This window comes from Uloborus diversus, unplaced genomic scaffold (assembly GCF_026930045.1).
Source record: "Uloborus diversus isolate 005 unplaced genomic scaffold, Udiv.v.3.1 scaffold_1233, whole genome shotgun sequence".
Classification (NCBI taxonomy): domain Eukaryota; kingdom Metazoa; phylum Arthropoda; class Arachnida; order Araneae; family Uloboridae; genus Uloborus; species Uloborus diversus.
Window position 1 is genome coordinate 1 of NW_026557914.1, and position 56,391 is coordinate 56,391.

The window sequence follows — 56,391 nt, forward strand, 5'->3', positions numbered from 1 at the left end:
CAGGAACAGTTGGCCATACAAGATTCCCTCCTACCCCGCCCCCAAATCAAAGTTTCATTTTAATTTTTATGAAATAATAACATGAAAAAAGCATAAAACAAGCACTCATTAAGTCAGTTCTTTCTTTAAACATCTGAATAGATCAACACTATCATTTTTTGTTCGACCCTTAGTTTTGAACTTAGAAAAGTGGAGGGGCAAAGTTCCTTTACTGTTGAAAGTGAGAAGGCATTACCCCCCTTGCCCTCTTACGATCTGCTTATGCCTATTTATGATTCTGAGTATTTTTAAAATGGATAAATGACCTCAGAATTCATGCATGAGTTATATGATTAAAATATATTCTTAGTTAGGAAAAGAAATACTGATGTCTTTTACCTACAATAGTGTTAATAATTCACTAAAATTTACAAAGAAAAGTTTTTAAAACTTAAAAACTAAAATGTCTCTTATTTTACAACAATTTTTAAGGTAATAATAAGTTATTTATAAATCAGAGACTTTGATGTCACTGTATGTTATGTTGACCTAAATTGGTCCTCATTCGTTAAGTGTTAAAATTACTGCCACAGATACTGGGGGAGTGGCTAGTATTAATAGTAGAATATTTGAAATTTATGTCAATAATCGTAATTTTAGGCAATATTTGGTAATGATGCAGGAAAGGGAATTTGGGGTGTCATAAGTTTTTCCACATTGAAGTCACTTTTAAACTATCTTTGGTGATATTAGAGGGTCAGTAGCTTCTTCCGGAATTTTTTCAAAATTGAAGTGTTTAAAAGTGAGAAAGAGGAGCTTTATGACTGCTCTTGGAAAAATTTCGAAGTTAAACCTTTAAGGTACAATTTCAGGCAACAAATAAAATCATTCCTGTAGTGGCTAACCATGATGTGTAATAAAGCTCAGATCAGTATACAAAAGTAAAAGTAAATTTATTTTTAGTTTTGAGAAAGCATTTTTATCGATTTTTTGAGTGACAAATTTGAAAGATGTGGAATGAAAACATGCAAATCTCATGAAACCCCTGAGAGAGCTTTGTGGAACCCTGGGGCTCCTTGGATTACAATTTAAGAAACGCTGCTTCAGTACATTGGATGGAATTACATGGTTAAAACTAGAGATGAAAAGCTTTCAGAAACTTTGAAGCCATGGAAAAAAAAAAACTTTTTTTTTTCTGGAAAAATTGCAATGGATTGAATTTTTAGTAATTAAAATATGCAGTTCAATAGTGCTATTTTCCTAAAAATTTTAAAAGGAGCTAACTATGTAAAAATATATGCAGTGTACATATTATTTTTTCTTCTTAGAAATATGCATAAAACTTTTACTAGAGCCCTTTTAGCTTTTAACGGCCAGTAGATTTCTAAGTTAAAAATGCCAAAATTTATACAAATAGTCCATTTATCATTCCAAATTAATTTTTAATAAAGCAGGGGTGCACACCTAGGGGAGGGGGGGGGGGAGGGTCATGGTGCAGACTGCATCATTGAAATTTTTAGGGGGAAGGTTGTTTTGAGGGGATTTTTCTCATTTGGGGGGGGGGGGGTCATCACAATATTTAGGGGAAAATTCATTTTTATCACAATATGGGGTGGGGGGTATGCTTTTGCTCTTGGGGGGGCACCCCTGAATAAGGTATGATTTTTATAAATTGCTAAATCAATTTTATGACAGACTGAATTTCTTTTTTTTTTTAAATTCAAAATTGTGAGATTTGAAACAAGAATTTGCTTTTCTCTCTAATAAAATGTATTACATGCATTTATATACCTGTGCACAACACAGGTATATGAATGCATGTAATACATTTTACCGATTTCCTTCATTCTTTTTTTGTTTAGTAGCTCTTGCTGAATTTTAGTGTCATCAATAAAATTTTTTAAAATCTAATTAACGGAGATATTTATTTAAAACGCATTTTTGTCCTAAATGGTCCTTTCTACGCGAACAGATGGTCCATTTTTTTCGAATTTGATATGGTTGGAAGGATTTTTAAAAATACTCCTAAGGAAGAAATTGTCAGGGCGCCCAAGGCCCAATAACCTAAATCCACTAGAAAAAAAGTTATTAGTGTTTTTTAGTTAAGCGAAACAAAAACTTTAATCTTATCTCTTTTCCATTGCTAAAATTCATTGTAAGAAGCGTGAAACATTAAGCTTTAATTCATTATTTAAACCGATTTTTCTATATGAAAAATGCATTTTAATGCTTCGAGCTTGGTATGGTTGGAAAGCTTGCGAAAAATACTTTAAAACACGTTCTACCCGGTTTTGCCGTGCAAAAATGGAAATCCGCTAAGATGACTAGAAAATGAGCTAGAAGCACTTAAAAGTTAGTGAAAATTCATTTTTATTTGCTTTTTCATGCGACATAGTTAGCATGAAGAAACTGCAGGATAATATTGTGGTGTTGCCATTTATCGCTTGAGTGTAAAGAAATGAAATGCTTGCATTTGTTTTTATTACGTATTGAGGCTTTTTGGGTAACTACGGGCATTTAAAATATTTTCATTTTGATTATGGTTTCGCGATTTTAATATTTAAATAAATCATTTTCCGGAGTGAGGGAGGACATTCAGTTTCGATAAAATCACATTTTGAAAAAAAAAAAAAAAAAGATCTCAAGGTGAAACTTTTGATAAAATTGGTGTATTATTACAACTTCCAGTGCTTTTGCATGGACAATTATATGTTGCCACGAGTAGAATTTGTTCATTTGACTGTTGAAAATTTCATATTCCTAACGGCAACTGTCATACCTACTTTTACAAAGAATATTGTTTGTAGAGAAGTTTTACGTATTAAAGGAGTTTCGCAGTATCATTTCATTCAGGAAGACTTCCAAAATTGAAATTGGCGAACTTTATCCAGTGTTGGCACCAATGCTACAGTGAGAAATACATTTATTTTGTAATTATAAAAAAAGAGTAGCGAAATGTCTATTTGCGAGGAGCTGACTACGAATGAAGTCCCCCCCCCTCTGTGACAAGGGGGAAGAAATAAATGACAAGAGGGACATCAAGCCTTTTTTTGACAAGATCGTTTATGAAAACAGTGTGACATGTGGTAATGGGAAGAGAGAGTATGGTGAAGTGTGAAATTTTGTGACAAAGGAGAGAGGGATCAAAAATTTTGAAAAGTGCATTAGTCAGCTATCCCCTAAACCGTAAACAAATCACAAACACGATTTTTAAATAAAATTGCACTATTATTGCGACGTCCAGTGTTTTTGAATGGACAATTTTTAATGTAGCAAGTAGAATTCGTTCACTTTACTGTTTGAAATTTTATGTTTCTAATGGCAGAGGGCGAGGCAACTTACTCAATAATATTAAACTTTTAAAAAGAAATATTGTTCATCCAGAAGTTTTACGTATAATCTGAGTTTTGCAGCATCATTTCATTCGGGAAGATTTCGATAATTGGGAAATTGGCACTCTTCATTTATTGGCGTCAATTTTTTGGCACCAATCGCAGTGCGAGAAATTTTTTTCCTTTGCATACGAAAACAAAAAGTAGGGAAATGTATATTTGCTTATGGGGCATTCCAAGGTATTTTTGACATTTATGTAGAATTCGTAACGTGACCTTTTTTTGCCATAACTTTTTAATTTACTGTTTGATTAGCATATTATTTTATTTTGATCTTTTCCTACCAAGGCACCAGCTCAAATTAAAATAATTTGCAAATCAAACGGTAAATTAAAAAGTTATGGCAAAAAAAGGTCACGTTACGGACTCTACATAATTTTAAAAATACCGTGGAATGCCCCTTATACATTTCCAATTTTAGTGAGAAAATTTGAAAAGAAGCAAATAATACTTTGGTGTAGAAATTATTTTATAATTTGCATTTGCAAATTTAGTGCTTTCATGCGAGATACTGAACACACACACACAAAAAAAAAAAAAAATAAATAAATAAAAAAATAAACAAACAAATTTTAAAAATATAAATTTTTGAATACATTATTATGTGCAAGAAATTTTGAAAATTTTCCAAGTGGAAAAAAACCCGTCTGAAAAAAAAAGTTTTTTTCCCTAAAATTTCTGTGTTTTTTTTGAGCAATCACGATTGCTTATTGTTCTCACTTGACTGTCTTTGGCGTCCGTGCCTTTTTCAGCTTGGACCAGGCCTGCAGCACCACCGTCCACCGGCGACGGCGCGGCTGGTCCTGAGCACTGTCCACCGGAATCCACTTTTGCTGGGCGGTGGCGTCCATGTCCCACACACACGAACGCCTACACACGCACACACGAACGCCTACACACGCACACACGAACGCCTACACACACACACACGAACGCCTACACAGACACACACACAAACGCCTACACACACACACACACACACGAACGCCTACACAGACACACACACGAACGCCTACACACACACACACACACACACACGAACACCTACACACACGCACGTACACAACACTCACTCACACACATGCATACATACACTTACGCATCCACGCACCCACACACATGCGCCTACACAAACACACACGCTCGTGATTGCGAAAAACATAATTCAACATGCCAAAAATTCAAATTAATTTTTTTTTTCCCGGGACCATTCCCATTTCTAGTCAAAACTTAAAGTTGCAACTGAACTTGAATGAGTTCTTAGACAATTACATCCTAGTCACAATATAAGGGTGTATGAATCCATGTGGTGGGTCGGTTAGTTAAAGAATAGTGGTCGCCACTTGCTAACTAAATGAAATAAAGCGGCAATTAAAAATATCAATATTATTTACAACATGGTTCCCCACTCTCCAAACTTACATTGAGTTATTTTAAAGATACGTTACGCTTTTAGTCAATAACTTATGGAACAGTGAAATAAAAATGAAAGTGAATAACAATTTTAAGTTGTCAGAAAAATATAGAATAGTTTTTCATAGTTTAGCAACATAAGAAAACTTATTCGTATTATAACAAGTTTTTTTTTCTTTTCTTTTTGATGAGATAAAAAGCTAAAAATAGAAAAGCAGACCATCGTGACCCAACTCTTCCTGTGGTTAGAGGGGCTGAGGGAATAAAACAATGCAACAGAAATTGATGTAACATGATGCAATCATGCACATATTAGAATAAATAGCAATCGAAATATTATAGTCAGTTCTACAATTTTTTTCCCAATAATATTTACAGCTACATCAATCTTTCTAATAATCTGTGGACAAAACTTTTGAATCTATTTGCTTGACATGCATAAAATGTAACTTCGAATTAGAAATTACCCCAAATCGTCCAATGAATCTAAAACATCAAACTCCATTTTGGGAATTTAAAATTGTAAGATATTTATAAGTTGAAGAGGACTAAATAGAACTGCGGCAAAAATACTTCGGGCACTCAAGTATATATTTTATATTTACTTGTAAGTCATCTTAAGAATTTCACCAATTCGTTCCGAAAACTAGATAAATAAACAACCCGCTCATTTCATTTCATTTGAGAGCAAGCACGAGGACATTACTGTTGCCAACAATATTATACATAAACTGTACTGTTGTTCGGAATGTGCTTCATTTTGCAGAAGTCTTTTAAATTTCATCAAAATGTATATCTTTAAAACAAGTTTGATTTACAAGTTACATAGTGCTGTTTTGTTCTGAATCACATAAATCTGCTCACTTAAACGATGGCTCACAATAGGCTCGTTTGCTAAGCGGGTTAGTTCAGGGTTTCTTAGTTTTGATTCAATGAAATGTCCAGACTGCCCAGTTTTCCGCTTCCGACCGCGTGTTCTTGGTGAAGTTGTTGTCTTGTCAAATTGCTATAAATTTGGAATATTTGAAAATTTAATTTGATAAACTCAAAATGAGTAGCAAAGCACAACCGCCAGAGCTGAAGAGGTAACTGCTTTTAAATGATTTTTTACAACAGTTAATTTTGTTACGAATAATTTTTTGCAAGGAACTCGGTACATACCTGATTGTAGAAGGCATGCTTTTCTCATAGTCAGCTCAATGGCAATCCAAATTGGGAGGAGAGGGAAGGGGTGGATATTTGCTTTTATCACTAAGAAAGACATTGTAGGAAAACTAGGGGAGGGTTTTTTTTCTCAGATCTTGCACCTCCAAAGAGAAAAAGCTGCTATGGTTAAAGCTTTAGCAACCAAAATCTGGAAAGGGTTTTAGATATTAATTCTTTTTGGAGTGAACCATTGTTGGATTTTGTTAAAGAACAGACTCGGAATCTGTTTACTGTAATGAAACTTTATACTAATTTCGTATCTGAGCAAATAGAAATGATTTCACCCAAGTTAAGGAAGTAGTGTCGGCATTGAAAGTAGTAAATGATTGTGCTGAGTGAGCAGTTAAATTAACAAGAGATTTTAATTTGAAACTTACTAATGATAAACGGCATCATCAACTCGTTTTTCAAATGGCGGAAATCAAACTGAAAATTAGTGGAATTTCCGTGAAATTTTTTTAAAAAGTAATTTCAGCAAAAAGATTTAAAGTTTTAATTATTGTGCATTATTAAAAGAAAAGTAAGAGAGAAAGTGTTTTTCTGTTGTGTAAATTTTATAAAACTTAGAGAAACAAAATATTTCTCAATAAATTGGGTTTTAAAAACTTTTAAGGGTGTTGAGCTGTCATTTAATACTCTTCAAATGGTTTAAAATTTAGCAAGACACTTATTTGCATAAAGTGTCACAATTATCCATGGTATGCGAGTTGAAATTCCAAAAAATTTTTTCCCATACAACTTTGGGACAGTCTAGTACACAGACTTAGAACACAAAATCCTCCAGGTGTAGATCAGCTTGTATCCGACTCATATCCACTGATAGTTTCTGCCAGATACAAGTGAAAAATTATTACAAAGAAAATATCAGCAATATCCCCATCTTTTTTAAAAAAGATCTCATTCTCATCTATCAGTGGGTCTACTTGACTAATTCAGTCAAATCCTGATTTAACGATCCTCCCTTTAACAAATTTTGCAATTTAGGTAATTTTTCTCCAGCCCCCCCCTGACTAAAATGAAAGCCCCTATTTACTGAATAATAAACCCCGCAATGAGGGAAATTATTTTAATAGCAGAAAAAACTTTTGTTTTGTTAATTTGAATTTAAAAAAACTAATTTTTTTAAACTTCATACCCTTATATTACGAACAACTCTGATTTAACGTATACAAGTTTTGGTCCCGGTGAATTCTTTAAATCGGAATCCGAACATACGATGGCGGCTAAAATTAAGAGGTTCTGAAAATACTAAAGCTAACTAGAACTGATTGCTTTTAATGTGAAAAACATTGTTTTAATCTTTATCATGCTTTAGATGCACAAATTAGTGAACAACAAAAATATTTTTAGGTTAAATATTTATTGCATCATGCTTATTTTGTCAAAAAAGGAGCAAAAAATTATTTTGGATGTTCATGAGAGGTCTGTTAATCTTAAAATAATTGGTTAAAATTTTTATCACACCTTTAAAATGTCATTTGGCACAACTTTAGCTGGTATGCATATTGATTTTAGAAAGAACGATTTTTCTTGGGACTGTCTACTGTGTGAACTTTTATTATTTGAAATAAATAAAAGTAACTAAGGCCCCAGGACCTACTATAATCTTGATCCAAATGTTCTGAGTAATTAAAAAAACAAAAAAACTGATTGATAAGTTAATGAATTTTCAAAGTTTTCAAAGTGTTGTTTTAAGTTTGTTATGCACTTAATTTATTTGTATTTTTTTTGCTTTACAGGTACATGGATAAAAAGCTCCATCGTAAGTTTGCTTAGAAATAACTTTATGCACTTTATTTCACTATGTTTATTACTGAATACAGTCGTCCCTCGCTACTTCACGCTTCGACTTTCGCGGGTTCACTACATCGCGGCTTTTTTTTTTAAATTTTGAATATAGCATTTAGTTTTTTTTTATGCGCTCGTTTAAACTACTTCCTACATACGAATAACAAAGTATGTCTTTTAAGTAAGGTAAGCTCTTCTGAGGGCTGTAGTTGTACTAGTTGAGGGAGTGGCGGTATAAAATCGTCGAAGAAAGAGTTGGGAATCGCTATCTCATTTTAATCGCTAAACACTAACTGAAAATTATAAATCACTATTATTGCATCTGTAATTGTAAATATTGTTCAACAATGTACGAGATTGTTAAGTTGTATACGTAATACCTTAAATGAGGTTAAATGTAGAGGAAGAACGGGAGCATATAAGGTCACTAACTGGCAATTAATTCATCATCGAACAAGTTGAGTTATTTTCATAGATTAGTAGATAGATTGTAAGAACTTCATGTGTGTGTTTAGTTTATTTCTCAATGATTAACAATGTGATATATATTTCGTCTAATTTTGTGCCATATATTAAGTAATACAAATGCAATGGTGGCAAAGGATGCTGTTTCATGTCTAGGGGGCTCTAACTATGTTAGAAACCTATTTAAGTTGTCGTAAAGCAAGTGTCATGCGCTCTAATTAGGAAAATGCTCGGTTTATAAATACAGAATCCTACTTAGCGGAAATTCAGTTATCGTGGTAAAGTTTGGAACGAATTAACCGCAATAAACGAAGGTTGACTGTACTTTATGCACTTTTAATTTAAGTTAAGAACTTTGTTATTAAGTTTTTTTAATTTAAATATAATGTTTACAATTCCTATTTAACTTTAAGTTTTATAATTTCAGTTAAATTAAATGGAGGTCGTCACGTTGTTGGAGTTCTGCGAGGCTTTGACCCATTTATGAATTTAGTCATGGACGATGCTGTAGAACAACAAAAAAATGGCGAGAGTCATGAGATTGGAATGATTGTAAGTTTTTGATTTTACTTAATAAATTGTGTTTTTAAAAAAGGCACCATGCAAATTTCTTTTTTTTTTGGGGAGGGGGGGGGGCTCAGATATTTTCCCCACGGTTTAGCAGGATATTTCCCCCATGGATTCCGCTTTTTGTACAGATTCAGGTTATTAAAATTTTACATTTTTAATAACTCATTCATTATTGGCAGGAGAAAAGATATTTTTACATTTTTGCAAAGAAAAAAGTACTAAAAGCAGGGAAGTTCTAACTTCTAAGGGGGGGGGGGGGCTTGAGCCCAAACTTGTGCCCCTATATAGGCGCTCATGTCCACATCCTTAAGGGGCCCCAATGATCCAAGAAATTGAAAGAAACTAGCACTTAGAATTATTAACGTTGCAAATATACACTGCTGGCCTCTGGTAAGAGCCCTACATAGCACCCGAGGGTCCCCTGTTCCTATTACAGTAATGACTTGCCCAGATTAGGGACCCTCGGGAAGTGGAAAGAGCCCTACAGATTTTGTACCAGGGGCCCAATTTTTATAGAGCCAAGCCTAGCTATATGTGATGGTCATGTGACACTTTAGAGAGCTATATGCCTGATTTGAAATGGAATGGCTCAATATTGTACTATCACTGTAGGAAATAGAGAAGAGACTGCTGATTATTACAGGGTTGCCAACTGCTCCGCATTTTGTGGAGTTGCGCCGCAAAGAAGTTATTTTGCTCCACATTTCCCACTTAGTATTAATTCTGACCAGTCTTGCCAAAGATTTTAATAAAATAAAATTTATTTTTATTATATTCTACTAGTTTATTATGACAGACATGCAAATATGGGAAATTAAAGATGCTTGTACTCCAAGCGTGACGTAGTGTTTAATGCTGTTTTATTAGTTTAAAAATAATTTTTTATGCCAGTGCTTAAAATGATTATCAAAGCTCAAAAACAGTTTTAGTTAAGAGGTTAAAATTTTTTAAATATTGATTTGTATACAAGATACCAAACTGCTGTGCAAAATTTCAAAATACTCCTCAAAATTACCACAGATGCTCCTCAAATAGTTTCTAGAGGGTTGGCAGCCTGCCCTGTTATTTCCCTATAGTAGTTTGATTTCACCCTAACGTGTGTGACATTTTTAAACTATTTTTTCTTTTCAAAATGATTTTTCATTAGTTTAGCATCAAAAATCAAGCATCAGTTAATATTATCTTATTTTACATCCTTTTGTAAAAGAATTACACAACCAGTATACTGTGGTGCTAAACGCAGAAGTCGTATCTGCAGCCGAGTTCAAAATGAAAAGCTCCTATAAAACATTGCATTTAGGTGAGGTCTGATAATGAACCACGTGGTGACCGTAACTCAATTTTGATAAGAAGTGCAGATAACGACTTTTGTGCTTAGCACGACAGTATAAGAATTCTCAATTTTATATAATTTGTAATTTTATAAAATTTGTAACACCATGATGTAATTTTTTTTTGTGTACACTCTTTGTACTTGTGTGACAACTGAAGAGGTAAAAGTCACACTTAACAGGTTTTATAAAAGAAATAATTAGTTATAGAAAACTGGAGAATAATTATATTCTGTCACACACCTTACAGTGGAATCTCCCATTTGCATATGACTGAAAACTTAAGACGTTTTGGAATTGTTTTATAATGAATACAAGTTTTTTCAATTTTTTTCCAGGTAATTCGAGGGAATAGCATTGTATTGCTCGAAGCACTGGACAGAGTTGTGTGATTTATAAATTTTCACTTCACAATTTCACAAGTTTTTTTTTCATGTCATTATTCATTGTACTTGTCATAAGAAAATAAAAAACTTTTCTGTTATCTAATTTTCCAGTATTGGTACATCAGTGTTTTTTACTAACTTGTGGAAGGCATGGTCGCAGAGTCAAAGAGAAAATGAAAGAACTAAAAGTTTCCTAGAGTTGTCTCAAAACGGGGTTTCAGATGATAGTAAGCTATTGCGAAAGTTGAATGACATTGAATGAAGGTTGCTTCAACCATGATTGAAGACCAGTGCAGTGACACATGAGGAAAAATCAAGGAATCTTCTGGGGGAAAATTATTCCAGCTGTCTGGCAAAACTTTAGTGGTTTTCTTTTTTGGCATTTCTTTTCATTGGGCAAAATAAAGAAAACAAAACTTAGTTTCCCTGCTCTCCAGAAAAAGGTTTAACAAAAAAAAGTTTTAGAGAGATAAGTATTGTATTTTTGCATAGTCTGCTTTGTATTGTGTACTGTTCAATAAGTAATACATCAGTGTGGGGTTAGATCACTGAAATCAGCGAGATCAGGGAATTTTATTAATCAGGGAAATATCAGGGAATTTTGAAGAAATTAAGGGAAAATAGATTAAAAGAATTTTTTTTTTAATTTTTGCTTTGCAAAATTAAGTACCCTACTTCCTTGCGCATTTTCTGCCAATTTATCTGTTTAAATTAAATAAATACAGTTAATAAGGTGTGATTGATTATATACTGCTGCATATTTCTGCATCTTTTTTTTCTCAGGGTCAATTTATTGAATCTTAACTTATACATCACAGGATGAACTTTCTAAGCCCCAAAGCAGAATACGAATAAATATGCGACCAGGCCCTCGCCATGCCTGATCAGCGCCGTCGTGCAAATGTCTTTTGAGCGCCTTTATGCAGTGGCGTTCATGGAATATGAAGTTAACATATGGAGTGAGGTTTTGTAGATAAATATAATATCGAAAAAAAAGTTTGGTATTTAATGTATTGGAAAAAAACAATGTGTAAACATTTTTTGCTTTGTCCAAATGTAGTCTAAGATACATTTATTGAAAATTAAGTTTTTATTTTTCAAAAAATAACAATGAAAGCAAATTTATATACTTGCATATTATATATTGAACACATCTTATACTAAATAAACTGATTGACATTATCAGCTTACAGTTAGGAACCAGTGGTGCAACCAGAAAATGGTTTTAGGAGGGGCAGTGCACTTTTTTTATTTTTTCCCATACGAACTAAGCTTGAATTCTTCAAGAGCCAAGTTCATCTCTTTCTCTTTCTAGAAGTCAAAAATTGGGAGATGGTGCGTCTGAGTTTGCTTTCCTGGAAATGTTTTAGAACATATGAAGCGTTTAACTGCAAAAGTCATTCAAATATCTCCAAAAAACCTTTTTTAGAACAAATTCACATATCTGTCGCCAAAAAAAGATATGAATTACAATAACATTTCCTGTTTCATTTAAAACGTTTACGGTATCATTTTTAAACTCTCCGACTGTCCGAGATTGTTGGCCTTACTTAAATATTGCTCTGAAAAAACAGAAGAAAACATATTTGCATAGAAGTTGGAATTTGAGACACCTACTTTTGAAGCTATGCATTTCATAAATAATATTGTACATTGTATATACAGGGTGTATCAGTACATCGTTTACAGACTTTCAGGGCAGGTAATGTACACCTAGACAATGGGAAATCACAAAGCAATGCATGGTCGGAAACACTTTCCTGACGCGATATGTGTCTGCAGAAAGCACAGGAAAGACATAACAAATAAGAGGAAAAAACAAGTTTATTATTTTTAACACAGTGAAAATGCTGGCAAGTTTTTGTCTGGTGTGCGTGATAGATGTCATTATGTAAACGGAAGCATCAGATGACGGTGCATGCACACGCGTTTTTTGTTGCCGCGCTCGCTTTGACGTTCGATCTTTGATGCGGCGGAGATGTGAGGTGTGCATCACGGGCCGTTGTAGTAATTTCGAACACCTTCTTTGATGACAATCGTTGGCTCCTTCATGTTCATTTTTCTTAGTTTTTTGCCGTACCAAAGATAATAAACATGTTTTCTTATATTATAGGTGTCTTGTCTTTTTGGTGATTTGTGCTGTCACTAACGTGCCATGAAAGTTTTCGACCATACATTGCTATGCGATTTCCCATCATCTAGGTGTGCTCTATCTGCCTTGAACGTCTGTAAATGCTGTACTGATACACCCTGTACATAGTGTATAGATATATATACATATACATATATATATACATATATATATACACATATATATACACACAGAGAAAGAAAGATATAGAGAAAGCTGGTAAAACCTCTGATTTAGCATGGGGTCGGTTAGAACTGTAATACTAGTAGGTTGGAATTGGGGGGGGGGGGGGGGGTCTGGGGTGTTCTTCCACAGAAAAATTTCAAAATTTTAGTTCTAAAAGTGTTAGACGATCCATAAGCAGTAAGCTCAATGAGCAGTATAATTTCAACGCCGCCATTAGAGTTTAGGAAAATGGTTTTTTTTTTCGGTCGGAGATTTTTTTTCTACTTGGAACATTTTTGATCGGTAAAGTCTGGCGCTTTTTTGGCTTTGGCACTGTTGTGCGCCGCACGACCTTGCACATTGGGACGGCATGGCCTTGTATGCAACGTACGTCGCAGAACAGAGGCCTAAGCTGCAGAACAAGTCTGTTCATTTGTGAGAGGAAAACTCAGACAAATTTTCTGCAGAAATTCCATAGACTTTGAAATTTCTGCAGAAACTGCACATTTTCTACAAATTTCTTCCAACTCAAGATAAAATTTTGCAGAAATTCTGCAGATTTCTTTAAATTGGAAAAAATTCCCCAAATTACGATAATTTGGCGGAGAGCTCGCGATGTTGAATTCGCTAAGTCATTTGCAAGAACTTTAGATTTACTTTGAATTTACAGAAATCTGCAGAATTTGTACAAAATTAAGATATTTGCAGAAATTCTACTGATTTCTGCAGAGTGATTTCTATACTTGTTTTGTTAAGTTCTTCTTGTTTTCTTCTTCAGGCTTCACAGCTTTCTTATATTTCTTATAGATCTGAGAAGATTCTGATTTTTCTAATATTTTTGGTTCCCGTCCTTATTTTTTCCAATCAATCTTCATCCACTGCAATTTCCGCCATAAACGTATGATTTGAAAACATGCTAAAATTGAAACATGCCGAAAATTGCGGGTCTTGTTTGACGTTTCAATCCTTTTGTATCCAGAAAATATTTCAATTATTAAGAAAGTTTCGAAGTGTTTTATTATATGCAACCCAAACTTGACTCATTTTATTTATCATTTTAGTAATTTATTTATGAACATTATTTTAATTAATCCATCATACCATGTAAAACTAAAAAAAAAAAAACTTGGTTTGACACCTATATTTGGATTTTTATAAAAAAATTTATCATTGCTCTTTCATTTTAGAAAACATCTTTACTAATAATAAAGCTGAAAGTCTGGATCTCTCTCTGTCAGGATCTATGTGACGCATTTAGCGCCTAGACAGTTTGGCCAATTTTTATGAAATTTGGCACAAAATTAGTTTGTAGCATGGGGGTGTGCACCTCGAAGCAATTTTTCAAAAATTCGATTTTGTTTTTTTTCTATTCCTATTTTAAGAACATTTTCCCGAGCAAAATTATCATAAGATGGACGAGTAAATTACCAAGTTATCATAACATGGGCAAGCCAATTGGCGAGAAATTCACTATACATTATTTGCAAATATAGAGGTGAACCATAAAACCTTTTAATTTTCTACTACGGGCAAAGCTGTGCGGGTACCACTACTTAAAAATATTTTTCAAGAATCTCAATCGTTTCAGGTTTTACACCTTGTTAAAGTTTTTTTTTGATTTTCATGATTAACTAATTTTGTAAATTCAATGCTCTTTAATTAACCATTTGGTTGAAAGCTATGATGTTTCCGAAAGTTTCTCATTTCCACCGAAATGAATAGCAACAGTCAAGTTTTAAAAACTAAAAAAAAATAGATGAAACGATTTTGATTTTGGGCACCCGATTAGTAGAAAATATCCCGTTTTTAGGAGTACAATGCTTAAAGTATACTTGCAGAACAATTTTGGTCAAATGATTTTACGTTGCAGAATATCGTAAAGTATTCTGCTTTGGGGTTTCTAAGATTGCTTCTGTGTCTGTAAAGTTGTTTTTTTATGTAGCTTGAAATTTCTTTTCACACGTTCCATGCTGCGTAAAATAAACAACCCCACAGACAAAGAGAAAGCTATCATTAACGCCTTAACTCCCTTGCCTTTACTTATTATCTTGAAGTAATTTACCAAAGTAAGTTAGCACAAAAGTATGACCTTCAGGGCCCTTATGTTCCATGGGGAACCTTTGCAATTTGCAATATGATACCTCTGCCATTGCAGAGGACCCTGAGTTCGCAGTGAAGTATGATGTGGAGATAGCAAAACTTTCCTCTCTGTATTTCTTATGAACAATTGATCCTTACTTGTTATCGCATTTACCAAAATTCGGTTTCATGGCGGTATTTGAATTTTACGATTTATATCAGCCAGGTTGGTGGCAATTTGCTGTCTTGGCAGAATTTCAAATTTATGTATCATCTCAACCAAGTTTAAGGGATTAATTGTCTTGGCCACAGTTGTGATTGCATTTTGTACAGGCACTGAATCACGAAAGCGAATATCAGTCATGCTGGAAGACAAAATCATCCAAAGTCCTTCTCTCGAGCAATAGGCGCCGAAAGCAAAGGGGAATCCAAAAATCTTTCAGTTGAGGTCCCCTTGAATTCAGTTTTTGTTTGAATTCTTGTATTATTTTCCGATGTAGAAGTAGTAATGCTTCACGAAAAAAAACATTCTGCTGTGACACCCTTTTGAAATGATTGGTGGCAAAAATTTACTTCTTCACCTGTCCCATTGATGCACCTCCCCCATGTGTACCAATTTTTATGTGAATCCTTGTGTTATTATTTGACAAATAGCAGTGCTGAAAGCTTAAATAGTTCGATTGGGTGAAACTTTGAAGAGATTAGTACCAAAGCTGATCATAACCAGCTTACATGGAGATGCTCATGTATACCAAGTTTCTTTATATCCCACTAGTCACAGGGGTACCGTGGTACCTCCATAAGCTCAAAAAAAAAAAAAAAAAAAAAAAAAAAAAAAAAAAAAAAAAAAAACCATCAACATGAAAAGTCCAGAGCACCATAATGTTTTGCTACAATGTGCAGGTGGCTAAAATGAAACTGAGGTGGCTGTGGCTGACTGGCAAGGAAGCTTCTCCTAACCAGCCCCAATAGAAAAATTCAATAACAAAATAACAAAAACAAAACCCAATAGAAAAATCCTACAAAATCAAATTATTTATACCTGAACATCGAAAAAAAAAAAACGTATTCAAAAATCTGTTCGTTGCTCACAACAGCGCAGCATAGGCATGGCTCCTTGCAGCTATCGACAGTCGGCCAGCGCCCTCTCGAAGAGTTAACGTACCTCGCCATTCATGAGGAATTCATAGAACTAAACGTACCCCGCCATCTATTAGGAATTCATAGAACTAAACAATTAATTACACATTTAATTTGCAATTGCAAATATTTCGCTCTATCTGATTAAAAAAAATAGCCTATAAAGTTTATAGACCATCAGTTTATTGAAACTACGAGCTAACTATATGAGTAAGAAAGACGAAATAAAGTATGCAAATAACGAATGATGAAATAAAAATAAAATGCTCAAACAACTTTTATCGATCATACATCTAATTTTAAACAGTATAAGCGGAAAAATGCTGTCCCAAAAATATATAAACGATCAATGTTTTATACTGATTTTAGTATTTATACTCAAATTTTGGGTACTACAAAGTCATTTACTTGTGACTCACAAGTTTTCAGACATAAAAGCGAACCTTTGTTTCCATTTCTGAAAGATTGCCAAGATGCCCCGCGGTATGCAGTCATCTAAGAAGGAAATTTTGTAAATCTATCGTTTTGAAAGCTTGTGGATGGAAAGTGGTAGAGACAATGCAAACAAAATTGGACGTAGTAGGGTTGGTATTTACCAAATTTGGTCTGAAGAGAATCGTTTTGGAACTAACTTTCCTTCTGGAAGACCAAAGAAAACAACTGAACGACAAGACAGAGATGATGAGATTAGTTTCAACAGTGCTGTATCTAGGAAAATTTTCCAAGGTGGGGCAAAACCTCAAAATGCCCCCCTCCCCCCGAACAGAATCTTGTTTTAAATTTTTCTATCAAGTTGAATTTTTGCATTTTTAATTAACTGTAAAGTGCGATATAGATTGATACAAATTCATTTTGTACTAAAAATGTTATTATGAACAATTTTTCTGTTAAAACGGAGGCATAGCGTAACACAAATTGCAATTAAGAATGTTCTCCAGCTCCCCTTTTTTCCGAAAACGAGTTCAGTGTTCGGATCCAAATGCTTTGCTTTCAATCTCCCAGTTTTTGTCACTTGCAGCTCTTTCGCTGCAAGGGATCAGGCCACTTTCTAAATCAGGGATCTTCAACCTACGGCCCGCGAGCCAAATCCAGTTCGCGAACAGATTTTTCCCGGCCCGCGGAAAGCTTACACTTAAAAAAAAAAAAAAAAAAAAAAAAAAAATCCGAAATGTTACTGAGTATTTCCGTGTTACTATTCGGGATTGCAATGGTAAGTTGCACGAATGCAGACTTTTCACTGTTGTGAAAAATATTTTTATCTCCCAGGTGAAAGATTAACTGAGCGTATTTATAAGGTGCATCGACTTCAGTTCAATTACGACCCGACCCGTTCAGACTGATTAGGCTCCCACCGGGAGCGAATAAGTATACGGACGTAGCTTTGCAATAATTGCAGGCAAGTAAAATTCTTGGTAATTACTTGCGATTCCGTCTTAGCTTTGGCCATGCTTGCTATGCTGATTTTGGAACTTCCTTGACAAATCAGGAAGGTGCCATGATATTATATTATACCAGTTTACTTTAATTTTCCAGAGACACGACTGGCTTTAAACGGGAAGGTTTCGGAAATTTTCAGGAGACTTCCAGGATAATTTCAGGAAAGTTATTGAATTTTAGCAGAAAATATTGTTGGTTTTTGCAAGATATGTAAATGGTAGAAATTGGACACATCAGCTGTCCATTATTTTCCAGGAACGTTTCTGAATCGTTTTTACAGTGTACAAACTGAGAAAAAAATTGAGTTTGATAATTTGAAACATTTTGAAAGAAAACTAAGCTCAAAACTACTACTAGCCAGAGAAAGCAGGGGGGGGGGGGGAGGGGGCAAATTGCTCTTTCTACAGGAGATTCTCCGACTTTCACTTTCCTCCCTCAAGCCATCAAAGATAGTTTAAAATTGCATTTGTGAGACTTAAATGTGAAAAAATTTCTGTAGGAGAGCCGCTTACCCACACTGTAAAAAAAATCCGGAAACGTTTCTGAGTATATCGTGCAGCTGCGGTTCATGAAATTTTCAAAAACGTTTCTGAGTATTTCGGAATTCTCTTTCTGTAATGTCCAGAATCGTGTCTGAGTATTTCGGAATCCTCTTTCAATGTTTCTGAGTATTTTGGAATACTCTTTCTGTAATTTTCAGAAACGTTTCTGAGTATTTCGGAATCCTCTTTCCGTAATTTCCAGAAATGTTTCTGAGTATTCTGTGCAGCTGTGGTTCATGAAAGTTTCGAAAACGTTTCCGAGTATTTCGGAACTCTCGAAACAATTTTCAAAAACGTTTCCGAGAATTTCAGAATCCTTTTTCCGTGATTTTTTCTAAAATATAATTTTTTACTATAGTATTGCATACCATATCAGTTTCAGTTCTTTCATATCTAACAGCAATGAAACAAACAATTTTAGAATCATTCGTGGATTTTTTTTTCTTTTTCTGAATTTCTGATGGCATGGTTAACAGCACAACATATGCACAGTTATAAATTTTTGAAAATTTATGAAATAATATAGTAGTTTCATTCCTACTCACAAAATCGTCAGGGGAGGGGAGGGGGATACTTTCTCAAAAGTGGGATTGTTTGTTAAACAATCTTAAACTTCAGTTTTTCTCACAATATTTTCAAGACAAAATTATCAACATATTGTATTTTTAATGCAGAACTTAAAAACATATCTTGTATCAAACTTGATAGCTTTTATTTTCGGATAAAATTTGACAGAACTTACCTTCCCTTCGCGTCAAGTCTATTTCTCTGACGAAAAAAGTGTACCGAAAAGTGCCAACAGAGAAATTGGTGAATTTAAATATGACACCAAGTCCTCCTGTTGGAACCATTCGGGGGTGATTCTTCTGTTCTTGCCCTTTTCCAGTTCATCACAAATATAAATACTTGATCAAAATAGGTTACTGATTTTATTTTTACAATGTGCGCAAAATGCATTACATATTTTATTTATTAAAACATTGAATTCTATTGCATGATTACTCCATTTCATATATACGAGATCCCCCCCCCCACACCATAAGAGTGATGGTGAACCCATAAAATGCTATAAAGCGCCCCCCCCCCTTAAAAAAAGCAATCCCTGAAAATGTCAATGGCAGTCTGCGTGGTGAACGCCCCTCGTCTTCTCCCCATGTGTACATTGTATATTTAATTAATAACATAGTATTTAAAAAAGGATCACTTTTAAAACAATGACATGAAATAATATTTCTTTTTATTTCGGCTTGTAAATGCAGCTGTTCCATTTTTGCCTCTGGCTCATTCCTCCTGACTGTCCTATATTAAACTAGTATATCCACGAAGGAAATGTTATTTACCGAACAACTAATATCAAGGAATTTTTTATTGTCAACCACATTTAACAAAATGAATAAGCACATGAATTAATTGCATAACTATGTAGCTTTCTAATAGATAACTGGGCCATTTTCTAATGGTATAAATATTTTTAAATAAATGAATAAATTATAATAAAAAAAGATAAATAATACTGGCACATTTTTTGTGAAGCATATTACAATACTAGAAAACATTTGCATTACCATATTTTTAATGAATTAAACAATTGATTTTTTTTGAACCAATGTATGTATATCCAAGTATTTCGAAATAACTTTTCTGTGATTGCTTTTCAAATATAAATTTTATTTCTTTTGCGTAATTAATCAGTTTCAATTAGTTACAACAAATAGTACACTGCGCTCACAGGTATGTAGGATAACTTTAAATTAATTCGATAAACCCAAAAACAGTTACAATTGGAGCCTCATCAAATGCAAATCAACAAAAATATAAATGTATATAACAACATGTTTTAAAATATTCATTAATACTTACAAGTGAACATGAGCGAAAGAAAATCTAAGTACCTCCATTACAACTGGAAAAGTAATCCAAAGGGTTTCGTTTCATTAAGTATAAAAACGGGTGTTGAAACTATTCACGCTTGAACACACAATATAAATGTAATCATGGTTGCACCGGAAATTGTAAAGAAGCAAATCGTTATTAACTAACTTAATAGCTGCGTACATCTTCTAAAAAATCAAGAGCAGCCCAAAATGCAAAGGCGTAAAACTAGTTTCGACACAATTTACTACTCTCTAGACATGAAATAACAAGCAATCCAATGCTAAACAGTTGCTGACTGCAGCAACCATAGAAAAGGAAAAAATTAAGCTCTCGTAATTTTCGACTCACTGGCGCAGAAGGATAAAATACGTTTTGAAGCATTGCGCCTCACTTCCGCTTCTAGATTTCTTGAAATAACAAAAAGCTTTCTGAATAATGAGGAGTTCGCTATTGGATGAAGGATTCTTACTATTTCGGAGACGTTTCCGATATATCTAGAAACGTTTCCGAAATTTGTTACAGTGCAGTGGCGGATAAGACAGCATGAGTTGGCCCTGGCATTTACAGATCAGTCAGCCCCTTAAGAATTGCTCCATAAAGAGGAGAGCCCCCCCCCCCTCTACCTTTCTTTCAAATGTAAAAGAGAGAACGGATCCAGCTTCTTGTTTTAGGAGGGAGTCATCATAAGGATTAAGTCAGGAAGAATTTGTGTTTACGAATTTGGAGAAAAAGAATAAATAATACGAACATCTGGCAACGTCAAAAAATGTAAATTTTGTATCACGTGATATGTATCACGTAAAAGTACAGGGTGATTATAATTAAAGTTCCACTTTCAAAACGCTGTAAAAATAAAACCACTGGTCAGAATGACGTCAAACTTCAACGGAATATTATCGAAGAAGGGGGGAACTTGATGATAGAAGAAAAATAAATAGTTGGAATTTTTAGCAATAGATGGCGCTGTAAGCATCATAATTTAATAGTGGTTGACTACAAATGACAAATAAATCATAAAATATTACCTAATGTGTAAACTATACGCTAAAACACCGTGCTACTCAGCGTGCAAAAGGCTATTGGTGTGATACTGTTAGTTAAGTAAGCCCATCCAGCACGGACAGGTCAAATCACATCGGATGGGAAAAATCGGTTTTTAATTGTTCTGAGGCCGAAAACCACATAAAAAGCATCAGTTAAAATGAAATCGGTCTTTAATTTTCGTGAGACTGGTGCAAAAGATATTCAATATAATGTACCCCGTTTTCTGTAACAAGTTGAAATCGAGAAACAGCATGTTCCACAACTGATTAAAGTTTTTCCGGGATCACGTTTAGAATGTGTTGCGCAATGCATGCCTTCAGTTCAGCAAAGTTTGCAATCGGAGCACTGAGCACAACAGCTTTCAGATAGCCCCATATCCAGAAGTCACACGGGTTAAGATCAGGTGATCGGGACGGCCAGATCTTTCATTGAGATGGTGAACTTCTCAGATGCGGAATGATTAAAAAAACGTGTATTTGGCGTTTTTATAACAACTTTAATGAGTCGGGAGCATGACAGGTGTTTTGATTTACATATTCTGACACGTGCAGCGCCATCTACTGCTAAAAATTTTAACTATTTATTTCTCTTTTGTCATACGTTTTCCCCCTTCTTCGATAATATTCCGTTGAAATTTGAGGTCTTTCTGACCAGTGGTTTTATTTTTACAGCGTTAGGAATGTGGAACTTTAATTATAATCACCCTGTATATAAACCTTGTCGCGACACGCAAGCGAGTCGCTTGCCATTCTTTTAAGTTTATTTGCTGATTTTTTTATTAAGTGACGTATTTGCAATAGTTTAGAAACCAAATAAATCAAAGTCAATTCTATTTTCACGTAGTGTGATTTCCGCTTTATAATTTTTAGCTACTTCAAATACCAGTAAAAAGTACAATATTCGAGAAGAAGAGGGGGGTCTTGGGGCTCTCTCCCGGAAAATGTTCGAAGTTATAGCTCCAAAAATTCATTGTAAGACTATTGAAAGATGATCTTCTGCGATGTTTGTGAGAGGGGGGATTTGAAGAATTCCCCATGAAAATTTTTGAAATTAGAGTCTCAAAAGTGTAAGCTATCTTTGGAAACACTAGGATAAAGAGAAGAGATTCGGGGCTCTCCCGGAGAAGTTTTGCGAAATTGTAGCTCCAAAAACGCAGCTTTGTGAGGTTTTTAAAAATTGGTGTTAAGGAAAGGAGAGATTCGGAGTCTTCACATAGGTTAAGGGCAGGGGAGAGGGGGGTAGATTCGGGGCGCTTTACCGGCCATTTTTTTAAAATTGAAACTTTAGAAAGCTGTTGTTAAATCACTAATTCTGTTACGGATGGGATGGCTGTCCTTTGGAAATTCATGATAATTTAAACTCTAAAAACGCAGGTTTAGTCGATTTTTGACAATGTTAATGAGAGCAAAGATCCGATGCCCCCCCCCAGGGAATTTTTAAAATTTTTTGTCTTAAAAATGCATTCGAGGTGACCTTCGGTAATGTTAGGAAATAAAGAGTTTCAAGGGTGCTCTCCAGGAAATTTTTCGAAATTGAAATCTAAACAATAGGCTTGTAGGTCTTCTTTGATAATGTCAAGACGACCGACAATTTTTCGAAACTGAAGCTTTAAAACTTGATTTTAGTCGACTTTCAATGGAGTGAGGGAGAGGTGTTTTCGGGGTATCTTCTCCGAAAACTTTTCGAAATTGAAGCCCAGAAAACAAAATTTAAGACGACATTTAATGACACTGGCGAGCGTGTTGGGGACGCTCCAACAAAAAGTTTTCGGATTTAGCTTTTAAAACGCAGTTTTCAGGCGATCTTTGGTAATGTTAGTTTTTTAATTTTTTCATAGTGAATTTTTCTATTTCCTGCCTAATGTTTGTATTTGTTTGAAGTTGAAGCGTTTAAGGGCGTCCGCCACACTTTTGGAAAAAATTTTTACTCAACAGTTTAGAGTTTTGAAATTTTTTGCACTGATTCACCATTTATTTAACAAACAAAATCATACCATAAATATTTTTAATAAAAATTTTATTTAAATTTTATTAATTTTTTTAAAGTAAAGTAATTTTAAATCGCTAAAACATAAAATATTCTTGATCAATTTAAAAACGTTTTTCAAAAACTTATGCACAAATATCTAAGCTTTAATTTTTATTCGGCGATTTTAAAAATATTAATTCAATAAAATATAGAAAATATTTGAAGAAAAATTTCGAAAATTTGAAGATACTTTTTTTTTTTTGAAATATTTTTTGCAGTAAACATTTTTTTAAAATTCGCCGAATAGAACTTAAAGTGACCAGTTTGAGAAAGATATGCTCCGAATTTCATTACTTTATCTTTATTAATTCTTGACTTATAAGAGTTTGAATGCAGAAAATCGGTGAAAATTGCACTATGGACAAAAACGCGTTTAAAGTTTTAAAGATAAATATAATATCCGTTAAATGCATGCAACAAAAATAATTATACCTTTTGTTCTAATAAAGATAGAAACAAGATTCAAACGTCCTTTTAAGCAGTAAAAAAAGGCTAAGTTTTTTAAATGATAAAAAAAAAGCCAAATTTGGCGTTTTTTGTGTCTTGGACCCCCTTAAGATTCAAACTGATGTGATACTTTTCAGTGACACCGTAGGTCCTCTTTTCGAAACTTAGTTTCATTTTAATTGTCATTACTCCAGAATCTCATGATAAAGTTTTGGTTACTTTAATTTTGTACATTCAAACACTTAGAACTACTGATGTAACTGCATGCAATATCCCAGACAGCCCGGTGATCATGTTTCAGAGACTGCAGTTTCGTTTTTTCGTGATTCGGAATATCACAGACAGCCCGATGTTCACTTCAAGATACTGCAGTTTCGTTCTTGGTAGAACTCATCAGTCAGGAATAGTGAATAAACGAGCAATAGGCAGATGTCATTTCATTGAAGCAGAAAGCGTGAACAAACTGGTAGATAAAGTAAATTTATCTCGCCAGCGAGTGTCCGCAGCATGGTGCGATTCAACTCGTAAACTGAAGACAGACCTTGTAAATGAAGGCCTGCTCGGTTATTCACTATTCCAGACTGATTTGTTCTAACGAGAACAAACTGCAGTCCCTGGATGTGATAACCGGACTGCCTGGTATATTGCATGTTGTTCTGGGCCTTAGCTCTGGTTTAGGGTCGGTAACTTACTGTTAAACTGTTGATATGACTATTTATTACAATTTACAATGTTTCAAATCTCGCCTTGCTGCATTTTAACCTTTTTTTTTCCTATTTAAAACATGCTTCGGCGGCCCCTACGAAACTGTCATGATTATTTATCTATTCATTTCTTATTGTATTCAGCTGAAGCTTGCAATGGGTTTGTACTATGTTTATGTACTGAATAACTTTTTTTCGTTTTAAAAAGAAAAAAATATGTTCGAGACAGCGTCTTTTTATCACAAAGTAATTAGCTAACTTGGTTTTTTAAGGAGCTGGTTAATCAAGCTGTCCTGACACTTATCTACAAAACTGTAACCCAATACAGAAAAGCAGAAAAAAAACTCTTATCTTTCCCATACTAATTATATCTTATTGGTCATGATTGATTTACGTATAGGAGAGCCAATAAAACCTGCACACATTACATTGGTCTTGTTTACACAACGGAGCATTTCATTTCAGAATAAATATGAGAATTTTTTTATTTATTCTTCTACATTACATTTTTATGACTAAGTTTTCACCATTATTTTGTAATTTACCTCGTATCCAGAGCGAATGAGAAAAAAAAGAAAGCTTTAGATACTGTACACTTTTATAATCTTTTCTTATAGAAATCATAAATCAATGCTAGCGAAAATATCTTCAATAGCGTTTTCGAAGTTTTTATTTCCTACTGAATAAAATCAAAATTGGCATCCCCCCCCCCCCAATTTGGAGATAAAACTATCTTTTCCCTCCTTTTTGCACCTATGACAGAGAGCAATATGTTTATTCGCTGGAAGTTGTAAACGCCTCCAGCAACATTTACAGGCTCAGCACCTCCCTGTTTCTAAGAAAAGGGTGTGTTTCAGAAAAATTGTGAAGGAAAACGTTTTGTATGGTGTGTGTGTGTGTGTGAAGCATAACATAATTTCAATCCCAAGCGAATATGTATGTATTTTTATTTTACCTTGACATCGTAAAATGTGCCGCCTCCTAAAATATGCCGCCATAGGTGGTATCACGGTGTCTACACCAGAAGCCAATTGATCAACGAGGAAACAATCAATATTCAGTAAAATTTTATTTAATTTTACTAAGGGCGAATGTATTTATGTGGCTAGTACACTTGTTCCTGTTCAGTCCCACCAAAAGTGCTTACTTATCTCCCTTTGTAACACCTAAAAACGCCTGTGTAAAGAATCACTTGCTGCTCACCGCCCCGTTTTGCCAACTTCTTTTGTAAAATATGCACCTGTTTTTGAAAATAAATGACTCTATGAGTCAATTTCAATTGTCAGCAAAATAAACGCGAAAGCATGACACCCTTTTGAATTACTTTCTTTTTTTTGTACGTTTCAAATTTTTAATATTTGATATTTAGAGTACTTTCCAGAATTTCTTAGAGTAAGCAATTTTTTTCTGGTGGAAGCAGCAAGCACCACTAGAGTTTGCCGCCCCCCCTGAAACTGCCGCCCGGGGCAAGAACCCCGGCTTGCTCTCCCCCTCATAGATCCGGCTCTGCATAGAAAGAAATCGGTATTTAGCCCCAGAATACGGACGTGTAGCTACTTAAGCTACAGTGCAGCCTAATTACAGGTAATTGGTAGAATACCAGCTCATGGGCTAGTTAATTAAACAACATTCATAATATTTTGACTTAAAAAGCTATTCAAATATAAGAAATGTGTCTCATATGTTTGTCAAAAACTGGTCTCATGTATAAAATTATGTATATTTAAGTATCAGGTGTCGTGGTTTTAAAAATCCCCCCCCCCCGCTCCGAATTTTCTCTTTGAAACTTTCAGGTATTTTGTCGTTAATACTTGTTACGGAACCAATACGGCACGAATCCTTAATGTAAAATATACCATGTTCTGATTTTATTAATGAATACACTAACGAGAATTCCAATGCTAAATGATCTACTGAGAGGTTATTTGTATATAAGCGTTAGTTTTCTAAATATCGAAGATACCTTTTGTAAACTTCAAATTTATTTATGGATTTGCATTTTAAAGTGCACAAGAAAGGGAAACAAGTTGAAAATTCAATTTTCGAAAGACAAATTCAAATTTTTGGTCTCTTGGTAGCGGAATATATTTTTTCTGTCAAAAAGATTTAATGTAAGCGTCTGCAGTGTTTCTTTTTTAATGTCGTGTGCTATCTAATGAAACTATTCCCTATTGTAAGCAGTTTTACTTTTTAGTCGCAGTGTTTTGCAAATGAGGCACTGAGAAGCAAAGGGAAGTAAATGGACTTTTTAAAGTTTTGAGTAAAACGCTTTTAAAGTTCAGAGCCTAAGTAGACTTTCATTGAATTTTTTTTTAATTTTACTATATAGCAGCACTTATCAGAGCTACTAGTACCGTGTTACTAGCGCCGCTCCGTGTTAACATGAGACTGAATATTCTGCTTATAAAGAGATAAAGATGAATTTTCAAAAAATATCAAGAACTTGATCTTTTGAATTTACTGTTCCCTGTTCCACCTAATAGTAGTTTATTTGAAACTACATTTACCTTTCTTTGTGTTGTTTTCTTTTGTTGTTTTTTAAATTAAATCTCTGCCAGTGCAGCAAGTAGAACTAAAAAATGAGAAAGGTGCAGTCTTAAGTAAGCGCATTATTTTCGTTTTACTAAACTAAAATTATAAAAAATAATGTCAGCCTGTTTAAAATAGGTAGCACCGAATCAGAACTATCAAAATAAATAATAATTATCGAGCAATTATACGTAACACTATTTTCTCCCTCATATTTTAAGTGAAATGATGGCACGAAAAATTACTAAATCAAAGGAAAGTTGTAAAAAGAACGAGTAACCTTCATAATATTCAGCAAATAATTAAAGCAAAACAATATCCGTGAAAGCAGAAACCAAAATAGCATTGAAATTTATATCTAAAAACCGATATGGACGAAAAAAGAAAGGAAAAAAGGAAAAAAAAAAAAAAAAAACGTGAACGAGATTGACAAATGTACTAACGCCGATCTTCAAAAGCTGTCTTAAATGCACGCATCCTAAACGTATCCATGATTTAAAAAAACACACACAAAAAGTTACTGATGAGTGATGTTTTGATAACATTAACGCATACAATTTGCGAGAAAAAGTAAGTTTGCGTAGCACGCAAACACTTTTTTTTTTAAAGGTGTGTGGAGTGGGATGGAGGGGAGGGGGGAGGTGCCACAAATTACCGTTCCGAGTGACACCCATGCTAGGTAAGCCACTTATTAAAAGCGTGATGTTTTAAAAGAAAGCATTAATCAAGGTTTTTAACCTTTATTCAACAGCAGCTTTGAACTGTATTAAAAAATTTCCGACAATAAGTTCAATTTTGCAGGAAAGATGTTCTGTAAATAAGTGAAGCTCAAAGGATTAAATGATTTACTTCTAATCAGTAATGATGCTGTCTATTAAATTTAAGATCAAAAGAATTATTTACAGTTCATGAATTCGGTACTATTGCTTGTGAGAACAACGTCAAAAAGGCAATTAATACTTAATTCATTAGGAAATGAACTACTCTCCGTCTTGGCAAGAGAAGCTATAAAATGTCGAGACCGGGCAGATTTTCAACCGTCGCAGTGAAAAGTCAGTAAGTTCTTAAAATATTCAAGAAAGTAGCTCCGAGTAGTGTGTGTGTGTGGGGGGGGGAGGGGGGGTGTAAGAATTGTTAATGCTCCTTAATTATTTCACTCCGAAATGCTAACTTGCTGTCTTAGCGATTCCAGCAGTCTATTCGATTTCCCCGATTTCGCTTTATATGTTGCACAAGAATGTTTCATGATAAATCATTACTTGATTAATTACTTTTCGCTAAAAAAAAAATGTTATTGCGTATCAATGGATTATGGTTTTGAACATTTGGCTTTTGCCGACATTGCTTGCAAAAGAGCTTTATTCAGAAAAAAAATAAATAAATGAAACACTTCGAGGGGGGGGGGGGGAAATCGATGTCCGCTTCTCTTGTTACTAGCGAAAAAGCAGTATGGCATGCTTCTTTGGCTTCTTATCTTCCGGAATCTCAAAATGATTTTGTATTACGAGAGCCATGACTAGTAATCCGAAAGCCCATATACCTACGTCATGGTATAAAGGCCTAAATTTTTTCTGCGTAAGCATACTACAGCAGGTAAGAACGCGGTTCGCTATTATTTTAGCTTAGTCGCGCTCTGTTTAGCAGGAAATAGGTAGAAAACAAGGGCGTCCATATGCAAAATTTTAAGGGGGGGGGGCTCAGATATTTTCCTAATGGAAACCGATTTCAGTACATGTTAAGAGTTATTAAAATTTGAAATTTTCAATGACTTATTCATTAATGACTGGAGAAGAAATGTTTTTACGTTTTTGCAAAGAAAAAAACTCCTAAAAGCAAGGAAGTTCTTATTTCTAAGGAGGAGGGGGCTTGAGCCCCCACTTACTCCCCTGTATGGATGCCCATGGTAGATAAAGTGCGTAAAGCTGCTGCAAAAACTAAACATCATAGATTCATTCTATGCAAGACTAGGTTAAGGCATGGGCACATGGGGCACGGACCCAGGGCACCAACATTTGGGGGGGGGGAGGGGGCGGCACAAACCCTGTAGGTAAAATTTTGATTTTGGACTCATTCCATATCGCACTATAAAAAGATGTAAATATTAAATCTGGAAAAAAAAAACCCTGTAAAAATTATCTCTTATGCAAATCCCAAAAACACTCCAAGTTCGTTCTATATTTACAACACTTTTTAAAGTTATACCATAGATAATTTTGATATTAATGGCTTTTTCCAACCGGTAAAGTTTGTTTGTACAACATCTTATGTTATCATGATTAGCTATCGTATAATACTACGTCACTTCTATTTTTTGTAGTATAAGGTACCACCAAATTTAGTACAGATATGTTAATACGCAGGTATCAAGATATTTTACTGCTTCTGCATATGAAATAAGCTCAGGGTGGGGAGGGGGGGGGGTACCAAATAAATTTCGTGCCCAGTGTCTTTAAAAACTTTAGTCGGGCCCTGATTCTATGTCACGTGACCTGGTGGTTCCCATCCAACCATCTCCGATTTGGAGGATGTTTTAGAGAGGTGCAGACACATATTTCTCACCTATGCAAATTTTCAGCTCTCGAAACCCAAATCATCAGAATCAATTATACATCAAAAAGAAAAAAAAAAGTGGGCTCCACAATGACCTTCAATGGGGGATTAGCCTAAACATGGCAATTCGTTTCACAAAGTTGATCCGCCATATTGGACCCCCACCCCCTTTTTTATTGATCCTAAATACTCAGGATTTGGGTCTTGGAAGCAGAAAATTTGTATAGGTTAATTTCAAAGGCATGTCTGCACGTCTGCACCTCTATGAAATTTCGTTCGAATCAGTGATGGTCGGGTGGAGACGACGAGGCCACTTGACATGGAATGACTCAATGATGTATAGTTTTTTTTGACGCACTTTTTGCTACCTATTTCCTGCCAAAGCCAGCGCTACTCAGCTTAAATAATTGCGAACTTTTCTTACCTGTCGTGATTTGCTTACGGAGAAAATTTTTGGACCTTTGATGTAGGCCTGGCGCGCACAGGCTCTTGTTCTATAGGTTAACATTCAGAGCCAAATTTAGCTCCACGTCACCCCTAGGCGGACTTAAAATCTGCCGCTCCTCCCTCCCCCCGATTACAATTAAAAACAATTTACCTTCACTTTATGATATCAACTCTAAAAGCTCTTTAAAATTTGATTTCAATGTTTGAAAAGTCAAGCTAATGAAAATAAAAGAAATTACTAGTCTTCTGCAGATTATTACAAGATTCACTTAAGAACATTTTAAAGAATACATTCAATATGCGTATTTTCGTATTTAAATTAATAGGTTGTGAATATTATTTTCTCATATGGCCCTACAGTTTAATGACATTTGTTTTATTTCAATCTTTGAAGTCCATGAACGTTTCTTTTATGATAACGGAGAGGATTTAGAGTAAAAAGACATGCAGAAAAACATGAATTAGAACTTCAGAGTAGTAAACAGGGCTTGATTTCAGGAAAAAAAATTAAGTGATGAAACCTTTTAGTCTTATTATCTGAATTCCCGCATTATATCCAAATATTTATCTGAAGTCAGACAAGTGCAGGAGCTTCAATGCAAATTAAGCCCAGCTAACTAAACGTGAAGAATATGAGGATACAAAATGGGAGAATGAGCTGTAACCCGATTTTTCCGAATGCTAAGTATGGTCCACAAAAAGCAGGCAGTTTACGTTCAGAATAAATTAACCAATTTTTCCAAGTTCTTTCACCATTCGTTACCATTGGAAAAGATTCTGAATTTTTCAGAAAGATTTCAGGTTAATTTCAGTAAAGTAACTAACTTTTAGCAGGAAACTTTCCTGGTTTTTGCTGAATATGTTATTGTGAGAAATTAGGCACATTAGCTGCCCATCATTTTTTTGAAGCGTTGCCAATTTTTTTAGCATAGTAGGAACTTATAAAAAACAAGAGTTAAATAAAACCTAACCGTCGTCATTATAATGACTGGGCGACGCGACGTAAAATATGCTCGTGGTCACAATGACCTCCAAGTGAAACGATACCTCTGAGGGTGCCAGACCAGGGTGGTCATTCCAAGCTCGTCAACTTGCGAGATCGAGATTTTCGCTCACGTGATCGGTTGTAACGTAGAAATGTCACAAAGTAGAATTTTAATCTACTCAAACGTAGCTTGCGGCTAGGTTCGAGTAGATTACAATACTACTTTGCTACATTTCTACATCACAATCGATCTCGTGAACGAGAATCTCGATCTCGCAAGCTGACGAGATTGGAATGACCGCCCAGAAAGTTATTCGGCTCCTGGCCTGGTTCTGAATTCTCGAACTGTCCATAGATGGCACCACCATCTATTGTGTTGTCTTCTGAAGGCAAGGCGCTTGGCAAGCAGTTCTTCATTGTTTGAGGGCCAGAGGTTCCGTTGATAGTTGATAGTTGATAGAAATGAAACCTATGTTAAAAATTTCAAAAATTTATTGTTACAGGTAGGGGTGTTTGTGATCCGAAATTTCTGAAAATTTTGGGTTACCGTTTCCGAAAATTCTGGGCTGAAAACACATTCTAAAACTGAAAAATTAGTTGAAAAAATAAAAAGAAAACTTAAAAAATGTTTTTGTTTCTCAATGATTTTCGCATGCATATTTAAATAGTTTGTACGGGGGGGGGGGGGAATTCCTCATTGTTTCAGAACATTTCTCACTGTAAAGTAAGACAAAACAACGTTGGAAGAAGCACAAATTTGTAAATTACAGCAGACACGTGTTTCGGCGTTACAGGGAACGCCTTTTTCAATGCAAAAAATAATGAGCTCATTGTTTTTTGCATTGAAAAAGGCGTTCCCTGTAACGCCAAAACACGTGTCTGCTGTAATTTACAAATTTGTGCTTCTTCCAACGTTGTTTTGTCTTACTTTACTGTTCAGCACAAAGGTATTTATTTATCTTATTTCTCACTGTCTTCAGAAAATTTTACTTGAGTTCACTATCACTCCTTTACAGGATAGAAAGAGGTTAATTTATACTATTATTACTACAGCCAGGGTCGTCTGAAGAGTTGACGGCGCCCGGGGCGAATGTTTCCTGGCGTCCCCCTTTTTCATATGGAAAAATTAAGTTAGTTATGACATCAATGCATAATATGGGTGAACGCGTCATACTTGCATTTTTTAAATATTAATGAACAAAACAATCAGAGGGCTATGGATCATACAAATTATAACGCAAGCAATGAATCAGTTTCTAATATTTATTAAGTAATATCCCTAAAACTTTTCGAAAAAATGGAAATGTTAAAAGTTTAAATATTTATCTCGTAAAAATGTTACCCCACGAGACAAAAAACAAACAATTAAAGCTGAATTAGCTACTCATATTGATCAAATTAGGAACACGAATAAATAATATTTCTGGATTATAAATAGACTAGCTGCGTTGCCCGGCTTTGCCCGGTCTACCTTGAAAATAAAAATTGTGACGGCTCTAACTATAGTCGCAATGAAAACTATAAATTATTACAAATACGCTGGAGAACAATAACAATGAACATTTACCAAAATCATAAAATGTTTTCCCGCTTGCTAATTGGAAGCCCTCTTGACAGAACGCTCATTCTAAAAAGAATCGGATTTAAGTGGAAAATGTCACTTAAAGCATTCTTCTAAGCACTTTATTATGTTTTAAGAAGATGGTGAACGTTTATCAAAGCAGCTATCATGTTTCCAAGTCCTGCAAAAATCCCCCCTTATTTAATTACCTAGAGAATAAATTTTATGAGCTTATCGCGTTTCTAATGGAACCTCTAGATAGCCCTAATTGCATGGCTGACAGCTTCATTTGTCAAATTTGCGAAATATTCAAGATTGTGACATCTAATACTTTAATGTAATTGAGGTTATCATATCAATTTGTTATTTTTTCTTAAGTATAATTTCTCTACTGATACTTTATTAAGGATAGAAAAAATGAAGAAGATATTAGTGTAATTTTTAGAATACTTTCCCGGAAGAGTCAAGGTAAAAAAAAATAAAAAAATAAATAACTAAATAAAAAATAAATAATGGGGTTGTTTCCATCAGTCAAAAGTATACTACTTTTAGTCACTAAAAGTTGATAGAATGAGCAAAAAAAAAAAAAAAAACAAAAAAAAAAAAAAAACAAAAAAAAAAAAAAAATTAATTTGATTCGGAAATTCTGAATTCAAATTATGTTTTTCGCAATCACGAACTGCGACAAGACCCTACTCATTGGAATTATTGTTTCTAGAAACGGCTCCTGTCCCCCAAGCCTGCCTCTCCTCCTGGGCAGTTACGTGTGCATAGTTGTGTTTGTAAGTGTGTAGGCTTGTGTGTGTAGACCTGTATGGATGCACGTAGGCATGTGTGAGTGTATGTGTGTGAAGTCGTGTGTGTGTGTAGGACATGGACGCCTCCGACCAGGAGAAGCGGATATAGCTCAGGACCGGAGCAGCCGCGCCGCCTGCAGAGGACGATGGGCGGTGGTGCTGCAGACGTACCTGGTCCAAGCTGAAAAAGGAACCGGAACGCCAAGGACGGTCAAATGAGAACAATAAGCAATCGTGATTGCTCAATAAAAAATAAGTAAATAAAAAATAAATTAAAAAAAAAAAAAAAACTGAAAGAAGGCTGAATGTATCTTAAAACAGTTCTAGAAACAAAATGTAAAAAAGTAATAAATTAATAATCAAGTAAAAATTGGAAAATAAAATTGTTGAAAGTTGGATATAAAGATGGGGAGTTGTGTGTCTGCCGGGCAGGGCAGCGGAATCAGAGTCGGAGACTTTAATGCTCCAAGAGTCGGTCATTTTCCCTCAGACTCAGCACCCCTGTTTGTCAGTCGGTCTGTTTGTCTACCCACCTTCCTAACAAATTTTGAGAGAATTCTCCGATTCTTATGCACCACTTCTTTTTCGAAAACTCTCTTTGCCACACTGTGGGGGGAAAAAAAATCTAAACTCTCGTGGAAAATGTTGAGCAGCTAATGTGCCTAATTTCTGATAATAACGTATCTGGTAAAAATCAGGAAAGTTTCCTGCTAAAAGTTAGTTACTCCCTGAAATTACAAGTAGTTAGAAACCTTCAGAGAAAACTTATATGCCAGGGTTATATATCCTTCTAAAAACTTATATATCAGGAACGTGTGAAGCTGTATGTGTATACAGCTTGGCAAATTCCTGATTTACCAGGAAGGCATCTAATGCAAATATGACCAAAGCTATGACGGAAGTGAATTCCTTCTCAGTTACAGTATTCGGAGACTACATTTCGCCCTTGATTGCGGCTCAGTCAATCCGTTAAGGGGCGTAACTAAGCTGAAGGATAAACACTTAATAAAGAAGCCTTATATATTTTTACAGTGGTAGATAAAAATATTTTTTACCTCAGTGTAAAATCGGCATTCATGGAACTTGTTGCTACTCAGGAAACCTTTTCGCTGAAAACTTGTTTCTGACAGGAAACTGTTGCAAACCTTTGAACAAACTTTACGATATAGAACTTTTAACGTGAAAGAAAAGACAAATTTGATTTTCAGAAAGTCATTTTTTTTAACAGCTCAAACCTACATTAAAATTTGAAAGGGTGCTTTATTCCTAGACTTAAAGGCCTATTCGATTCCATTAAACTTTATGGGAAAGAGCTTTTGAGGTAGAGTATGTGAATAGGAAACATCACTGACGGTTTAAAATAAGGGGCATTGTAAATTTTGCCAAATATCATAATTTCTAGAGGATATTCGTACATTCCTATCTATTCCAGCAACACCTCTTCTGGGTCTTAAAAAGTAGTAGGATGTTATTGAAGAGCTAACGAAGATTTACTCCGAACTCGATATTTTCTGTAAAGGTTGCTTTGTTACAAAAGTACTACACGCGCAGTGAAGTATTTGCAGAGAGTTTTCATAAGTAAAAATTGTGCACGTAATTAATGAAATTATATGTAAAAAAATATATATTGATATTTTATTTGATGTTTTTACTTTAAATTAGTGTCATACATTCTATAATTTTTTGTGGTTTCTCTCAAAGGTTTACTCACATATGCATAGTTGCAATAATTATTTATCTTTTCGCCAAAAAGTATGAGTAAATGATAATTCATTATAAAAACAATCAAATCGAAAAGTTCCTTTTTTCTTAGTAAGTCCCTTTTTTGGTTGCAAAAGGAAAAAGTTCACCGGTCCGTGGAATTTCTCTGCAACTTTTTACCGGTCAGAAGGTTAGAAAAGTTAAGGAAACGCTGCGTTAATGGGGTCGTTTCCAAAATTTGAAAAGCATTTTTTTCTGAAAGAGCATGCTTAAAAATATAGGATCTGACCATTTTTTAAATAATTTGTTCAAGTTTAATATTTTAAAAAAATTACTTAAATCGGTGCGCTTTCATTGTTTATGTGTCTGTCGTGTGACATCACAAATGATGAAATGCCATTCAGTGTTGCCATTAACGGAGAAAAATATTTAATTCGCATCTTTATTCACGTGTATTGGCAACGATATGGTTGATAGCAAGCGTAGAGTGCAATTTTAATTCGCAGCTTGATTATCATAACGTGAAAACGTAGTAGAAAGCTGCGGCAAAGTGCATCATTTGTGACGTCATAAAGACCACGCCTTGTTTTCAAAATCGGACATTTTAAAAAATTAATTAAAAAAAATAACGGTTGGGAAAATGAATGCTTTTTCTGGGTCCATGTTATTTTTTTACTCATTCTATCAATTTCAGTGACTAAAAGTAGTACTTTTGACTGAAGGAAACAACCCCATTGGTACTTTGTGACAGATTTCTTAGAGTTTTCGGGTCGGTTGTGGCGTTGATCCTGTGATAGTTATTTAGCTGTGCTTCGCAAATTGTTTCTTTAATGTTTTTTTACGCTAAAATTTCGGGAAAAAATTCTTGACTTTAAATAGTTCCTTGTAAAAAATTCGCTAATATATTTTTTGGAATTTAATTCAGATATTTCGTTATGTAACTAAGCTTAATGCATTTATTATACACTCAAGAACATTGAAAATAGCGCCCCAAGAAGAAAACATTGAGTTGAAGAGAAATTTAATATACAGAAAAATACAGGTGAGAGATACACTTGATCCCAAAATCTAGACAATTAAGTAAATACAGGCTAAGAAATGAGATTAAATACAGTGTTACTTCAATAGCGCGTTGGACCTCCTTTTGCTGCAGTACAAGCCGCAATACGGTCCAGCATTGAGCTAATTAAACGTCTGATATTGTCCTGAGGCAGACGGACCCACAAATTTTGAACAGCCACATCCAAATCTTGCACAGAGAAGCACGGCGGCACCTGGCGCTTCAGCTAATCCCATACATGCTTAATTGGGACCAAGTCGGGGGAACAGGCTGTCCAAGGAAGAGTCTCAAAAGGACCTAAGAATTCTTGAGCAACACTAGCTGTGTGTGGCCGAGCATTATCTTGCTGGAAAATTGCCCCTGTGAGATCATTTAGGAACGGTTCTACATGTGGTTGAGAATTTCATTAACATAACACTAACCCGTTAAGGTTCCACGTACTACAACTAGAGTGGACCTCTATCATAAGCTATGGCTCCCCGGACCATCATACCCGCGATGCGGGCAGTGTGCGCGGTTATCATCTGACCCCAAAACGAACCGGGATTCATCAGTGAACACTACCTTTTGCTAGTCAATGACATCCCACATCTCTCTGTCTTCGCGCCATTGCAGACGGAGTTACTTATGTTTTGATGTTAAAGGGAGTACACGAAAAGACTCTCGGACTACAGATTAACTTCCGCAAGAGGTCTAGAAATGGTTCGGGGAACAACTGTTACCCGTACGTCTGCTTGTATGGTGGAACGAGTCACTGTGGGATCCACGAGCGCTTGCAGGACGATCATTCGGTCCTCGTCGTCTTCCTGGTCGCGTCAGACCCGGTTTTTCGCACATAAGTACCATTTCGTGTCCACTGCCTCCAACAGTTTCCAACGGAACATTCCAAATGATCCACCTAGGCAGCAACACGGCTCGTCGATCAGTCCGCAATTTTCATGCCGATGATCAAACCTCTCTGAAACTCGCTTAACTGTGAGAAACGTTTTCTAACTCGTCTACCTGGCATCCTGCATTCATTAAGGTTCTCCAACAATCAGGATGTTAATCGTAACATTTATACCGATTTGCACCGATACAGTGAGTAAACGGTCATGCGCATTGACACCAAACTTGGATCGTTTGTATACCAGATGTCACTCTTCTTATAATGCAAAGTTTCGCGATTGAACCTTTCTTCTTTTTGGGGCGCTATTTTCAATGTTCCTGAGTGTACGTTACAAGGCAAGGGAATCAATTTTAACAGACAATTCCTTCAAAGTTATTGATGAAGGAGGGTGAGAGGGAGAGGTAGACTGACAGACTGACACACATGCATTTCTTCATCATCTCCACAAACCCAACTTCCCAAGTCTATTTCTCAGTATTTGTTTATTTTTTTAATTTATTTCTGTTTTTTTTTTTTGCTTTTAGCGGTATTTTTACCATGCATTTAGTCTCCTTTCTCATTTTTTTATTTTTATGGAAAAGTAGACTGTGAAATACACAAAAACATTTTTGAACAATCCCGAAAACATATTCTTTAGCGCATAATTAAAATATTTTTTTTTTACTTATTTTTCTTTTTATGTTGGAAAGTAGTTGTTTAGAAAGATTCTAATCAAGTCTTAGGAATTCATGGCAGTTAATAATTTAATGGATTATCGGAGAATTGTATTATTTGGGAATTTTCAGAGTTCAGGCTCAGTTTAGAGTCATTCTATCATAACAGTTAAATAAAATATTTTCTTTACTCTATCAAATACGAGGTTTGTTATAACCAATAATAAGTTAATAACTTCTCTAAAAATCTAAATCTTCATAGCCAGGTTCTCAATATTTAGTTTAAAGGTTGTTCTGTAACCAGACGCTTAAATGGCGTCCTCGTGGGACAGAGTTTAATGATTGGAAAGAAGTTTCAATAAATTTCATTAAGAAACTATCGAAACTGCACTTCCTTTGTCGGTTGCCATAGTGATCGGCTATCTTAACCTCAAGATAGCGATATTAATTTTCTTTAATCGAAAATTTTGTTATTTTTGTTAAATCAGTTGCTTTTATAGTATCTTTGACGAAAAATATGTAGTGAAATTTCTTTTAAGGGAGTTAGGAAGAAATATTTCTTAGCCTGATTTTTAAATAGCATTTAAGACTAAACAACTGAAGTAAAATTGTAAGTTTAAATGTACGCTCTTGAGAGAGAAAAGAGTTAAATATTCGTCAATCCCCCTCCTCTCTTCGTATGTATTAAAAATCTCTTCCTAGAAAATTTGTCTGATTTTCAGGAAGCACTTCTGTTCAGTAATTCTTGAAAATAAAACATTATGAAAATAAATATTTATTGAAAAAAATCGAAAATGTACATTTTTCGAAATTTTTAATGTTTGGTAATTAATATAAGTAAAGATTTGATTCGAATTTGGAAATTAATAAGTTACTTTGAGTTGACTGTTAGACAACATTGAAGTTTTTTCTGACATGGAAAGTAAGAAATTTTTCTGTCATTGAATTCTGGAAAACCAATACTTTCTGCTCAACGGACTTGTACTTTCGAGCTAAGAATTTTTACTTTAGTATTGTTACGAGCTCACCTTATTTGGAGGAATTTCTTAGTCCATTTAAATGTACAACGAAGTTATTTACAAATAAGACTTTACAATTGCTATAAAATTCAACAATTAGATAATTTTTTTTAGTCTACCAATATTCCGTAAGCTATTAAATGAAACGAGCTGTAATAGCCTACATTTCAGGAGAAAAACTATATAGACCCTCAATAATTCCATGCATTATTTTGAAACTAAGCTATTTTTTATCACAGGGCTCGCATATTTTTTCTTATTAACATTAAATATTGTTTGAGTTATTAATGAAAATCTCAAAATAATTTGGATTATTGTATATGTTTGGAGCAGGAACGGGGCTGCTCCGAAACATATACTGCCGTGGTCAGGCAACCGGCAGTATCTGCAGAAATGAGTGTTTGAGATTTTTGAAGAAACGCGTTTTGGATTTAATACTAACAATAGGGAAATGTTGGAATTAGACATTTATTTCGCATTTTTTTCAGCAGAAAACAAATAAGCGAGCTTGTACAATAAAGACAACGTACAATATATATATATATATATATATATATATATATATATATATATATATATATTAATTAGAATTCTTGGCATCTTGAATTGAAATTATGTTTTTCGCAATCACGAGCGTGTGTGTGTATGTATGCGCGTGTGTTTGTGTAAGCGCATGTGTGTGGGTGCGTGTGTGTGTGTGAGTGTACGTATGCATGTGTGTGAGTGTTGTATATGCAGTGCTGTGCGTGTAGGCGTTTGTGTGTGTGTGTGTAGGTATGTGTGTGTGTAGGTGTGTGTGTGTGTGTAGGTGTGTGTGTGTGTAGGTGTGTGTGTGTGTAGGTGTGTGTGTGTGTAGGTGTGTGTGTGTGTGTGTAGGTGTGTGTAGGTGTGTATGTATGCGTGTGTGTGTAGGATATGGACGCAACCTGGATACGGTTTTCGCAAGAGGAGCAGCATCGTGAGGCGGCCGGTCGACGGTGATGCTGCAGAGGGTGCTGGCGGGAAAATAAAATCAGCGTAATGCCAAAACCAGTCAAATGAGAACAATAAGCAATCGTGATTGCTCAAAAAAAAAAAAAAAAATCAGTTACTGCCCTTTACCTGCCTACGGCAGTGTAATTGCACATATTTTATTAAAATTTCGTTAACATTCGTTTCACTCCAACATAATATTGAATGTAAAGACAAAATCTCTAGTAATGATTTTTAAAGCGGTTTTTTTCAGATTCCTGTTTAAAAAATGCTGAGCTGTTCTCTTCTTGTACCAAGGTCATCAGTTGCTGCTGTTATCTATATTTTAAGCTGTTCAATGCTGTGATCTTCGTTTGGTATACCTTAAATTTTATAAATATCTATGAAGAGAAATCTGCGAAGGAGGGGAAGGGGGGACTCGGTTAAATTTTTCAAGTGGGAAGTTCACATGCTTGGTGAAGCTAGTGGAATAGTGATTGAAGAATTATTAAAGTGAAAAACCAACGTAAATAAAGCACAATTTTCCAAGAAAGTGCATCAAATAGTTATTTCAAGACTACAATGGACCTCTTCATTAGTGGAAAAAAAAATAAAAAAATAGACCTGTGAACTTCTTCTCCCAATCAACTGTAATTGGAATTCTGAAACTTTGAATTCAAATTATTTTTTCGCAATCACGAGTTGCGACAAGACCCTACTCATTAGAGTTATTGTGCTCTGGGCTCTGGCGGCTCTTGGCTCTCTGAGCCCTGGGCTCTTGGGCTCTGCAGCACCACCGCCCACAGGCGGTGGTGCTGCAGAGCCCCCTGGTCCAAGCTGAAAAAGGAACCACAACATCAAGGACTGTCAAGTGAAAACAATAAGCAATCGTAATTGCTCAAAAAAAAAAAAAAAAAAAAAAAGGAAAAATTAATTTGAATTTTGTCATCTTGAATTCAAATTATGTTTTTCGCAATCACGAGTGTGTGTTTGTATGTATGTGTGTGTGTGTATGGGGGGGGGGTTATGTGTGTAGGCATGTGTGTTTGTGTCTGTGTGGCGTCATGAGTGTGTGGGTAGTTGTGTGTATGAGTTTGTGTGCGTGGAGGCGGTGTATGTGTGTGTGTATGTGTAAGCATGTGTTTGTGTCTGTGTGCAGGCATGAATGTGTGGGCAGTTGTGTGTATGTGTAGGTGTCTGTATGCATGCGTGTGTGTATCAGTTGCGTGCAGATCAATATTTTTTAGGGGACTAGTTGGTTACGGTAAATTACGATACACAAAAGTAAAAGGATTTATAGATATATTATCTTCCCTATTATTATCAACTTCAGTGTTATGCTTCAAAGTTGATGAGCAACATTGCTCACTAAGATGAAAATCTATTCGAGTTTTACCAAAAGTTTTCAACTGAGTAATGGCTTGGTAGTGTCCTTGGGTTTTCTCGTGACGAATCGTTGCCTCGTGGAAATTGCTCATATCTGAAAATCCATTGGCATTCCAGACGCCTTTTTCCTTTTCAAAAAGGAATCAGGGCCAGCAAAATATTTTTTTTCTTGACTTACAAGCAGTCAGTCACTTAACAGTCTCAAAGTAATCTTTCTAAAAATGCTGATTGTAATTTTTTAGCTTCGCAGATATTGCTAGGTCAGGAGTAGGCCTGCTCTGTGAAATTATTTGAGCTTTCTCTTGGTCAAGTCAAAGCTCCGAACGAACGGTTTGCGAGAACGTCCAGCAGGCAGCAATTCTCTTCCGAGCTCCGGGGCAGTCTGTGCTGTTGCGCATACTCCTCAACTACGTCCAGTTGGGGACTTGTTTTTTCGACCGAGTCCCCTTCCATTACAAAAGAAAAACACGATGGACGCAGGAAAATAACTTTGACTAGTGAATTTTTTGTTTCCTGAAGCTCACATAGAAACCTGTACACTAGGTAAGGAAACAAAAATTTATCCGTTGGTTTAAAAAATGCATGAAATAATCAAATAAGCTTTCGAGCGAACGCCGAGGATCTAACAAAGCTATTGCTATATGAGATCTGGGGAACAGGTTCTTAAGAGCTAGTCCCTCGGACAAGTCCATTTAAGACGTCGCACACAGGGGAGAAAGGGAGGAAGGGGCAGTAAAAGAAGTAGCGCTTTCTAATAAACTTGTTTTTCTGCTCACGTTTTTTCTTAATAAATTATTCTGCAAGGTAATTTTTTTGAAGGGGCAAATATTTAAGGGACCAGCCTAGTCCCTCTGGTACATGGGCGGCACGCTACTGGTGTGTATGTGTTTGTGTACGTGTGTAGGGGTATGTGTGTGTATGGTGGTGTTTGTGTATGTGTGTGTATGTGTTTGTGTGTGCGTGTGTGTTGGTGCGTGTGTGTGTGTAGGATATGGACGCAACCTGGAAGCGGTTTTCGCTAGAGGAGCAGCATCGTGAGGCCGGGCCGACGCGACGGGTGGTGCTGGCAGAGGGTGGCGCCGCGCCGATGGGAACAATGATAGCACGCCAAAAACAGTCAAATGAAAGCAATAAGCAATCGTGATTGCTCAAAAAAAAAACAAAAACAAAAAAAAAAAAATTTCCACACAGCAAGAAAGTTATGAGAAAACTCTACAGTTCTCTGAAGTTGCATTAAAAAATGCAATTAATGTTTGGAATAAACTTTTGACGGGTAACCGCTACTAAATTACCCGCTTATGGGGCCTTAATAAGGTTTGGAACCATTGAGCTAAGGGAACATATTAAAATACATTAAGGGTTCGTCCTGTTATGATATGTGCTAGATTAATAAAAGAATTTGTGCAATAAGATGTGATTATGACAAGAATGGATAGTGGTATTTTATAATCACTCTGACTAACCATCTTTCTAAGAATTAAAAAAAAAAGGTCTGAATTTTGTCACCTAAGGCCCTTAAGAGCCGACGCATCAGTTTAAGATCCGCCATTTCGGATCGGAGCGCTTGTTTGAGTGTTTGTCGTTTCTGGCAAGTTATTCGCAACTCCAGAGCTATAACACGCTACCTTGCGGTGATTTACAAAATTGACGAAAAAGGTAAAACATTGCGTTCAGCGTGTTCCATTTTAGGCAAAACAAGCAGTTTGTTATGTGTATTTTTTTTATTGGCGTAATTCATTATTTGGAATCGTCATTCGCAACAGCGTAACGTCAAAAATATCTGCTAAAAAACTGTGAATATTCTAATTGAATTCGGATAAATATTAGTTTTTCATTTCGATGAAAAAAAGCGGACTTAATAACATTGGCTATACACTAGGGCCATGCTGAAACATTACTGCTTTTCCTTAACCTAATTCCACATTCTTGATTTAAATAACGTTGTTACTACAGCATCTAACTGAAATGGACAGAATGCAAATAAATATTCTTGAAAATATTTATCGCAGAACGGATTGAAAAATCCAGAAGTAACGTTTAGAATTTGAACAATCTTTACTAATAATAAAGCTGAAAGGTTCTCTGTCCGGATGTCTGTCTGGATGTCTTGATGTTCGGGCGCGCATAGCGCCTAGACTGTTCGGCCGATTTTCATGAAATGTGGCACAAAGTTAGTTTGTAGCAGGAGGGTGTGCACCTCGAAGCGATATTTCGAGAATTCGATTTTCCTCTTTTTCTATTTCAATTTTAAGAACATTTTCCGGAGCAAAATTATTATAAGATGGACGAGTAAATTACGAAATTATCACGACGTGGAACCGTAACATGGGAGAGCGAATGAACATAGCCAATTGACGAGAAATTCATCATCCATTATTTGTAAATATACAGGCGAACAAAAAACATTTTTATCGATAAAATAGTGCGCTAACTTTACTTTATTGCTCTGCAAGAACTGTTATTATCGGTGGAAGAGTCTCACCAAAAATCTGCTTAGAGTTATGGTTTTAGTATTCTGTGAAAGATTAATGTATCTTGACAAGATTTCGCTTATCAGTTAAATCATTTCCATGACGAGTGAATTAAATGCATGATGATTTGAAACAGAACTGCCACTATATCCGTGAGCATTTTGTAGATGATTCACACAGCATAGCATGACAGAATTTTATCATTTCGTTGAGAAATAGAAACATATGAAGCAGCGAGAATTAAAATAAACCGATTCGAAGAAATAACTCAATTACATAAATAAAACAATTTGCGCCAGCTAAATAAAAGAATGAAATATCATCTTTCTCTTTTTATATTCAATCATATAGTCATAGAAATAAATTATCTAGTATTAAATGTTACTCCTGACAGTCTTACGATCATGTATGTGCACTATGTGACAAAAATGTCAACAAATGCCGGAAACGTCACGAAACTGGACATAATGAATGCTGATGTATAGAAAAAAAAACAGTACAAAATGAAAATGTTCGAAGTGAACCAAAAATTTATGAATATAGAATTCTACATCGTGAAAATGGCTGCTTCGGAACAACTTACTGTGTGCTTTGCATTAGTTTCTTACTTTCGTAATACTTTTTGATTTCTCATCTAGTTCTACATGGGTCAGAATAACCAAAAGACATTAAAAAATCTTTTCAAAAGACTGAAGAACAAAAAAATCATGCATACGAACAAAAATTTCTGTCATTTAGTAAGCTTAGAAGCAATTTATACGTTACAGCGTGCGTTTGTTTTACCTTTTTCATCCGCCATTATACAGTGGCTGCAGCGTCCCCTATAGTTCGTTGTAGTTGCGAATCGCGTTTTTTGAGTTTTCACTGCGAACAATTATTAGCGGCACACGTGATTTGTTTATTAAATAAAATATTATTTCTAGCTAATTTGGAAAGACACGAAACTTTACACTGGTAACCATAGCTCCACAATAATGAAAAATCCGATCCAACTTAAGCTGATGCGCCGGCCGATTTAAATAGCTAAAAAGATTTGGAACCACTGAGCTAAGAGAACATATTTAAATACATGCACTAAGGGTGTGATATTTGCTTGATTAATAAGAAAATTTGTGCAATAAGATATATGTGATTAGGACAAGATTGTATAGTTATTTTATAATCACCCTGACTAACCATTTTCCTAAGAATTTTATAAAAGGTCTCTTGTTATCACCTAAGCAAGCCTGCTACGATGTTTTGGGCTAACTTTAGGTTCGTCATAACCACTCTTGCATCGATGTGAATATTTGTAATTAGTTTACAGATGGCACAATTCCTTGCATTCATAATAGACCCTGTAAAGAATGAAAACAATTCCATAGCAATTTTTCAAATGTGCGATGCAGAAAACTTATATTTGTCTAATGTTTAGTTGATAATCGCTTAAAACTTAGAGTGTAATTTCAGAGGCTATTTATATGCAAATTACATTGGATTTCTCCTGAATAAACGCTGTTGCTCTTGCAAAAGTTCATTAATATCTTGAACATCTCCCGACATTGTACTCGAAACCGAGCTAAGCTTCTAGTTGGATTCTAAGAAGAAGCTTAAGCTTGTGGAACACTACATAAGCTGAATATGAAAAATTAATCGAGGCATTTTAAAGTCTTAGATTGTTTTGAAAGATTATTGTTTGGGCGAAATCAATTTTTAAGGTTGTGCTTTTTACTTTCTTCTATATCTAATACATAGAAGAAAGTATTGGATTCGTGCAAATTTTCGAATTTCGAATTTTGACGGATTCGAACGTTTTGAGGTGTGCTGAGTCCATTTCGACTATTTTTGGAAAATGTCTGTCTGTCTGTGTGTGTGTATGTGTGTGTGTATGTATGTGTGTGTGTATGTATGTGTGTGTGTATGTGTGTGTGTCACGTCTGTGTGTGACCAGTTTTTTGTGGCCGCTCTACAGCAAAAACTACCGCATGAAATCGAACGAAATTTGGTACACATATGTGCCCCTATGTGAACTTGTGCCCATTGGTTTTTGGCGCGAATTCTTCCAAGGGGGGTGGAGCAATGGGACGTTTTTTGAGTTACGCGTGCTTGCTATTCCTCAGGAAGTAACTGGCGGAATCAGACAAAATTTGGTCCATATGTTGCCATTAACAGGAACAGGTGCTGATTCAATTTTGGTGTCAATAACTCAAACGGGGGTTGAGCTATAGAACGTTTTTGTCGTCAATTGTGACTGCTGTATCTCAAGAAATAATGAACAGAATGAAAGAAAAATTTATCGGCAAGTAGTCCTTAGTGGGTATAAGAGCTGATTTTATTTTGGTGTCAACAGCTAAAAAGGGGGGTAGCGCAATCGCCCGTTCTTTTTTTCCATTGTGAGTGCCCTATCTTAAGAAGTAATGCTATGTTCTGGTTGAAATTTGGAATATATGTGAATCCATATGTAAACAGGCTTTAGTTCAATTTTGACGCCAATCGCTCCAAGAGGTGTTGATTTTTCTTTTTTTTTGAATAAAAATAGCTTTATTAATGCAACAATAAGAAAGATAAATCGTAATAGATTGTCGTCTGCGTATTTCCCGTGATTTTAATTGTATGGAAATAATCGGAAATATTACCTCAATGATTTAAAATTTTTAACTGTTGCCATCCTATGTTTGTTAACAAATAAAATTTTTGTAATTAATTCAAGCAAGGCTTTTAAAATAACTTTCAATTTTCGCTCTTTGCTTTGCTTTTGCAATGATTCAGACATTGGGATGGTCGTCAAGTTTTTGCACGTGTAATTTTGTTTTCATTGGGAATATTGCTTCTTCATCAAGCATGGGGAGGGATCAGAAAAAAAAAAAAGAAAAATATAGAAGAAAGTTTCGTGATGGCCACAACATACTAGTTATGAACTGTCGAAATGCTTTCGAGAAATAATGAGTTGTTAACATAATATTTTATGAATTTATGCATATAAAATTTTAGTGAGCAATCTAAGTCAAAATTTATGCAATACTACCGTGAGCAGATAAACGGCAGTATCTGTAGAAATTAGTTTTGAGATATTTGAAGAAACGCATTTTGGATTCAGTGCTAACAGAAATGTTGGATTTAGACGATTTTTTCGCGTTTTTTTCAGTGAAAACCAAATAATCAAGCTTTTACAATAAAACTAACAAACAATATATAACAAAAATGAAAAAAAAAGAGAGAGAGAGACAGAATAATAGGCACTACTTAAAAAAAGGTTTTGAAATTATAGAAACGAATAAAAAGATCAGATGACAAAACTTAGAAATGGTGGTTCAGATAGGAAGCATAATGAACAAAAAAATATTTGTTTATCAAAAATCTAATTACTGAATGAAATATTTATTTCATACATAATAGAAATAGAACTCGTTAATTGCTGTCGACATTTCAGCTAATAGCTCCATCAAATGGCTAATGAGAAGTAAACGAAAAAAATATTAATTCCCAATTTACTACTGATTAGTGAGAAAAACACCCGCCTATTTAAGTTCTTTTTATGTTTTTGAATTGTTTCAAATTTATTTTTTGCTTTCTAAATATTGTATTATCTTTGAAATGTATTCAAATGTACTGCACGGTGAAGAATTTGGCGATTTATTTCACCCCTATAAATAAGTAAATAAATAAATAAATAATAATTAAAAAAGGCCCAAGAGGAGGCCATTGTGACCTCCCAAAAATGTCCTATTCGATAAATTTTGTCTTACGATTTAGCAAACTTGGACACAATATTAATATAATGAATAAATACCTTTGTGCTGTTGTTTAGATCTAGATGATCAAATAAACCTACTTGTGGTGTTTTTCCTTCATATTTCTCAAAAATTAATGATGCGCCCCTGAAAGGGTTAATTTCTATTTTTTGATATTTATACTATCTCCTGTTCCGCCGTGTTGCTTTTCTCGGATGACTTTTCATCCAAAAGCTCACACTTCTTTGCATTAAAAAAGGTGTTCCTTGTAACACCGAAACACGTGTCTGCAATCATTTGCAAGTTTTGTGCTTAATAACGTTGGATTACTGACTTTTTAACAATATTAATATGTTTTGCAATTATTTTAAGTGCACGATTTTCTCCTCGTTAGATGCTTGTATAAGTGCATGATTGTATTTTTACTTCCTTTTACAAAAAAGGAAGTATTGTATTCGCGAAAAAAATTTCACTCAAAATTCGGCCTTACTTTCCATTTTGCTCACCCCCGAATTAATGTTGAGTTTTTTTTTCAACTCGACCACACGCGGATAGGTTCCTAAGAATGTATAGGAACCTGAAATATCCGTTTTGACATTCCCCGAATTAATTATAACGACTTTTCTCGTGACGTCCGTATGTACGTATGTATGTATGTGCGTATGTATGTCGCATAACTCAAGAACGGTATGTCCTAGAAAGTTAAAATTGGTACGTAGACTCCTAATGGGGTCTAGCTGTGCACCTCCCCTTTTGGTTGCATTCAGGTGTTTCTAAAGGGGTCTTTTGCCCCTTTTTGGGGGGAAATCATTGTTAATTTCGATGTAAACTAGTGGTGTTATAATTTGGCAATACACTTGGCGATATATCGCCAGTTTCTTGGTCACCAAGTTTCGTCGCCAACTTGGCGACAAATTTGGTGGATCTTTTTTTTTTTTTTTAATCTGTTTCAATTTGACCACTGTTGGTGATATTTAGAGAGTAAACTATTGAATCACATTAAAATTGCCAGTAATGGGAAAATGACATCAAATTGGAGTAAAAGAAAGCCATGTGATGCACACATCAGCTCAGGCATGCAGATCATGCGACTACATCAGAGCTCCGTTACTCGTTCGTATTTTCGCTCTGCGTTTTGGAGTACTAGAGAAACATCTACCATCGGCAGATAATCATACAATGATTCCAAAATACCTTTACAGGCCTTTATATACAGAGTCTGTGCCGCAGTTCAGAAGGTGTAACTCGTTCCACGCATGCGCGAAGACTCTGTAATTCTAATCATTTGCATATCTTATCTTGCTATACTTTTCCTGTGAATTTCAGTTCATTTGCATAATTCCTTCTTGGTGTTGCAATTTTCGCAAACATGAATGACTGAATGAACGACTGAGTGAAAATGCAACAAATATGCACATTTGAAACGAAACGAACAGGTGTGCTTGATGCACTTTACAATTTTCAGTATTTTCTAAAAACTTTGCTTTGGATTCAGAGGTTTAGAGTTCTATTTAATACGAATTTTCTCAAGCAAAGTTTTAACGAGCTGTAAGTCACGACCATAAGCCTGGACTGTGGCAAAACTACTAGAACTTAACGATATGAGCCTTTACCATGCTTGTGAACTTTCGCTGGCGTGCTAAGTTGATTAAAGCTACCAGTGTGAAGGTAATTTCAACTTCAATAACTGGACGTCTGCCTCCAGCTCGGTCATGCCCCTGTCCAGGTTTTCATAAAGGGAGGGGTTTTAAAGCTTCTACGTCCTTAACCGAGGGGTTGGGGTTGAATCCCTCACAAACTTTAGTTTTACTCTGAATTGCCGATCCCAGTTTGGCATTTCTTCACCTGTAACCCCTCCCCAAGCTTGAAGGATAATTCTGCCTGCACAAGTGACTGCAGTATACCTTCATTTTACAGTTACTTTTTTATCGAATTTTGTTTGTTTCTTTAAAAAAACTTTGCTTTTTTAAAAATCAAATCAACTTACAATGTGGTATACCGCAAAAAGTATTAGTAAATGTCCACAGATTCTTAATAAACTAATCAAGATAGAGCTTATTGCAGATGCAAATTACATTTCCAAACTCAATCACTAATGGATTTTCATAGCTGCAACGTATGCCAAATTCATCATTACCTCCTTTAACAATGTTAACGCAGTTAAGGCTTTGTATTGACAAATCATTGTGCGGTTCTTCCACCATAGTGTTTTTTTAAAAATATTATTCCAGTTGGTAAAGCTCTAACAGGCGTAAATTGCGAAAAAACTTCAGTCATAATTTTAAAGTAGCACTGCACACAAACTTTCACATAAAAATTAATAAAAGTCAAACATACATTTTCTTCATTTGACATATTATTTTTCCCCGATGGGAGAAGATTAAACCCTAAAACGCTCCCCTTGAGCACGACTCTGAGCTCGGTTATGGCTATTCCAGACTGATGAGCACAAGAAACTGACGTTTCTGGATGTCGTAACAGTGCTGTCGGTATATATTTTATAGTTAAATCTTTAGTACTTAATTAAATAAGTTGAACACCAATAAATGTTTACAGATGAGCAAAATTAGCAGAGGATGTTTCCAAATATTGTTACGATAAGAATCATTTCAATACGTGTTCACACGTCTCTTCTCTTTTGCTGATGCAAAGAGCGAATCAAGACCCTTCTTAAAGGAAAAAAAAAAAAAACTATTTTAGAGTAGTTATATGTGTTACACCATTTGAAAGATAAAAAATAGTCAATTTAAGGAGAAAAGTTCTTCGATAAAACTATCCAACTCATTTCTAACTGAAAGAACTATTGCTGAACTTTTTCGTTATGTAATAAATTATTTCTTACTCTCACTGAAACGCAATTGTCGACATAGAATAGAATATAAATGAAAGCTTCTGAGCAAAAGTAATCTTAGCCCTTCATCTATTTTTCCAGAGATTTGCCATTTTCAATCTCATAAATAAATGAAAAACAGAATATGGGCTCGATTTGTACTAGTATTTAGCGATATTGGTATTAATAAGATTAATAAAGTTTTGCTAAACGTTGGAATTTCAATATATTAGTCACAAGCAAAGTAGAAAAAACACGCTTTTTTTTGGGGGGGGGGGGGGGAAGCAGGATAAAAAAAAAAAAAACAGATTTTTTTAAAAATTTTGAAATACCTAAAAAGTAATTAAATTTGAAATTAACATTAAAAAAAATATTGCAAGTATTATTTCATCGAAAACTTTCGTAATGTAAAGTAAAACCAATTTTAATGCAAATTTATTTTATTATGTCAAACAAATGTTAGAAATTAAATAATTAAGCAATGTCAGTGTTTAATTCATTTGGTTTGTAAATGTAACTAAATTTGAAATTAACATTAAAAAAAATCAAAAACACATTGCAAGTATTATTTCATCGAGAACTTTCGCAATGAAATGTAAAACCAATTTTAATGCCAATTCATTTGAGTCAAATCACATTTAATATAGATAGCATATTAGTACAATGTACAGAAAAATAAGGGAGAATAAAAGAAATGGTAGTATTTTATGAGATAAAATAGAAATGAAAATTAAAAGAAAGAAATATATTAAAAAATAAATTCTCGCTTGCTTGATTGTTTTTATTTTAAAACAATTACGTCCTGGATAAAGTTGCTAATAATAATAATATCTGGCTACTAACTAAAAACTTGAATTTTTGCATTTAGTAAGGAGAAACTTTAAATAGATAAGTCAAGTAAGTATAAACCTTCAGGAGAAAATATCGTTAATAAGGAAGACAGGTTTTGCTGATTTAGAAAAAGGCAGAATTAGTGAAGTCTAAAACTTTCAAGAGGATTTCTACTGTTTAGGTAAAAAAGTGAATTAGATCGAAGGTTTGAAAAAAAAAGGAAAAAAATCAATTAATTTGAATCATGATTTGAATTAGTGATTTTAATCGTGTTTGAATTAAATCGATCCAAACCATTCATACCCTGGTCACGAAAGCCCCTACAAATGCAGAGTTCATTCTATTGCGCACTAAGCTATCTATATTTATCTTTGCAAGTAAAAAGTGAGAAATATGTTAAAAAATGTGTCAAGCAAAAGGCTTTTGAAACTGCTCATTTTCAAAGATCTTTCTGAGGCATAATGGCTATAACAGGCTATGTTGTGCCTGTCTATGTGTCTGTATTCCATTTAATCTTAAAAAAGATGGTATGCAAAATTCAAGTTAACCAATACAAAAATTATTAAATAAAAACAAAAAACCCGACTGCGTAATAACCAAAAACACTAAAACGAAAAATGTATAAGCCCAGTAATTTAGAATGTTATTAAGTACTACTGAATAACTACACCGTTAAAATAGTTTTATAACCGTACATAGATAAGACAAATCATTAATTCAAAAACAGAATAGAAGGATCAACAGTCGGGGACCATTTCTTTCTGATTCAAGAAATCCCGTAAAATTTGTACATCTGGAGCAAAGGTGTCTTGACCCACCACCTCAAGTGGGAGAAGCAATCGCTTAGACCACTCGGCCACTGAGATCCCAATTAGTAGACTTAGTCAATGTGCGACACAGTGTGCGACACCCAGCATGCGCTGATCCCAAACTGAAAAAATGGCAACTGGTTTTTGAAATGGTACTTTTGATTATTTTCATGTTGTTTAGTGACACTCCCAAGGTTAGGACAAATCGATTGATGTAAGAATTACCAAAATTGGCCAAGACGTTTAGCCTGTAGAATGCCACATAGGAACGGACATACATACATAGACTGATAAACACATTACCCTCCTTTGCGTCGCGCACGCGCAGTCGGGTAAGAATAGCATTCCAACTTAAAAAAAAAAAATGCAGAGGGGAAAGCTAAGTCTCGCAAAAACTAATAAATAAGAATACATTTTATGCTCTATATATGGACAAGGCTTAGCTAGTGGTTTTAAAATTACCACGAAGAAAATCTTTTTCGTTACTTTCCATGGAAATGTTATCATCTTTCCCCTTCGGAAATCTAGACCTTTTTATCCCAGATAATACAGTTACTAACATTTTCTGCTCAGATTCAGACATTGAGAAATACCCAGGAAAAATATGTAGGAAAATGAAGAAAAGGGCATTTACTGGATAAAAAGGAACGTATGTCCAAGCTCATAGGCTCTTGGGACTATTGCTTTAAGAGCTCTCAGCCATTTTTGTGTCTGACGAAAAGGAACTAAGAATAAAATCTGTTTTGAGACACTTTTGTGTCTGATGAAAAGGAACTAAGAATAAAATCTGTATCGGTACAAAGCCCCGGAAGTGTAAGGCATTGACCTGATTAATGTGTGTATAAAGAATTAAGTGACTTAAAAAAAGATTAATGTAAAAATCAGTGATGTTTTCATTACAGATCATACACTATTAAGACAAGAGACAAGAAGTGTTTTCGCTGATTATAATTTTTTCCATTTACACTTCTGGCCAAAAATATAGCAAGATTGAGAAATCTATCATTTGTATAAGACAAGGCTATAACAATCGTGTTTTTTTTTTTAAATTAAACTGATATTTCTAAAGTGTAAATGTAGTACATACGTTTAAAGAAACAATTAAAGTTTGACATTATAAACTATACCTATACAGAAGTATTGTTAACCTTATGCATTACATGCCTGAAATACGCTGTTGTGATTAAAGCCACAGGCGGGTTAATCTAATCTTATTAAATGTTTTTCAGTTCAATTGCGCGAAATTTATTGTCCTATTTTTTGAGAAGAATTTGAAATTGCTTCTTTATTTCACTTTATTTCGAGGAAACTAAAATTGATTCTTGTTTCTGATAACTTGAACTTCCTTTTTTTTGTAGTATTTTTTCAGTAACTAAAAAAATATTTTGTTTCTCAACTTAACTATGCCTTGTCTTAAACTAATTTAATGTACTGAAATTAAAAAATATCAGTTGAGTTGAAAAAATTCTACTATTATTTCTTTCCTTCCATGTTTTATTCCTCAAAACTCTTACATTAGTCCAGACGTATTAGACATTAAAATCGCAAAGTGCGATGTAATTCTGACTTTTTAGCCTACTTTCCCAGTAAAAGTCAGAAAAAGAAGAAAAAAGCATGAAAGAAGGCTTAATGCATCTCAAAAATATCCCGAAAAACAAAAAAAAAGTCAAAAATAAATAAAATAATTAAATAAATATCGAAAAATTAAAAATTGGAAAGTAAGGTATTGAGATGGGGGAAAATGTCTGTCGGTCTGTCTGTCTGTCTGTCTGTCGGTCTGTCTGTCTGTCTGTCGGTCTGTCTGTCGGTCTGTCTGTCTGTCCCCCCCTAATAACTTTTGAATGAATAGTCCGATTCGAACAAACTTTTTTTTGTTCGAAAGATCTCGGCAAGGACACCTCATTCCCATATTTCGCTTTTTGGTTTGAACTATTTTTTGTTCAATTTTGAACAGTTCAAAAAAACTTAACATTAGCTCCTACGGGGAAATTCAAGGCAATTCCGAACTGTGTGGCGAATTTGCTTCAAACAAACTTTGTAGGAAAAAGTTTTAATGAAAAACTTGTATATAAAATATCTTTTTGATTTGAACAATTTTCTGTTCAATTTTGAACAGTTCAAATCCCTTAACATTAGCGCCTACGGGGAAACTGAAAGTCAATGTAGATTCCGTACTTGAAGGCGGATTTACTTCAAACAAATTTTGTTGGAAATAGCTCTTGACGCCGAACTCCAGACTCCGACTCCGAGAATTTAGGGGCACCTGAATCCGAATCCGACTCCTGTGCCCGACAATTAATCGGACTCCGACTCCCCGACTTCGATTATGACTTCCTAGCTTTGGCAAAAATTTATACACGGACAAATGACTGACTCCGATTCTTGGATATTCGACTCCGACTCCTTCATCCCAAAATTAGATTGACTCTGACTCCGTCGCTATGGATTTAACTGTGAAATAATTATTGTTGATGTGATTTGTTTTTATTTTAACGCTAAAGTTTTTATTTAGGTATTCAGTTTTCGGTGAATAAACTCGAAGTCATTTATGTTTCTACATAAAGATACGCGCAGACGATTTTTTTTTTTTGACAATGAAAAGTATTTCTTTACGTTGACATTTTATTGTTTTTATTTATCTTGATAAGTGCATTAATTCATTTAAAAAATTATTTTTGGCAACAGGGGAAAAAGAAACGATTTTTTTTTGATAGGATGTATTTATTTTAATGAGCTTATTAATTTTTATTATTATTTTTTTCGTTTTGAAAGCTGTTGAAGAATTTTTTTTAATGGAAAAAAGTGTATTAGCTGCTTTGTTTAAAAGTTGCTGCTATTTTATTTGTTCGTTTTGGTTTTTTTTTCTTTTTTTTACGCATCTAATTTTTTTAGATGAGTGAGGAATATTTTATTCCTAGAAAGTAGCTTAAAATATTGGAAAAATATGTTTGAAACAATTTGCGATTTTAGCTATTTTGAGAACATTGATCAGGTACTAGAAAGTAGTATGGGTATACGGGAAAGTAGGCTCGTCTAGTTCTAAACAGAACTTCTTGTTAATATGTTGTTTGGGTCAGTTAGGGTATTGTAAATCTAAGCAGTGTTCAAAAACCTGCGTGCTCGCTGCATTATTCGCGAAAAACTGCGAAATTTTCGGACTTTTTTAAATTCTTCTTTCCTAACTTCTAAATTATGCAACTTTTGATGGTAAATGTGGATACCCATTTTAAAGCACATTAAATATTTAGCAATTTAAGCTCAAGTGGCGTTCTGCACGACCAATAGTTTAGGGGCATATTGTACTTCAAAAATTAGACAGTTTTCTACGAAAAATGAAATTCTTTGCTTTGATCACATTTTGCAGCAAATATCGACATAAAATCCCAGCCTACAAGAATAAAAATGCCTATGCTGTTACAGTAAATTTAATTGGGTTTCATTTAACGCCAAAACGAAGTCTATAGGTTCAGTAGTTTTTTCACAATTGAAAAAAAAAAAAAAAAAAAAAGCCTCAAATAATCAGAAAATTTGATTTGTGAAGAAATGAGACAAAACGTTTCTTAAGACCATATAAGAGCCCTTGTCTATACAAAAAAGCAAAGAATGGTATACAAAGACTCTAATTTGTGTTTATATAAGTTATCTGTGTTAGAAAAACATGATGTTTATATAAAAAAAATATGCTTGGCCGATAGTTAACAGCCTTATTCAGGCCACGCAAGCATTCCTTCCTCTATGTACCTAATACCTTTCACTCTGATGAACTTTCGGTCACATTTGTTTTTTTTGACTTGAAAGATACCTATCGAGTTTTGTTTTGAATATAGAATATTTTTGAGTAAAAAGCCTTTCATTTTCAAAACGAAATACTTCCCATATTAATAAAAAATATCTGGAGAGAAAAAAAAAACCCAGAATGATTTTCATAGGATGAAACTATATTTTCACGTTCTTTTTATCATTACAACAAATCTTACAAATTAATTTCACCCAATGTCTTGGTTTTTAGAGTGTCCTTAATGGGTACGTTCGTACTCCCGATCTGAAGAAAAAGAAGGTCGTGTTTAGTCAATTTTTTTTTATCCTTGTCGATTAGAATTGCAAAGATTTGGTGGCAAGACTATTCAAATGGCAGATTGCATAAAACTGAACAGTTAAAACCAGCTGTGCAGCAACAGCATAGTCTCAAACATCCCTTCTTTCACTAATATGAGGTAAATCTGAAAAGGACTGATGAGGCTGGTTCTTTTAATGTTGTTATTGATTACGAGCCGATTTATATTGATCTTTGACCAACTCTTACTATGAGAAATCCTATACCGGCAAACCACTTACACTACCCTAACTGACCCAAGCAACATATTAAAAATCAGAACTACATCGCGCTTTCCGAATTTAGCCCTTTTTAATGCAGATTATGACTGGACTACATTCCTCAAACTTGCAATACTTTTGACCAAGACTGCGGAGCTGGAGAGAAAATGACTGATTCCGGCTCCGACTCCGGGAATTTAGAGCCTTCGATTCCGACTTCTTTACTCTCAAAACAGTCCGACTCAGACTCCGCAAGCACTTGCAGAGTTGCGAACTTGGAGGAAAAATAACCGACTCCGACTCTTGGAATCTTAAAACCTTCGACTCCCGACTCCGATTCCTTTACCTCAAAATCAGCCGGACTCCGACTTCGCAGCCCTGCCTTTGACCAGTAGTGGCGCAAGCAACATTATGTTCTGGTCTCTTACACCCTAGTTCATAGGATCAAACCCGACCCCTAATACCCCAGACGATTTTCTGGATGTAGAAAATAGTCAGAGTCCGTGTCGTATGCAACATGTCCCTTGAGTATTTGGTTTGGTTAATCCTGGCTAAACTAAACTCGTAGTGCAATTTTGCATTGTAAGAGCCGTAGTGCCGCTATTTGGTAGAAACTGCTCGGCAAAATGGAGGTACGTGGTTAATTTTTGAAAAATAGTAAAGGTTCTACTATAAAGAGTGAAAATCAGCCAACTCCCTGAAATAAAGATTAAGCCCTGTCAGCACTGGAAATGATTTAAAACTTTAAATTTCACAAATCTGAAAAATTAGTAAGT

At 34.7% G+C, this 56,391-nt stretch overlaps 1 protein-coding gene across 1 annotated transcript; it reads left to right on the forward strand.

The window, feature by feature from the left end:
• The first annotated feature begins 5,690 nt into the window (after window positions 1-5,690).
• On the forward strand, window positions 5,691-10,633 carry LOC129232525 (small nuclear ribonucleoprotein G-like). Its single transcript, XM_054866663.1, has 4 exons — window positions 5,691-5,869; window positions 7,730-7,752; window positions 8,671-8,795; window positions 10,483-10,633. Exons 1-4 carry the CDS (start codon window positions 5,835-5,837, stop codon window positions 10,534-10,536), a joined length of 237 nt encoding a protein of 78 aa, XP_054722638.1. The 5' UTR covers window positions 5,691-5,834; the 3' UTR covers window positions 10,537-10,633.
• The last annotated feature ends 45,758 nt before the right edge of the window (window positions 10,634-56,391 follow it).

Coding starts and splice junctions, on each gene's coding strand:
- LOC129232525 (XM_054866663.1), top strand. CDS start 5,835: ATGAGTAGCAAAGCACAACCGCCAGAGCTGAAGAG. Junction 5,870..7,729: donor CAACCGCCAGAGCTGAAGAG/GTAACTGCTTTT, acceptor TTTGCTTTACAG/GTACATGGATAAAAAGCTCC. Junction 8,796..10,482: donor GTCATGAGATTGGAATGATT/GTAAGTTTTTGA, acceptor ATTTTTTTCCAG/GTAATTCGAGGGAATAGCAT.